We start from the raw sequence: 72,089 nt of genomic DNA on the forward strand, positions 1-72,089 counted from the left end.
TTTAAATCTTTTAAGCATGTCATTGAAAAGCAACTTCAACTCTTCATCTGCACTTTTCAAACTGATTTGAAAAGCAACTTCAACTCTTCATCTGCACTTTTCAAACTGATAATAGAGATGAATTTACCAGTCATGATTTTGAAACTTTTTTACGAGATCATGGCATACTTTATCAATTTTTGTGCCTAAATACCCCATAACAGAATGGGATTGTTGAGTGCAAACATCAGCTTATCGTTGAAACCGGGCTTAGTCTGTTATATATCTCCTCTTTGACATATTTCTTCTAGGTGCCATATCATACCTCTAAATTTCAGCCCAAAACTACTCCATATATTTTTCTTGGCTATGCCTCTCGCCATAAGGGCTACCTATGTTTCGACCCCTCTCAAAATCACACCTATATTTCTCATTATATTTACTTTAATGAATTTGTCTTTGGAACCATCTCTTCGTTTGCTCCTCGCCTAGTCTTTTCAAATGGGGTCTTTCTCAAACCGTCATCCTCCCCCCTCCTGATCCTCCTCAGTCGCTTACTCCTAATCTGACGGGCCCCCTTGATATTCCTATCTCTCCCACTTTCTTTGATATTCCCTCCTCCCTTGTGAGCCACGTTCCCGCAGCTGACCCATCCAATTCTTTCTCATCACTGCCCTCTTCTTCTCCTCTTACTACTTCTGCTGTGAGACACCCATCCAACTATACCCACCCAATGATCACTTGCTCTATGACCAACTGTATTAAACCCCGTGCATTCATCACTACCTGCTATCCCCTCTCCCTTGCCTATTTTAGCTCTGTCTTGCTTACACCGGAACCCACTTCATTTAAACAGGCTAATCTTAACCCCAAGTGGCGCACAACCATGCAAGAAGAGTTTAATGCCCTCCAACTTAATCACACATGGCATCTTGTTCCTACTCTTCTTCACTATAATATCATTGACTCTAAATGGGTTTTTTGGATTAAACAACTTGTTGATGGCTCTATGGCTCGCTACAAAGCTTGTCTCGTTGCTAAGGGTTTTCATCAAGAGGAAGGCATCATCTTTTTTGAGACTTTTAGTCCCATTGTGAAACCCACTACCATCCGCGTTGTTCTTGCTCTTGCGGTTTCGTTAGATTGGCCGATCCATCAATTGGATTTGAATAACGCCTTCTTAAAAGGTCTCCTTTCTGAAGATGTTTATATGACACAACCTCTAAGTTTTGAAGACACGTCTCATCCTAAGCATGTTTGCAAGCTGGATCGAGCCTTATACGGCCTCAAGCAGGCTCCGTGTGCATTGTACCAGCGTTTCAGCTCTTATCTTCAGTCCTGTGGATTTCTTATCTCTCTTTCTGATGTCTCATTATTTACTTTTCGAGATAGCGCTTTGGTTATTTATTTACTAATTTATGTTGATGATATTATCATCACCGACAGCTCCACCACTACCATTAAGCAGCTGATTCACAACCTCAATCATGCCTTTTCCATCAAAGATCTTGGTCGCCTAAATTATTTTTTGGGTATTGAAGTTCAATATGCCTCCTCAGGTCTTTTTCTATGTCAGCATACATATGTACTTATGCTACTTTATCGTGCATCTATGGCTGATGCGAAGCTAATTTCTACTCCTCTGAGCTCCACTACCCAGTTATCTAAGGATGACACCCCTCTCATTCCTGACTCAATTTTATATCGAAGCATCATGGGCAGTCTACGATATCTTACCATCACACGACCCAACATAGCTTTTGCAGTCAACAAGGTTTGCCAGTTCATGCAGCAACCATGTAAACACATCCTTCACTATCTCAAGGGTACCATTCAACATGGTTTGTTCTTCACACGATCTTCCTCTCTCCATCTCAGTGCCTTTTCTGATGTTGATTGGACGGGAAAGCCTTGATGATCGTAAGTCTATAAGTGGCTTTGCAATTTTTTTGGGCTCTAATTTGGTCTCTTGGTCTTCTCACAAGCAACACACAATAGCTTGATCGAGCACTGAAGCCGAATACAAGTCTCTCGCATGTACTGCGTTTGATCTTGTTTGGCTCAAGAGTCTTCTCACTCAGCTGAGCTTCGTTCCTCCTTCGCCACCTACTCTTTGGTGTGATAATATTGGGGCTTTACATCCCACAACAAATTCGGTTTTTCATGCCCACACAAAACATGTTGAAATTGATTTTTATTTTGTTCGGGACCATATGCAAAAAGGTCATCTTCAAGTTCAGTTTATCACCTCCTCTGACCAGCTGGTTGACTCTCTCACTAAACTTCTTCCATTTTTGAGGTTTGTTTTTATTCGTGATAAGCTCAACGTGGTCGACCCCACGATGAGATCAGACAGTTACATATCCTAATGATAATGGTTTCTTAGAAACCAAATGCCCCGCACATGATTCGGATAAGGCTAATGAAGTTCAGAAACATGTATTAAATGCAGCTACTAGAAGCCGATTTCAATCAAAAGTATTGTGAGCTAACCATATCCAATATTATCGTTTTTGATAGAGTTATCAAAAACGATAACTACTATCATTTTCTAATTGTTCATGTTAGTCAATATTTTCTAGACCTATGTATTCTAAACATTGTAAACTATTATGCTTATAAATTGAATACTCATCCTCTCGGTGGACAAGAGAGTGAAAATCGAGTTTATCATATTTTTTATAGTTCTTTCATATATATATATATATATATATATATATATAAGAACTCAACATATTAGGCCCTATTTTTCATTCTGCTTCATAGTTTTGAAGTTTTTATGATAGATCTGAACCTTTAAATGTGTTTAGCATGCTCAATTTAGTGAGAATCAATTCTTGGATCATATTTTTTGACAAAAAAATATGATTTTATGAGCCGGAAAAAACTAGCACCTTCATAACCACTGATTTTGGATCACCAGAAAAACCTGCATACAGGTCATATTTTGATGATCTAAAAGCCGGTTCCTACTAAACAAAACCTATAGATCACATCTAACACCACATCTATGGTGTTAGATGTGAAAAAAGAAACCCAAAAACTATATTTTTTTAAGGGACAGAACGAGAAGGTGGGTGAGATGAGTCTCTGTATATATATATATATATATATATATATATATATATATATATATATATATATATATATATATATATATATATATATATATATTTATATATATGAGTAATCAAAACATGTTAAATGAGAGTTTCTGCTTTTCCGATGTTTTTTCACAGTTCGGACCCATAGAAGTTGGAACAGAATCTGATTTTTATTTGGTCCAATACATGATAAGGATGCAATCGTATTTGATCATGACCGGATCCAAATCCGACCGATAGACAGTCCTCATAATGCTTTCCAAAACGGATTCCATCATTCGTATCTTTTACCGGCTTTATAAGCAGATTGGCCAGTGAGCACATGCCACCCATTAAACCTCTCTCACACATTACTTTTTAAGTACGTTAACGTATATGGTTTTACACTTTGTTCACATTTGAAAGCAAAAGAAAAATGCAAGTAGGAAAAGAAAAGTGACAACTTTTCCATTCAAGTAAAAATAACAGATTTTTTATTAAATGCCCACTTCAATTAAAAAAATCCATTAAAAATTTTCAGTTTTGAGGGCAGCGCTCACCATAATCAAAACACTGACATTTTTCCCATTCAACTTTCACATGTCACCTAAACAGGAAAAAAATGTCATAAAGAAAAGTTCTCAGATGGGAGCTTCTTTTAGTTAGAATTTTCTTTTCCTATAAGATATTTTTTTGTTCACTTTCAAATGTGCCCCTAGAGCAATCATTATTTAGAATTCTTACTGTTTGTGTTGTATCAAAATATAATAATAAAAATATTTTTTTTTTTATAAAAATACTTCAATCCAAAGCATGTTTCTACTAAACAAGCACACACACATCTGCAAGTTCAGATTGAGTAAGCAGATCCTGCAACAACTGAAAACTAGTTCGACTGTTTGGCGGTCTATTCCTAAACATGTTAGGAGGGAGAAATTGTTCTCTCTGTCTCTTACCCAATTCAAGGATGAATTGATATGGACCACTTCAAAAAGTCAAGTTGTAGGCATTTTAATATGATTTTGTAGACGTAATCGTTAGTTGTTGCTATTTATTTACTAACAAAAACATGGTTTGGAATGGATTATTTTCATACAAAATTCTCTGTTTTTATTGCAAAGTTTTGGTGCACTATATTCAATTGATTTATAGTTTTCTTTAAAGCCTATTTAGACGTACTAAATTATTCTATGTTTCCTGATAGGCAAGATGAAGCATATTTCCAATGAGATTCAAATATGATTCCTGTACTCCATACTTTTTCCTACATGAACTATACAAATCATGCATGCAAGGTTGCTTTACAACACATGCAACGAATCATCAAAAACAGACATGATGCATCAAAATTATTTTGGATGCACCAATCTCTCTCTCTCACACACTTATATATATATATATATATATATGAATCAAAACTGAACATGTTAGGCTCAATTTCTCGTTCTACCCCATAAGTTTTAAGTGTTTTATGATAGATCTGAACCGTCAGGTGTGTTTAGCATACTCAATTTAATGAAAATCGACTCTTGGATTATATTTTTTTGACGAAAAAACATACTTTTCTAAGCGAAAAAAACTAGTACCTTTATAGCCATTGATTTTGGATCACCAGAAAAACCTGTTCTAAACAAAACCTATAGATCACACCTATGATGTTAGACGTGAGAAAAATACTTAAAACTATGATTTTTGAAAGGGCCTAACGCCACCTAACCAAAAAGGACACACACAGAGAGAGAGAGAGTAGGGTGTACCATTAGACACATAAAATGTGATGATTTTTGGATGAAAGAGTGCCTTAGGAACAACAATGCATTTTTTTATTCATTTTACACTTTTAGTGGCCGTCTTGAACAGTCACTAAAAGCTGTGCTATTATAGCCATGATTCTTTGCCGTCTTGTTGCCAAGTGGTCAGGTACACAAAAACACCTCCTAATTTTAATCCGGATTCTCTTTCAATGTAAAATGATAAAAAATATGTTTTTACAGGGTATGGTTTGGGTTTGGTTTATGTAGTTTTTTTCGAGTCTGAGTATAGTTTTTTTTATAGCAAACCTGATTAAACATGGGTCTGGACTTATACTAAAAAATCTGATCCAAGTCTGAGTCCACCTGAGTCTAAACCAAACCCGACCCGTTGACACCGTACTAAAGCCCCACTCTGGTCGCCACGGCTTTTCACTAGGCGATGACGCCCATGGGGCCTGCACTAAGACGTGGCAAAGAAGGGTAATAGACTGATATAGACCTACTTTTACCTGATATTGTATATCAGGTACCACTGTTTTTGAAATTATGGATATAGACATGTTTTTTCTGAAAATAGCCAAATAACGACTTGGTCTGATCTACCACTAATTTTACTTAATTAACCTAGGTTACATATTTTAAAATGCCAATTATATCCTTGTACTCTTTTCTTTCTCATTCATCAATATATTTATATGGATACACCATCACAAAATAAGGGTTATATCTGATTTCATTAGACCCAATTTTGACCCAAATCCCACTTTAATGTATTTTTTGTTCTAACTTTGTTTCGAATAAGCACAAATATATTTGTTAAAGATAACTCAAATTCGTATATATGCTATCCAGTACAAAATATGGGTTACAACCAGTTTGAAATTCAATTTGTGATGATTGACTCTAGTTTTAGGCCTATATCCAATTCAGTTCTCATAATAAAGCTTTGAGTCGGGTTGGGTTCTATGTTACAGGGTTCACTAAATAAAGATACACCTATCAGTTTTCATGTTAAATAAGGGTTCGGCTTGCCTGATCTATAGGGATGGCAGTGGACTTGGGAAAAACGGGGTCCCGCCCTGTTTCGCCCCATTTGGATCAGAAATGGAGGACATGAAATGAGAATGAAGGCGAAGATGAAGGTTAAAAATCAAAATTTGTGTAGGGATGGACTTACCCTTTCTCCTGCCCCTGCTCTCTCCCCGTCCTATCCTCGATCTCGGTTAGTAAAATAACTAAAATGCCTTTAGAGATGACAGTGAATCGGGGAGAAACGGGCCCGGCCCGGCCCGGCCCGGCCCGGCCCGGCCTCATCCCGTTTAGGTTGGGGATGGAGGATATGAAACGAGGATGAAGGTTAAAATCAAAACCCATACAAGAATGGAGGCGAGGATCAAGGGCTGAATTTTGATCAAGCATCCAAGGCCCCCACCACACTAACACTATGACAACTCCATTGGGGCTCATTAAAATATTGGTTCATATAAAAAAAAAAAAACAGAAAAGGTGGTACGGAATTTCTGGTAAAAGTTCTCCCTAAAAGAAGGTTTATCCCCGATCCGAATCCAATTCAATTCTGAGGAATTACTGTCCTTCTGGGCACCTGAGCAGTAGCTTCGAAGAAGATTCAAACGTTGACCACGTCATCTGCGTGGGACCCGCCACTAAGTCGGGCCTCCCTCCACGCTCAAAATCGATCGTGTCGACTCCTGATTGGCTAGCTTAGTACATTCCCCAATTGCTGAGAAACCGGCTTTGAGCCTTGAAGGGTACTTTAGGAATATTAAAAATAAGCACACGTAAGGACAACGCGCTCGGTGTTTAACGCCGACACGTTTTATTTTTTTGCATTTTTCCTGTTGGAAAAATTCCAAAAACAAAAAAAACCCGCCTCATTCAAACGCAACTTATTTATTTACGGAAAGCCTCTCATAGTTTTAGTTATTACATTCAGCTTCATACTTTTTATAATTTATGTTTCAAGGACGCCCTTGATTGATCCTAAAATCATATGGTGAACCTTTGTTTAGTTAAAACAAAGGAAAGTTTGGCGTAGTGGAAAGGGCCTCGGCTGCTAGACGGCTGGTTAGGGTTTCATTCTCATATAGTGTCAACCTCTTGCATATAAGAATTAGGGCATTATGTTCTTTGCTCGTGCCGAAGCAAGACGACTCAATAGGAGCAAGACTCGATTCAATTAAGCTCCTCAAACGTTTGCTCGAAACAAATCATACAGTTGAGCTACAAGCAGCTCATGAAAACTACATATATTCAGCAGGAACAAATGATGCTAGACTCGGTTCTACTTATATAAATAATTGATAGATTTAATTAGTATTTTCACACATTATAGTTGGTTGGGAGTTGGGACTTGGCTGCAGATAAGGTTGGGACTTAAGATATTACATTTTGGGTTGTGTTTGGATCTCAGATCCATGACATGCTTTTTGTAATAAAATTTGAGATCCCCAAGTCCAGATCTAACATGGGCTCTACACCAAATTCAACTTCTTTAGCTCATTTATCAGCCTTACATAAAATGATAAGTTATTTTACTTAAAAATATGAGAAAAATATCATTTTATGTTATTTTTTATAACGAGGAACCCTCATCCAAAACTAAGTCACCAACACCTAAGTCTTTAAAGAGCTCACCAATTAAAGGTTTTTGTTAGAGGTTTAAGAACTCCTGCATGTTTAAAAACATCTCAAAACACTAAGCTCAAGTAAGCGCATGTTGTTATGCGTGCTCAAACCGTCTCTATCTGATGACTTAGATGAGATAAGTAGCAAAGTAAGAGTTTGAACCTGAAATAAAAGGGTCAGCCCCAACTCCTCCAGGTCCGCTACCATTATAGGCGAACCTGGCGAGTGTAAAGATGTTAAGAGAGGGTGTTCAAACTAAAAGGTAAAGGGCAAAGTGGGGGCCGTCTGTAAATAGCTAACAAGGGAGTAGTTTGTCAAATGCTCTTTTTAAAGAGAGATGAAGATGATCTCCTGGTATAAAAATAAAATTTCATCGTCTTTCTCTCCATCTCTCTCATTGTCTGATTTTTTGGCTCAAATGTTGAGTGCAATCTGAATCGTCTTCTTCTCTCTCTGTAATCGTTTCCTCTTCCCCTGTGTGTGTGTGGAAAATGGCTGTTCTGTCCTTTGGCCGTCTGCCTAAAGGGTTCCGGTTCCATCCGACGGACGAGGAACTCGTGAACCACTACCTCAAGCGAAAGATCAACGGCTGTGTAGAAGAGGATCAGGTCATCCCCGAGGTCGACGTCTGCAAGTGGGAGCCTTGGGACTTGCCGGGTAAGTTTTTTCGCACGATTTTGGGAGAATTAGGTTTTTATGTAAGGGTTTTTTTCATGGGTATCGAGGAATTGGGGGGTTTGGTTGTGAATTCTTTTGGTTTGATGGCTTGCAGATAAATCGCTGATCCCGTCGGACGATCCCGAGTGGTTCTTCCTGTGCCCCCGCGACCGGAAGTACCCGAACGGGCAGAGGTCGAACCGGGCGACGGAGGCTGGGTACTGGAAGGCGACGGGGAAGGATCGGAAGGTCAGGACGAGGAAGCCGGAGTGGAGGCTGATCGGGACGAAGAAGACGCTGGTTTTCTACCGGGGTCGGGCGCCCGGCGGGATGAGGACTAATTGGGTGATGCACGAGTACCGCGCCGTTAAGTGCGAGGAATTGAACGGTTTGCAGGTTCGTCTTCTTTGGATAAATTCTCTCATAAAGAAAAAAAAAATAGGAGTTTTTGGCTGTTGGATTTCTAATTTGGGTGGTAATCTTTTGGCTTCTTTTATTGAATTCTTGATGTCGTATGTGATTTTTATCTGCAATTTGCTTTTGGGGTGTTCATATTTATCTACGTTGAGCAACCGAGTTGATATCTCTCAATTCTGATATCTTCTTTAGACTTTCTATTTTCAATGTGGGTGGTGCACATGTTCTTGTTCTAACTTATGGTCTTGTTTTCAAATTGCAGGATGCCTTTGTTCTGTGCCGTCTTTTCAGGAAGGCCGAGGAGATTGGTGTTAGCTCTAACTGTGATGTGGTGGAGCCAAGTGGGCTTTCTCCTACCGCAAGCAAATCCATTCCTGATGATGATATGGATGATGATGATTCAAGAGAAGAGATGTTGGATACACGGGAGGTTCAGCAACCAGCAGTTGCTACTATCGAAGAAGAGCAACAGCGTGGTCAAATTGATGTCTTTCAGACCCTGGAGCATATACTGGATATGACATCTAATTCTCCCGTAACAAATGGAGCCACTGACAGCAGTCACATGGTTTGTTAATTTTGTGTTTGGAATAGAGATTTTAAGCATCTTATAATTTTTCAAATGTTGGGAAAAATCATTACATTTTTTTTTCCCATAAGAATGGTGAAACCAGTGATCGGAGACCTAGTCTCGCTGGCTATGCCTACCGTACTTACCGTCCCTTTCCCAACGGTGTAAACCCATGGCGCACTCTTTGTCCCCAATGAGTCGCCTTGCTTCGGCAGGAGCAATGGATATAATGCCCTTTCCCTTTCTTATATGCAAGGGACTGACCTCGGTTGGAATGGAACCCTGACCACCGTCTATCAGCCAAGCCCCCCTCCCACTATGCCAAACCCCTTGTGACTAAAGAAAAAATTTACATTTCATTGTTCCCCTGTCTTTGACTTCCATGTCATCTAGAAAGTATTCTTAACAAGAAAAAAGGAAAATAAAAATTCTTTCAATTGGGATGTAATATATAATTATGAGGTTAAGATTTGTTGGAGTCTTCACAAAGCACCTTATTTAATCTTTCTTTTGTTCTTCTTCTTTTTAGGGTTTTGTGAATGTCTAGACTCTTAGATCACTAACATAGCTGAATTATTATTTTTTGAATTGCAGGCTGATCAAGAGCTAGATGCTTCTGGTTTAATTTATGAACCAACTTATCTGCCTGATCAAGACGCAGATGCTTCCAGTTTATTCAATGAGCCAAAATTCGAATCCCTGGATGATGTTTATTTTCAGGCTTGTCACTCGTTTAATATCTTCTCACCGTTTGATGGTGGTTATGGAGCCCTCCATGACGGCATTGGTGGGCAGTACATTCTGTCAGACTCATCCATGGAAGCAGCTGACGGAATGTTTGATGCTAGTGACTACTACTTTGGAGAATCTCCTCGCCATCAAATCTTTGCTACAATTCTTGAAGATGAAAACGAGACAGGGATTCAGTTACGTCGACGCCAGCCAACGAATGGAACAAGTCAAATTCTTCCATTTCAGGGCACTGCCCACAGAAGGATTAGCTTACAGGCTTGTATCAGCACCCCACCTACGGGTGTTGATGAGGAGGAAGAGGTGTGTATGTGCTGTTTTTATCAGTGAAAATCTTGCCTGGTTAGTTATACTGGTTACCGTTGTCATTTTATTTCCTTTGTTTGGTTGTAGGAGTTTGAGCTTAACTGCATCTTTGCCAAAGAAAGAACAGATCGAGTGAGGAATGTCCCACAGATGAAAATAATGCAATCAATCCCTGCAAGGAGATCCAGACCAAAGTTAAAGATAGCCCGTCTTTGTGCCGCTAAGGTTGAGATGCCCAATAAAAATGGTACCAACCAGAAACCTTTCTGTTAGTGCACTTGATTAGTAAACTTTCATGTTAAAGATCTTCTGTCATTCCTTATTGTGATGTTTTCTTTGCGCTCTATCTTCTACAATTTGGCCGATGAAGAGGAAAATGAATGTATGAAATCGTTGTGTGCACTGTAAAGAAGGTACATTGCCAATCATTCAAGTTAACTTGTTCTATTCTCATGCAGTATTGGAGATTAGAGGAGCTGCTGTCAACGAGGTCGCAGATGGCCTCGGCATTGCTCATGCTCTTCAGGGTTTCGATTCTCTGTTGCCGCAGAAGATGCAGAATGAAGAGGCTCTTAGCAGTCTTGAGGAGCTTCAATCATCTTTTGTGATTTCCAGTGCTAGCATATCTGCCAAAGAAGGGATAGAAGCAGGCACAGAGTGTTTGGGAACAGTCATGGAATCAAGATCAGTGTCTGTTGGAGAAAGTAGTGTCAATAAGAAGCCATTGCTGCAACGGGCTGCACGTAAGCCCCGGTTGGTGACATTCCGCATCGCGGTAATCACAATATTGTTCGCCTTGCTTCCGGTAGTATGGAGATTTTCCAGAGCTTCCTTCTTCATGTATCATGAATAGCCACGAGAATGGTTTTGCTTGTTTCTCCTTAGAGGAACGGCGTAGGTGAATACGTAGTGTTCTATTGTACGTAACGGATTACAGTACTAAATCTGAGTTAGGGGTACTGTAGCTAGATTATCTTGTTTTCTGCTGCCACTTTCTTTTCTTCTGGAAGGGGTGCTAGTCCATCATTTTGTTAGTTTTTTCCTAACACTATCGGTGACCACTTCACCTAGTTCATATATAGTTCATGTTCCTTGTGTCTAAACGCCTCTGTATATACACACGAAAATGATAACCGTACTGTATGATAAATTTGATGCATTTCTCCAAATGCTTTACAAATTTTGAAATACGTCTGCTGTTCAAATTTGAAGGTTTCTAATTTTTTAGGACTTTTTTACCCTTAGCATGAGCAGACCTTTCAATTTTTGCACTTTACATTGCAGCATTCTTCCGATTTTTGTAAAAGCTCATTCAAAATGAAACTCTTATGATAATATAAGATGCAAAAATGGTTACTTTATATCCAACAAAGTAGATTCACATAATGAACAATGCCTTGCAACTTTCATACAAAATTTCTTTGTTTCTTTCGTAACGCTAGTGCAAAATTATGAATTGCGCCACTTGCAAAAATCTTTCATGCATGAATTATGTCAAGAATTTCATGTTAGTGGTTGTGAAAGTTTAGTTTCAATGCAGAATTCATGAAAACTTTGTGAAATTTATGGACTTTTGTATGTTATCGACTATAAGGGATAGCAAGATTTTGTTTTAATGTTCGAATTCACCTGTATCTGTAAGCATTTAAAGTGCAAAATTTTTGAAATGTTTATGAAAATTTTGAAAAGTTTGAAAAAATTGTGAAGTTTCGCATGAAGTGATGCAAAATTCATTTTCAACGTAAGAATTTTGCAAGCATGAAAAGCGATGTTTCATTTCTTAAAACCTTTTATGCGCAACCCAAAGTTATTTTTGCATAACATAAGGTTTTTGTGGTCCTCAACCGGTGGTTTTCAAACCTCTTTCTCTTCAGTAAAATCTCTGGCGACTATTTCTGGTGAAACATAATACATCGGTGGTACTTCATCGATGACTATTTTAACCAATCAGGTGCGAAAACAAGGTATGAATATACATTGGTTAAAGAAATGAGATTTTTTTTTATATATTTTATGATGAAGATATCATGAAGTACACATAAAATATATGAGAAATATTGCTTTTTAAGCATCAAAGTGTCACATTTAATGCTAGTAGGTGGGGAGGGTCACATTTAATATTTTCAAAAAAGTAGTTTGCCTTCTTAAAAGTGAATATGTTATTTTTTTCATATTTACAAATTTTCCTATATATCGCAAATAAGAGCTAAGCATTGATGGTACTTCATCGGCAGAAAATCATCGATGATGAGTTTTTTCGGTAAGTACATTTTATGGTATGGGTAGAATAAAAAATGAAAGTCTGTAAGTTATTTGTTAGTGTTGTAGTTGATCATCTGAAAACTTGTTCTCACAATAGAGAATGCGAACGATGATGATGTATAATTGATGAGGGGTATGCGACTTTAACAAATTATAATAGCTAGATATGATGTGTTGAACGATGATGATATAGAATCAATGATATACTATATTTTTTCTCCATCAACACAAAGTCGATGTATCTAACAGTCAACGTTCAATCACATAGTATGGGTGATATAGAAAAAAATTAAAGAGAACACAAAGTATAGAATCAACAATGATATATTGTGTTTTCTCTTCATTAAAAATGTGGTGATATGCAACATTCTTGAGACCCAAGAGATAAAGATATATATGCACATACTCTATTTTTCCCTTATAAAAAGGCTAGTGAGAAGCAACATTCGTGTGAAAGAATAACATTAATGCAATGCATGGGCAACTTCATTTTGTGAAAGAACAAAATGAATGCAATGTATTACCATTCATTTATTTTGTAAAAGAATGACATAAATGCTATGTATGAGGGATTTCATTTTGTAAAATGAATGTAATGTATAAACAACTTTATTTTGTGAAACAATGTAATGAATGCAATATATGAGCAACTTCATTTTCATAAAAGAATAAAAAATTCATATGTATACATGCGAGTTTTCTTCAAAATAAACAATTTTTTTTCTTATGTGTAAAATTTTGAAAAAATATGTGAAGTTTGCATGTATACAAAACATGCAAATTTTCCTTAAATTTATAAATTTCTAACTAAATATGCAAATTTCTTATGAACTCATAAGCAAATTTCCTCCTTATGTGCAAAATTTAAAAAAAGAATGAGAAATTTACATGTATACAGAATAGATCGCATGTATACAAAACATGCAATTTTTTCTTAAATTTGTGAATTTCTAAATAAATATGTGAATTTCTTATGCAAATTCGCAGATATATGTGTGATTTTTTTATACAAATTTGTATGTATACATGCAAATTTCTTATATAAATTTGCACGTATGTATATGCAAAATTTCTTCAAAATATGCAAATTCACTACTTATGTGTGAAATTTCATCAAATATGTAATATTTTTTTTCTTCAATTTCACTCTTACCTAACATATCTGCATGTTTAACAACTTAACAATACATACAAATAGAACTAAAATTTTTCTACAAACATAATAAAACAATTATAAATTCTTTGGACCTTATATGCAAAATTACAAAAAAGGTTTTAAATACACCTATGAATGAACTTTATATCCAGATGACATTCAAGTTTTTGTTTATTCTGTCAAAATTTAATCCACATTTTTTATTATCAAAATAAAATATACTGGTGAAAAACCCATTGATGCATGAGCAAAAGGATAAGAACAAGTACTGAATTGATCTTGATAATGCCTAGTGATCCTCAATTAGTCATCATTAAATAATCACAATAGACAGAAAGTATCCTCTTCAAATGAACCATATATCACCTCCCTATTCAATTCTTGTTCACACAATGCTTGTTTTTCAACTAACTTCAACACCTTTCTCTCAACTTATGTCATTAATGGGTTTTTTTAGTCATCTTCGGGTTATTGTGCAAGTGTTCGTGAATAACATATAAAATCTACTTGAAATAAACTTTTTTCACTACAAGGTTACCGACTGCTCCACTACATGTATGCTCCCATTCATACCTCTTGATTATAATTAATAGTAATTCACACATCTTTATGCAGTGGATCTTCCATCAACAATTAACCATAATCTGTAGGTTCTCTCTTGCATACGACAATGATTGTTACTGCAACTCTTCATGAATTTTACTTTATAGTTATTCATGATCACATGATCTCTAAAAAACTTAAACATTTTATTGCAAGCAAATTCTCGATCGTATGAGTCTATTGTTAGCCATTATAACTGTTTATAATTGTTGAGTTTTTCATTGTGCAACTCGTCATACAACTTAGATGTCTCTGCTTCAATGATTTTCAATTGTTCTTCATTGAATGAGAAACCATTGAATGAGAACTAAGGGTTTGACCTCTCAAATGACATTCATGCATAATTTTCAACCTCATTATTTATCCCACATTATCATTGTCTTGGTCTCCTCTTATCATTTCTGATTCTTCGTCAGTTAATATGGTATAGTCATCATCATCGCTATCATCTGATTCTTCATTATGGTTGTCATCACTACTACTTTAAATGGACTGATCAACTGCAAAAACTAAATCAAAATTTATCATATATATCGCTCTCTTTGCTTTCATGCATGCAACATTCCTTCATGTCCAAACTTCAAGATTAACATTAAAAATAACACTTCTAGCTCAAGAATAAATTAGAAAATTCAACAACCTTTACCTGGATTTGTCATTTGTATTGAAATGTTGGGTGTCATCCAACTTACTGTGATAAAGATCACCAACACATGTTTGCCCATATGGTTTCATATCCTTTGCAGTGATCCTCTCATCATTAATTGTTTGAGACAGTGAGATATTCTCCAAAGGACTGAGCTCAATACATAAATGTGCCTAAAATAGATGCACATTATTCATAATATTTTCATCAACTGTTTCTTTTACATCGCTTCTGACTGCTTCTTACATATTACTTTTGACTACTTCTTGTGTAACTTTGCAACTGACAACTTCTTGTTTAACTTCACAAACAATGGCTTCTCGATTGCCTTTACTAGCCCCTATAGCTTTAGTAGCAACTAAATAAACATCACCATTGTATAACATTGATTCTACATCATCATCATCGTCCAAGACATGTATCTATATATGTTGACCATCTAATTTTGCAGAACACTTATACCAGAGGACTCTTTCACATATTCAGTTTTACCAGACATCAATGCTACAAATTCCTTATAGATGTTTTTAGAGACCAATATTGTAAAACCCATGAAATTTATGAAATTCTAAATGAATAAAAGTGAAGCATTTATGTGAAATAGTGAGATTTTATGCTAAGCAATACAATTTTTGATGATTTGAGGTTTATAGAACGAAACCGGTAACAAACCCTCAAAAGTGGTATTTGGATTCGGATCTTGGCAGGATCCGATAATCCGACCCGATTTACGGGACCCAATGGTAAATTCAATGGTTTCGGGATAATAGCGTGAGATCCGAAACACATTTAAGGTAAGAGAGGGCAAGTTTAGAACAAACAGGAGAAAAATCCATGTGAAAATGAAAGAAATCCATCAACAAGAAAAAATGTTCCAATATGACATAAAAAGAATTTTCTTGCAAAAGTAAACACCAAGTAATGGTGTGGTGTAGTGGTAAGACGCACGGTTGTATAGAGCCACAACCCAAGTTCAAAACCCTTGAAGCACCCATGTAAAAGTGAAAATCATTGTTTTTTTTCATGAAATTCAGAATGAAACTAAAAGGGTTAAATACAATTTAATTCACACACTTTGCAATGAAAAGCAACATAGCACAAGTGGAGGGGTTTGTTGCTCCTTAGGTGGAAGACCTTGGTTCAAAACCTCTTGTGCATGGATTTTTTTTTTTTGCATAGGAAAGTGATGATTTTTACTTTATATATAAAAAAAAACTCTACCTCATAACCACCTCCCACCAAAAACGTGTGGGAGTTGGTTTGAGCTTCACTTTTTCAAGAAACAAGAAAAATCCCACCAAATGGGGGAGGGTACCACTAAAGAAGAAAAAAATGGAAGTTGAAGAGACTTGTGCTAATGAGAGGGAGAGGCAATGTTGGAACTTCCAAACACCCACTAAAAAGGTGGGCTGAAAGTTAGGTTTTGAAAATCAAAACTCCCCTAAGTGGGGAGAGAAAGAATTAAAGTAGAGGAGGAGAAAACATTTTATACTCTCTCTCTCTCTCTCTCTCTCTCTCTCTCTCTCTCTCTCTCTCTCTCTCTCTCTCTCTCTTTCTCAACGTTTCTTCTTTTCTCCCTTTCCCTCTCTCACGGTGATGGTCGACCCCCATTGTTGGACGGTGTGGACTCCCATTATCAAGGTGTGTGTGTGTGTCGGCTCCAACGTGAAGAAGAAACCACCATTTTTTTTTTGCCGGTTGAAGCTTCGAACAAGGTAAGGGGTGTTATGCTTATATGTTGTATTCCTTGTCATGTGGTGCGATTATGAGGCTGGTGTTCGCCAAAACCCGGTATGAAACCTTACCCACCGTGGTTGGTTTATGAGTTCCCAACCAAGCACGGTTGGACGCGGGTTCTATAAAAAAAAACAACAACAAAATCAATAAGCGAAGAACTGGGTCATGAGGATAGGGTGCGAGTTCAATCCAAACGGCTGATGAAAGTGTTTGGGTGTGGACGACCAGCAGGGTGTTGGCCTAATGCAACTACTGTCAATGATGGCCTATTAGTTCAGTTGATTAGAAAAAAAAAATATATAAAGACATGCATATACGTATATAGATATACCTATATATGTATCTTTATATATGTATCCTGATAGTTATTAAATGCTCTCTCTCTCTCTCTGTTAGTTAAGGTTGTATACTATTTATTATATTGGTTCTGTGATTATTGCATTGTTCCTTTGTTTTACAAGGATATACAAAGATAAGATCTCAGTTTTCTCTGGTGTGAATGGTCATGCGTGAAGACCTGAGTTTTCTTTACAAAATGTTAAATTTGTTATGTGGATGGTTGTTAGTTTAAAATCTTGAAAAAAAAAAATCACGGACAGAGTGTTGGCAACAAAACAACTTTTTGTATTAAGTCTATGAATAGGGATCTGCGTTTTATTTTACCTTTATTTAAAACTGAAAAAAAATGTGCGGGTTTTTCCTCAATGAATCGGTATTTTCTGTTGCATCTCAAAGCATACAAGTTTATGATTGCATTTTTTTTAGTTTTATCCATGGTCAAAAATCTGTCATGTATGTATTACTATTTTGCATATGTTTTATAGGCCCCTAATAGAAATTTGCATAAGTGCTTAAAGATTATAATATGAGCAAGAGGAATAGGATTTTTACTTGGAAGTCCTTTAGGTTTATGCGATTTCTTTTTTTATAAAACAATCATCAGTTGATAATCAGTCTGTGTGCATTTCTTTTTATGGAATGCATTTTCTGTCACGTATATATATATATATATATATATATATTTGTCCTACATGTATTTTATAGGCCCGTTCACATGAAAAAATTTGTAATAATGGAACAAGATTTTCTTAGTATACACTACTCTTGGGTAGAATCTCTGAAAAAAAAAACTGGTGCACAAACAGACCTGTAATTCCTGTGTGGGCTGCACAGAAATAAATAAATAAATAAATAAAACACATAGATTAGTGTTGTGACTATGTATGTCCCTGCTATACATACACACACGGGGCTGAGGAGTTGTGGCGCATAGGCAGTAAACGAACCACACTTGTTGGGTGATCACATGACGTCGACACCAGCGTGTCCGGCAGATCAAAACCGCGAATCACCACTTTGGTGACGCTGGCCTATCCAACATATAGCTGGAGCAACAACCTGTTGATGTTGCTTCCGGCTGAATGTCAGAGTTGTGGTTGGAACTCCATGTGAGTCTGCCAAAGACAACAAAACCTGTGCATGGGTTTTTACAAAGGTCGGCTTGACCTTTGTTTTGTTTCCTGTCGCACCATTGCTGCGAACCGCGATGACCTGGTGGTTGATGTGCTCACGGGAGGCAGTTAATCATTTTGTAACCCAATTGCTCAACTTTAATCAAGTAGAGGTGTATACACCGGGTTTGGGCGACAGTTGTGGCAAAGGCCACGATGGTATCGATATGTCAGAACGTAAAGAGAGAGAAGTGCATAAGAAGGAAAACAATGTTTGCCGCCAATATGTTGTCGTTCGGGGGTACGAAAGCGTACACCATAAACTTAAATGTTGAATATGGGCTCTGGGCCGAGCCGATTCCCGAGAAAGATTCACTCATTGGTGGTGCGTGTGGTACCCTAACTATAAAACACATACGATCGCTGTGAACCCCGTGGTGAGTTCGGGATTTTTAGAATCCCCTGTGGTGCGATGGCTCACACAGGAAAATAATTGAGAAATCAAATGTACGCATAACTGTAAGGTTTGCGAGGTTCTGGGTATACCTGAAAGATGGTATATGTTACTGGACTCCTCAGGGTGTGATAGCTCGGGCGTAATGATAAAGAAAAGGTTAAATGAGAATAGAAACATAAAACCTTTGAGATTTTGGGTATACCTGAAAGATGGTATATGTTACCAGATTCTCTGGGATCTGGGTACACCTGAAAGATGGTGTATGTTATTGGACTCATGGTCTACCTTGGAGAGGGTAGGTGGTACAAGCTTCGTGGACATTCTTGTTTTCGTGACAGCTAGGCGTCTCACCAGGTCCCCAGTCCACGAAGTTAGGGGACCAGGACTACCAATATATCCTAGGTGGTAGATCCAAGTCTTCTGCAAAAGTGTCAAGGGTGCATCCTAATTTCTTGTTCTAGCCACTGGGGAATTCTCTCTCGGTCACAAACCGTCCCCTTTGGATATTCGTACGGCTAGTCATATAGGTTATTAAATAATAGACCCCCTGTATAGTCTCAGTCCGCTACGAGGTCTATGTCTGTGTGTATCCACAGGGTAAGAGTAAGATAAACATTAAATAATTGAAGTTGACAGGAAACTTATTCTTGAATAATTGTGAACTGTTGTTACGACAATTGTAGAACCTGTAAAATTACACCTTATGCTTGTATGAATAAATGTACCTTTAGTCCAGTTATCGCTCATACTGTATCATGAAGTAGAAAGCATGTTTATTTTTTTGGAATAATACAAAATACCTACTAGCTGTAATTTTAGATATCGGCACATATTTGTACATAAGACACTGAGCACCACATATAAATATAATGCTTCTTACGCATACATGGGAATCTGACCCTTCTGCTTTAAATGTTTTTCAGGTAGCAACTAATCGAAGCATCGGGGTGTCGTTATGGATATAGCCAAGAGATCTTATTTATTTCAGTATTTTATGTTTGAACTCTGATTAGTAGATTTATATTTCTGTTATAAGATGTAGTTAATGACATTAATGTTTTAATTAATGAATGGTATGCTTTTTTGTACTTCTTTGTTTTACCCTATAATGCATGTGTTTTCGCACTTCCGCTATTTCAATAAAAAAAAATTTACTCCAAAATTTTTACTATAAAAAGTTGGGGCGTTACAAATATAACTCTCTAAATAGGTTGATTAGTGCTACAGTAAAATACACCTACCCTTTTATAAGCCATCTTAACTTCTTACATTAACCATATAACATATCATTCAGTTAACAACAATCACTCAAAAAGCAAATAACCCACAATAGCCCTTGTAACCCCCATTCAATGCTTGTGCACAATCAACTAAATTTAACTAATTGAATGTTTGTGCACAGTTAACCCTACCCCCAATACACCAAGACAAAATCAGTGAATATTAAGTACAAGACAAACAAACAAACAAACAAACATAAGCAATTTTTGAAGGGGTTGCCAAGACCTTACAACATATAACGAATAATGTAATTCAACGAGTAAGAGAGCAAATCATGTGCAATCTTAGGCACTCAAAACACCTGATGGTAGCTAGATGGAGGCAATTGAGATACTGGGACCCCCCTCTAATGGGGTGGATAAAAGTTAGCATCCAAATTATCTTTTGCAACCACACAAAGGGTTACATGAATAAACCATCCACAATAGGGAAATATACACAATACATCCGCAACAATGACCAAACAAAAACACTACAAGACTATTAATTGCTTATATCTAAAGAAAAAAAGTTAAAAAATGATGGTAATTGTCAGAATGGAGCGAAAACTAACCAGGAAAGTCAATGAGTATTAAAATAAAGCGATTTTTTTTACATGAATCGCTGCAAGGGTATATGAAAAAGGGTTAGGGTTCTAGAGTTAAAAGGGTTACAACTTTTTCTACATACAAATGGAAAAAATAAAAAAATAAACACAAACACCTATATATATATATATATATAGAATTAGGAGTAACACCGAACACCCCTCATGTCGAACATGGTCGAACGCATCAGGGGCATCCACGTTTTTTTTTTAAGTCTTTTGACTTTTAGCAATGGTCCAAGACCACCGCTAAAAGTGCCTTCAACGGAAAAAAATGCACGTCATTGATTGATGCACGATCAACGACATGCTTTCGTTTGGAGTATCATCGAACACTTTGTATATTGAGTGATACACCCTATTCTCTCTCTCTCTCTCTCTCTCTCTCTCTCTCTCTCTCTCTCTCTCTATATATATATATATATATATATATATATATATATATATATAGGTAAATTCGCATGCTAAAACAAAATCTTGTATCACTTAAAGTTGATAGCATGCAAAAATCTGTGAATTTTGCAAACTTTTCATAATTTCACATTGAAAGTAAACTTTCAAAATCATCAACGCAAAAATCTTGATGAAATTCACACTCTAATCGCTTATATATACACATAAATTTGCACACTAAAACAAAAGTTTGTATTGCTATAAGTCGATAAGTCCGTGAATTTTGCAAACTTTTTATGAATTCTGCATCAAAATGCAAACTTTTGCAATCACCAACACAAAACTTTTAATGAAGTTTACAAGGGATTTTTGCAAGCAACATCTTGATATTCGTACTATTTGTGCTAAATTCATGATTTTTGCAGAAATATCATGCAAATTCATTTTTAGTGAGATTTAATGAGATCGAGAGAGTGTTGCAATGTAACACACAAAAATTGATAGATCCACTCTATCTAAGTATAAAAATGTCCTAAAAAAAATTTGAAACCTGCAAAAATTTCAAAATTTATAAGGAAATTGGGAAAACACATCAAATTTGACTTACAATACAATCATTTTCTGTTTTATATATATATGTTTAGCATGATTTTCTACTTTAGTGATCATCAATGGATCATAAGATTGGAACTTTACGAAGGTGAAAACTTACTAACACCAATGGAGCATGCCAAATAGGATGAAAGATTAGCTTTTACTTTGGAGATTAAATTTGTAAATTAACACACCCAAGCTAACCCCATTGTAAAACATGGTTTGTTTGTTAGGGATCAATGTGTTGGATCTTAAGTTTATCATGATAGATTCAAAATATCACCGTTTTGAATATAGCAGTGACTTTAACATTAACATATAGTTGATCATGATTTGTTTATCCTTACAGCCATCTGTAAGCAAAGGAAAACCATCCCTACTTTCTTTCTCCATGTTTTTAGAGCATTTTCAAAGTTTCGCTGCCCATTTTTGTAGGAAGAAAAGGAAAAAAACATTGAGTGATGAATATTGACACGTCAAAAAGGACACGGGACATGCCATCGTTGTGTAACTTTCTATTAAGTTGGAGTTTTATTTCAAATGGTCGATTTAGCAGTCCTCTTCAGATGAACCTACCTGAACTTCGGTAAGCGCACTTAAATTCTATAGAATCTAGAAAACCCATTAGATTTTAAAAGATTCACCAACCCAAACCGTGATGAATCTGGATATAATTTTTGGACCCAGTGTTCCTCAGTGTGTCCTTAACTGACCATCTGAATTTCATAATTTATTGAGTTTTTAGTACATAGAACTTCATGTCTGTTTATACCTAACCCAGTTTGTCCCTGTGCAGTCTTAAAATTTCCCACAACTTCAAAAAATTCATATCTCTATGTTCCCCAGTCCTCTTACCCTCAAATTTGGTCCGAACTCACCTTAAGGTATCTGAAAACATTCCACAAAATTTGAGTTTTTTCTGCTGCACCGTTGGGGAGAACTTATTTTTCTCTCAGAACCTATCGGATCCTAACTACCCCGGGTACCTAGTTTGCTCATTTCGATCTCGTCTTAACCCGATTTTAGTTAATCTGAGTCTATTCCCTTCCCATGTCCGAAAACAGGGCCCAAGCATGCATCATGCATGGAGGCTGTCGTTGCTTTATCATGGTTGGAGCAGGTAAGGCTGGGTGTTTGTGTCCTCAACTCGGAGTTTTACCTTACAGAAAGGCGGGGCCATTAAGTGTCATCATAAAAAAAAAAAAAAAAATCTGTCACCAGTTTGTGGTGATTCACTGTGATAGATGCAGTAAGTTTGTGGGGGCATGACTTAATTAATGAGCACTTGTTAAGTTAAATTTACAGGCTTAGTAGATGAGTTTTGAATCAATTATGTGTAAGTTAGTTGATATTATTCAGCATTCTTATTTTTTTGATCTAACAAAAGCAGCTAATGTTTCAATGATATGGTTTTTTAATGAAGGTGCTCTCTGTAACTTTTGTCAAAGGTGGTGAGACACATAATGTCATTCCATTATCTACTATATTCGGTGGGAGCCTACGAAATCTCTCTCTCTACTGAATGGCTATACCAACTTAGAAAAAGGGGTATGAGTCCTTTACTGAACTCCTCATTCCTTGTATATATTTTTATGATTTCTCTTCGTATGATATTGTAAAATTGGTTATTATTTTCTTTGTTATATATGGCCTTAGCCTATTCAAGCCTGTAAGGATTTCCTACCTCATCGTGCAATGCTGCAAGAAACACAAAGTTGTAACTTAAAAAAAAAGAGGATATTTAACCACAATGAAAATTAATTAGGCATATTGAAAAAATATTAAACAAGGTTTTCTTATGGAAGTAACGAAACGTGATGGGCTTCTAATAAATAAATAAATAACGCATGCCATCAGTAGATTAAAATTCATAAACATAATTTAATAACTAATTAATCACACAAGTATGCGTATGAAAAGAAAAAGAAAAAGAAAAAGGATGTCAAATCACATAATGGTTAACATGAGGTAAAAGTAAAAGTAAGAAAATCTACTATTTAGGGATAAGAACACTAGAAAGAACAGTTGAGTTCGTCTTTTATGTTTTGTAATTAAAGTCGATAGGACCTCATATAAGTGGGCAGTGTTTAAAAACTCTCTGAGTCAACTCGGAGACGCAGCTCGGCTTGACCATTCACCAGGTCCAATTATTGAATAACAGGGAAACTTAACATAACTAGGCCTAGTCATGACCGAGTCAGCTGAGTCATAGAATGACTCGGCCGAGTCGTATATACATATATAATGCATATTATATATAAATGATATAATTGCATAATTAATAATGTAATATGTATTCATGTATATTATAATACATATTATATGTAACAATTAGTTGTACAATATATATAAACATAATATATACATAATTTTTATAAAAATATAAAGTTGTCATGACTCAGCAGACTCACCGAGTTGACTCGGCGAGTCATGAGTCAACCAATGTGGGTCATCGGGTTTTAAAACTATGAAAGTAGGTAGAATTCACTACAAGAAAATGAAGAATAAGTGACTATTTACATTCAGTTACTGTTGATTTTTTCAAAGCAAAGACTTATAGTGACAGGGAAAGCCATTACTGTATATACACTCTTGTGACAGAAGCAACTGTTACTATAGATTTTATTTAGTGATGGAAGCAACTGTCACTAGAGATTTTATTTAGTAACGATTTGACTTGTCAATAAAGCATTTAGTGACAACTCTTGAGGTTTTCAGTGACAGACCTCGGGGCCTTTAGTGCGGAAAAGTCTATCACTAAAAGTCTATTTTGGTGTAGTATGATGTTATAGGCTATCAATTGCAAACCCAAATATAAAGCATATAAAAAAATGTAGTTAACAAATAATCTAATCTTTGAGAAAGGGAGAAAAGGAAAAAAATCCCTGACCTTATATGATCAATCATTCATAACTGTCATAAGCTACTCACTCTTCTACAAATATATGAGTCATGTCATAAAAGTTCATTGCATGCATCTTAATGCACTAAAGAGTCAAGCTATAGGATCTTGAGTCTGAGGAGTAAACAAAAAGCTTTGTTTTTTCGTCGGTGTTACCTGACTGAAGTGTGCATGACTCCCCTCACTAGGTCAAAAAGTCTCATATCTAAATTGATCATCCTATGTAGAGAACCTCTGCCCTAAGACCCTACTGGGTCTACTCTACTTTATTTATAGACCTACAAGAGATGTAGGACTCCTGATGCTTTTCACCAAAAATTCTAAAAAAAAAACTATCAAAAAGTATCAAAAATCAAAATGAGCCTAAAAGGCATGAAAATGAGCTACATTCCTCTTATGCTATCCCTGCCTGAAGCCCAATATTTTATCTCTCTATTACAAATAAAGTAGTTCCTAAGTTGGCCCGACTTCATTCGGTGGGACCTACAATAGTGTCAACATCCTAGTTCTTTTTCTTTTCGACACTAGCATCAATCTCTTTTGGTGAGACCGAGAGGCAATCCAGTTGTTCCTGCACTGGCATCGACCTCGCTCGGCAAGACCACCAAATGGTCTTGGCAATCCAGTTGCCCTTAAACTGATCAAACCGTGTTTAGTGAGACCCATAATGGTCTCGGCAGTCCAACTCCTCCCTTCAGATGTTGGCACCAATCTTGTTCGACAAGACCTAAGCACAATCTAGGCAACCCAGTTTTCTTCCAAAATACTGGTCTGACCTCGTTCTGTGAGATAAAGCATGGTCTCAACAATCAAGTTTTCTTCCAAAAATAGTGGCTCAATCTCGTTCGATGAGACCCAAATGGTCTCCATAACCCAGTGGTTTTCAAACACTGCTCCAACCTCGTTCAATAGGATCCAAGCAGTCGCCACAACCCAGTAGTACCCAACATTGGTCTGACCTCGTTCAACGAAACTAAACATGGTTTCGATAACCCAATATTTTAAAATTTGAGTGTATATATTTCTTTTTCATAAATTGAATCACATCAACTAATGACAAAGAGTGACATCTATAGAAACCCAAGTTTTGCAGAATTCCCAAAACCCTAGAAAGTCCACTTGTCCTGACCACGGGATGACATAGGTTGTTGCTCTCCGTTGCCCCCACTCTTGTCCTTAGTTTTGGGATGGGATGGAACAGTCCATGCCGTTCCGCCCCTGTCTTTCCTAGGTCGGGCTGGGATGGTGCACTGTGGTGTTGTGCTGCCCATCCCAGGGTGGTCTAGTTGGGATGACACCTCACCCTGTGTTCCTATGTCTTGGGACGACAAAACATGTTCTGCCATCCCAGATGTCCCCATGTCTTGGGATGGCAAAATGTGTTTTGCATGTCCCCAGTCTGTCCCACCTTGGAACGACCAACTGTCCTAGCCGTCCCACCTTGGGGATGACCCCAAGGCCGGGTTATCCCACCTTGTTCTGCCCCATCCCATCTCGCCTATCCACCTTGGGATGACCAATTGTCGTGTTCATTCCACCTTGGGACGACCCCAAGGCTTGATCATCCCACCTTGTCCATCTTGCACAACCTGTCCCTCTGAGGTAGACCCTCCTCCTTGGAAGGGTGGGTCACTTGAAACAACCTTAGTGCATGGTCATCCCACCTCGAGACGACTCCAATGCTTGGCTGTCCCAAGGCCTATTTTGCCTCATACCTCGATTTCCCTTGGGATGGCCTAACTACATAGTTGTTCCACCTTGGGATGGCCTCACTACTTGGTTGTCCCATTTCGGGATGGCTCGACCGTCCTAAATAGCCTAGCTCATCCCACCTTGGGACGGCCCTTGGTTTGAACGTCCCACCATGAGATGGCCAAACTCTTTTGTCGTCCCGTCACCTGTGCGAGAGAACACACCATTTGTCTTATCCTCATCTAATTCTATCCTAATCATCTCTCCTCCTTATTTCTCAGGGAGAAAGGACTCTTCTATCTCCATTTAGGATAGATTCTGATTCATTTGGAGTGAATCTGAATTTGAAAAATTCGGTGATCTGAATCTCGCTACCTGAAAATTTCCTGTTCGAGGGTTGTCCTTAGGGAGAACCAGCCTTAGCTTTGCCATACCCCTCTTTCTCAAGTTCCCATACCTACACTAAGATGTCACTCATGCTATTGCAACAACCCTCGTACCTACGTAGTGGTGCTATTGGATCGAAAAAAAGCTTAAAAGCTAAACGAACCCCCCGAGTCCAAAAAAAATAATTTTTAAGATCAATCAATTAGTTTATTCATTTATTTCATGTTTATTATTTTAGTAAAAATACTTATACACATTTGATCTTTATTAGAGATCTGAGTTTTTCAACGGTGCGATTTGAGCTATGGAGATTGGAAAGCCTGTTTTGACCATGGTTGCCAGTTGAGGAAGCGGGAGCGGGAAGCGATACGGGAAGCGGGAGCGGGAAGCGAGGCACTTTCAAAATTTTAGGAAGCGGGGAAGCGTGGGACCACTTAGGAGCGATTCGGGAAGTGTCTCGGAAGCGACCTAGGAAGCGAGGGGGAAGCGAAAAAAATAAAAATAAAAAATAAAAAATACAAAAAAACTGAAAAAAACAGGGGAAGCGAGGGGGAAGCGTGGGGGAAGCGAGGGGGAAGCGAGGGGAAAGCGTGATGGGAAGCGCGCTTCCCATTAAAGGGAAGCGCGTCCCCCATTAAAGGGAAACGCGTCCCCCATTAAAGGGAAACGCGCTTCCCAAAAAAGGGGGACGCTTCCCCCCCACGCTTCGGAAGCGCGACGTTTCGCGCTTCCGAAGCGCGCTTCGGGGAAGCGCGCTTCCCCTTTTAGCTAGGCGCTTCCGGTAACTCTGGTTTGGACTTTACCTTTCCTTCTGACAAAGGATAGTCAAGACTCATATACGACTTTCCCACACATTTGTAAAAGAATTTTGCAAATTTGGGTAAGTCAAATCTTTTCCAACTTTAAATTTTTATCAACACGTACCCATATGTGAAAGCACTTAGAATCTACTTCTGGATCATTAAACTCTAAACTAGTTAAGGAATCAACCTTGTCACCATGTTGACATTCCCTTCGGTAGTCAAGCGTGACAGTTTTAACCTCATAAGTGTAGCATTTCTTGTGTCATGCTCTGTTGCAGAAAAGAAATCATGCATTTTGCTTGACAGGTTTCATCATTGTGCAAAGCTTCACTAAAATTAAGTCTTAGATAGAGCATGGTATCAACTCAAAAAAACACCATCAGTAGATTAGAAGCACATACCTCAAGAATCCAACCAATGTAGGTGACATTGTTGACATGTTGATTCATGTCGAAATCCGCTTGCCTGGGGTGCAACATTCAAGAATAAAAAGGAAATCAGATAAGAACTTGGATATTGTGTTGGTGTTCAAAATAATCGAGTTTTCACCATGAGTCCTGTTCGTAAATGCTGGGCAGGATCATCAAGCTTGGGGATTTTCTTTAAACTGCCATTATCCTTATCTGGAAATGCAAGCATGAGAAGAAAAACCTATTCCACAGGTGACCACTTCATCTAGAGCTCTCGAGGGTTTACAACTAGTCGACACAGAGTTGAATCGGTCATATATATGAAAGTGTAATGCATAACAACCTGTATCAAGGACATGAACTAGATTGAACCATCAATACAGTTTGAATGAGGCATGCAAGATGCAAGTTTCAATTCATATTCAACAAACCAATATTAATCGTGTGGTGATATCAAACAATCAAAGTCACATTTAAGCATATATTGTTTGGACATGCATTCATTTTTTGATGCAAGTCTACTAGGAAAACATAACACCCGTGATACATACCGAAGAATTCTTGGACAGTAAACTGACAACTAGTCTCGAACATCATCCGTAACTCTCTCAAGACGCCTTGTAACTTGTCTTGACCAAGTTCATGAACAAATATTAGCATGAAAGTTGTCCCATAAAGCAATCAACATGAAAGTTGTCTCATTAAAAGTTGATTTAGCTTTAACAATGGAAGTATATAGGCACCAATTCATAATTTTCTCTTCCTCTTTTTTCTGAAAGGAAAATATGTTAAACTAGACTCTTAAAGGAAAATATGTCCACTTAGATGCAAGCTTAAATAAATGCTGACAAAGAAAATAGCAACTCCTTCAAGCTACAAATCAAAATGAGCTTAAACACAACTCAAAAAATTAGTGAAGTAACCTACCCTGTTGCTTCCCCTTGGCACCATGTCTCAATTTCCACTACATCGGCCCTACATCCATCTTAATTATCACAACATAAGCGGCCATAAAATATAAGAAAGCAGCAACATATATGGAACTTGAAAACACACCAACCAGGGTATTTGTACACTTCAATGTGCATTCGAGCCGTCACCCATATAAGATTTCTCTCATTGTATTTGTGGTAGCAAATCCATCAGTTTAGAACCCAACACTCTATGCATGGTTGCATCCTACTTCCTATATCAGACAAGAAATCCAGTGAAAACATTCAACTTTTCATCCATTACCAACTGTCACAAATGATATTGAAACAAAAACATTGCTCACCAACATGAATGTACGATTAATTAATTTACTAATCTCCCTTTTAGGATAGGCTGAGAAAGACCAATCTTGCCAAATGGATCAAATACCTCCAATCAATTGGAAAATTCAATTTGCAAAGACATGTCTAGTTGCAGGAACAGAAAAAAAAGGAGGTACCTCTCAGGCAAACTTAAGCAAGTCAAATCGATGTTCAAAATTCTCAAGATACAACTTTCTTTTATTTTAATTACTTTCCTCTCTGTGTCCAGCAGGAGGGACAAACCCCAACAAGATTTGGACCCAAGACCCCTCAATGTGGACTATTCGGTCCAGCATCTTACTGGATCCTGTCTCAAGATCATGTCTGCTTGGATTACAAGTACACATTATCAGTTGCATCCAAGGGACAGATTGTTTTCTAATTCAATGATGATCATGATAAGAGTGTCCCGCTCCCTGACTATGATATCATATCTCTTATTTCTTTAGGCACAACAAATGAGTGAACCATGATGCAGATGAGGCCATACTTTACCATTGACTGCAATGAAAAATACAAACCAGCATTTTCTACCTAAAAAAATGACATTTTTTCGAAAGAGAAAAAAGGCTCGTCATACCTATTTGTCAAAATAATGGTACATTTATGCATTTTACATCAATTATCATCTAACAGTGAACTTTATGCCAAAAATAATGACATATTCAGAGAATATTTGAGCACAATTTTCCCCCATAATAATGTATTCCACCTATATTCCTTCCCAAAATAGAGCTCATTGTGTGCCTAAATGCAATGCATGATCAGAAAATCAACATGCAAACACTTATACAGCAAGATCATAAGAGAAAAACCACCTCAAAGCTAACAGATACAAACAGGATTCAGTCGACCACGAATCAAGACAACATTAAGCCCTAATCCTGAGGAAACTACGGAGTTAAGGCGACAGAGCACCTGCAAGAGATTGGCGATCGTCTCGATCATGGCCATCTTGTTGATGCCGACCTCATAGCAGTGGACGATGAAGCTCTCCTTGTAAGAGAGGCCCTCCTCAGCCAAGCTCTCGAGGCAGAGCCTATTGACCAGGCCCTCGGACGCGCGAAGGGGCACCAACCGCTTCGAAATGGCCAGATATGTGGCTCTTGGAGAGAGGGACGACGATGCCCGGAGATTCCACCGGATTAGGGGACACACGATGATCTTCCGCCGGTGAAGCTGAGGGTTGGAGGATCATCGTCCGGGAGAAGTAGGAGACGGTGCATCCCCGCAACATTTGTGACACAGAAGAAGATATTCAGACAATGGGTACCTCCGGAGCAAGAACAATGGGAAGAGAAGAAGATCCAAAAATCGGGTTCCTCTGTTCGGATTGTCCCTCCTCCCATCGTCGGAGCGGCCACCGGGATCACCGACGACCCTCGCATCGCTCCGACAATGATCACCCTTTTGATTGTCCTCATCGTTCTGATGGCTCAAGAGGAGAAGACGCTAGACGCGAGAGAGATGGGAAACCCTCGCCGCTGCTCATGACAGAGTTGGGGTTTGGGGAGAAAGGAAGAAATGAAAAATAGGGTGAGAGAAAAATGTTTTGTTCCCCGGCTAAAACTTTTTTGGGATTTACTGGCGCAATCTAACCCTGTGCCAGAGAAACTAGTTTTTTACTGGCAAAAGATGAAGCTGAGCCACAAAAAATCATGTTTTTACTGGCACAATGTTGGTTTGCTCCAGAAAAAATGAGTTTCACTAGCGCTATAATGTATGTGCCAAAGAAAGCTTTTCCGTGGCACAGTCTATTTCGTAACCAATAAAAGCAGCTTTACACTGGCGCAACCACCCAAGCGAGTGATTTGTTTAGTTTGCACAAGTAATGGGAGTGACTCATCTATGAACCCAGGAGGTTGTGTCATGAAGACATCCTCATTGAGTGGGTCGCTGAGAAGGCGTTGTGGGCGTCAAGTTGATAGAAGGGACATCTAAATGTAATAAGAATGAATAGTACTATACAGATTATGTCTGGTTTGATGATGTGGCTGAATGTTTTGAAGAAATCAATCTCAGCTTTCATATGAAATTCTTTGGCGACCAGTTGTATTTTGTACCTTTCAAGAAAACCGAATGCCTTTCTTTTGATATGAAATGTTAATACACTTTGAGAATGATGCAAGTGTCCATGTACGATGCCGATGAAAATGTTATACAGGTCATGAATTGCAACATAGACGGACGCATGCAAACCGAGAATATGCATAAATACCATATTGTATAGAAGGACGAAGAGCATCCAAAAAGGCAAGAAGCACATGTTATGTACAATGTTGACAACAGAACAATTGAATGTACGTGAAAAAATGTATGAATTTAAAAGTATTTTATGTCATCATGCATTAAAAACACTTAATCAAGAGAAGATACAAGAAATACCTAAGTTATATTTAATGTGAAGATGGACGAGACCAACAAAGATTACATTGTTGGATACAGATAATGTTAGTCAATTTGGTATTGATGAGAAGTGTCATATAACCTCCTGTTACCAACAACTATGTAGGTCACTTATTCATGTTGCAGATTTGGCATCGAAAAGTGAAGAAGCTTATGTATGCATGAGAAAAGTGTCAAAGGAGTTACTTGAAAATGTGCAGTTAATTCACCATCAATCCATTGTAGCTCATGAAGACCAGTCCAAGAAAATGAGATCGAATAGCGGAGGTGAAAATCATGCTTTCCTTGACACTCATGAGAAGTTGTGTCAAAGCGTAAACATCATCTTCAGCAAGTCAGGAGTCAACGTTGTAGATTATGATAGAAAAATTCACCTAGCAAAGGGTATCAAAAGAAAACTTGCCTTTGATTATAGTCGGAGGAGGACAAAAGGTGCACTAGAATTGGTTGACAAGAAAAAATCTAAGAAACAACCAACCTCTAAGCAAAATCAACCAAACCCTTCGCATGAACAGGTATGTAATACATTATATTATTTTCCATGTAAATTGTATTACGTGCAGCTAATTATCAATATCTAACTTGTGTAATTTTTAACATGCAACAATACCCTACAGACGTGCACCATAACATTGTAACCTTCAATCCTCCCGACCAGCTTTTTTAGAATGATAACTTCAGTTTTACAAGTCTTTTGGTATGTAATCAATGTTGGGAGGATGTTTACATTTCTTGTGAAACTTAATACAGTGTCTTATATTGTTCTGTTTCATGACAGACTCAGATCAATTTGAAAGCGAGCTATGAAACACAAGAATCACGTGTGAATTCTGTTTAAGTCTTACCATAAAGTTAGTTGTTATACCTCTTTGCATGACCCAATTTCTACATTGTTAGATTTGTTAAGAGTTTAACAAAACAGGAAGTTTATATGCTTATACACTGGATGGTCTTATTAAGAAAGAGTTTTTGGATGAAGCTATTTTCATGAATCGTGAGTCACAAAAATAGAATTGTTAATATTTTTGCAGATCACCGTTCACGAAAATGGCTTTATCTAAAAAGCTATGGAACACAGGAATGACGTGTGAATTCTGTTTAATAATGTATCTTTCACATGTATAAATCGTTGTAATATGTATCATTCACATGTATAAATTGTTGTCTCATCTAGCCTACAGAGCTACAATTTTAATATCGTAGGTAAATAATCATTGCTCAGTGCTTATATAATTAATGAAAATTACTGTTTCATCTGGCCTTCACATATATAAATCATTATACATATACTGTAGTTGAATCATTGCGCAAAAGTATACAAATCGCCATACATATTCAAATGTATACAAATCGTTATACATATACAAATCATCACGTTATAGAAAAGAATTATAGTTTTATAACAAAGAATTATAGAAATCCAAAAATAATTATCAGGACATCGATTTGTACTTATGAAGTTACCGCGACAACGATATCGATATGTTTGTAAAACCCTAATATCTGTGTAAACCCTAATACGAAGTTACCATGAACATAACAATGATTTGTTCACATAGACAAAGCTCGTAAAAGCAAATCATGATAGGACAAATACGTAAAATGATTTACTTATATCGGTTTGCAACTATTACTTAAATTGATTTGTACTTTACTAAGTTCAAACATCATGTCGATTTGTGTATATGTGCGTAAAACCCTACAAATGTAAAACCCTTATATAGATCTATGTAAAACTTTATCCGACCCGACCCGTTCTCCAGGATTAAAACCCTAACTATTTAACCTCTCTTCCTCTTTTCTGCGGCAGTGCAACTTCTTCTTCTTGTTCTTTTTTCTCCTCTGCCTTCGTCTTCTTCTTTTTCTCCGCCTTCGTCTGTTGATGTATAAATAGTCTTCCTTTGGTGATGATTATGTTGGTTATCTTCTGTGTATACATCAATATATTCATGACACATATGACTATGACATATTTATCGTGAAGTATATCGAAGTTTACAGGAGCAAGCACATATATTCTGCATGATAGACAGGGGGTGATGCTAATGACCATCTATTTGATTTATTCCTACTATCGGACCCTCCATTGTTCGCAAACTATACTTCGCAGTTAGAAAAATATCTGCCTAATCTTTGATATACTTCATGAAGCCAAAAATGCTACAAGCGTGCAAGCTTCATCGTCTCCATGTGTTTGTATCCCACACATTCTACAACTTCGTTTCTATATCGTAAAAGCGATTTATCTTGTAGCTCATCGGCTCCTTCAAGGGAACAATGCCAGAGCTAAAGTTTGTGAAGCATATTTGCAAGAGTGCACCATTTTTAGAGTCTCTAAGAATCACATCACTATTTGGACGTGGATTTCATACTCGTGACGATAACTATTTTCTTTGATGATGATGGTAATGTGTTGTATCTAAGCCAAACCATTGGTCATGATGTATTGTAACTAAATACTAATATTTTTTGTATATGAATGTGGTTGTAAATCATGTGGATTTGTAGTTACAAAGTTACAGCGAGAATGATATGTCTTTGTGAACGAAATCGATTTGTATTTAAGAAGTTAACTCGAATTGTATCGTTGAAGTTACCTCGATTTGTACTTTACTAATTCTAAATGGAACGCCGATTTGTACCATTGAAGTAGTCATTGTGTAAATCACTATAGAACATATCATTGACATAGATAAAGCTCGTAACAGTAAATCACACTAAGATAAATCTTTTTCGCTTTATGTCTATGGTTGTACATGTCATGATTGGACACTTTCTCTATGAAAAATAATTTGCAATCTGTTATAAAAAGAATTATATAATCATAGAATGTTATGTGACATAATGAATTATAATTGATTGCAAGCCAATAAGTGTCAAGCAAATCGCGATAGCATGTAGCCTTCATACGTACAAATCATTTCAACCTTTAATCAATAATTGTGTAATCAATCATAATTAACACTGTACACAACAATAATCGCTTTTATGATTTTCATTTACGAATGTTTAACATTGCAACGATTTGTTTAGTGGCACTAGTGTTTTACACTTATTAAAAAAAATACAATGTCAAGGACAAAAACCCTAATCTATTTAAAAAAAGAATATATTGATTAGTGGCACTAGTGTTACATCGATTTATACTTTACTAATTCTAAACAGGATGTCGATTTATACCATTGAAACAATCATTTTGTAAATCGTGATAGGAAATATCGTTGACATAGACATAACCCGTAAAATCAAATCGCGATAGCACGTAGCCTTCATACGTAAAAATCATTTCAACCTTTTATCAATCATTGTGTAATTCACAATAGCAAGACCGTAAAAGCAAATCATGATTTCCACTATGCACAACGCTAATTGCTTTTACAATTATCATTTACGAAGGCCAAACATTACAACGATTTGTTCAGTGGCACTAGTGTTTTATGCTTTTTAAAAAAATAATACATTGTCCAGGCGGTCCATCACTGACCCGATCCAGTTTCTAGGTCTAAAACCCTAATATATTTAACCTCTCTTCCTCTTTTCTTTGATATATTTCATGAGAAATATGCTATAGTCATGCATGCTCTATCTTCTCTGTCTACTGGGATCCATACCTTATGCAACTTCGTCAACTCTGCCTCGAAGCTTTCTGCACTAACCCGTAGGCATAAACGCATGTGAAGCCTTATATGTGCTTAATCTAAAACAAACGAGGGGACCACGTATGTGGCATACTTGTCATGTTTAGTAAAATTAAAATTTTATTTATTTCAACCGAGAGAGATTTACATAATTTGTATACACAGTCTTACAAAATTTGTATATACAGTCTACAAAATCTATTAGAAGTCTTTGTACATCATATTACTTCTGGGGGGGTCACATCATTCATTACCTTCTAGGTATTTTTGTCGGTTGAGTTTTTTTCTCTTCCGCAATTAGAAACTCCATCAATTTTTTTGCATAGTTATGTGCAGGATCTAGGTATATCATCCTGCAACAAAAAGGTAATGTGACACCAATATATAAATTGAGTCCTCAATAATAGAGGATAATAAAACATGTTTAAGTGTAGAGCATACAACGTTGAAATCAGGTTCTCATCTATTATATATTGCTTCACTATACTTCATTACAAATATGCCACAATTGATGCCATTAATTTGTAAAGGAGCATCGTGTGTTTAGCGAAACGTCCACTCGCCGATGTTGACACCCAAAACGTCTCTAACGAATCCCTCATGTGGTTAATGCAGAAGCAAATAAATTCTGGGCCATTGTACAAGATACAATACACTTATAGATGGAAACTTACCAGATGCATAACGTCACGTTGTACACCAGTGTGAAAGTCTAATAAGTTATAGCACCATAGTTGTTTTTTTCGTAAATCCATCACGTATAAAACCCAATGTTGAGTAGTTTGTCAGAGTGTAGAAATCAATATCTGCAAATCGATACAATATCTTACAAATCGATAGTACAAATCGTGTTAGGACAGTTATGCCTAAACCTTGGACAAGAGGTTTCTTCACTTACCTTTTCACTTGACCAAAAGTCTCTGCAATGATCATCGTTACCACAACATGATAGTCCATCTTGAAATCCAATGGAGTATGACATTCGGCAGACGAAACTCTGTTGAATGAAACAGTGATAATAGTAAGGTTAAAACACGAAGCAACAAGAGTAAATAAAAAAAATATATAAATATATAAGAGAACCAATATACCATGAAATAAGGGTTCATGACACATCTAGTATTGGTTGTTGCGTTGTTTTGAATATACATGATAAAATCAGATATAGTCTGTTTGCAACAAATATGCACGTGTTAACATACATACCCATGGCATACATAAATATATAACTGATAGTGGTTTCATACATACAAAATTACTGATAGTGTTTCTTTCTGTAAATTCGTCTTGCAACCATTTGATGTTATCTTGGAGCTCTTTGTTGAGTTTTTGGGCACCAATTTTTATGGATGTTCCACTAACATTAGCAGAATATTCAATAAACGATATTGAAATTCCTTTCTACAGTACACAACACAAATCGAATTTACACCATAAAAGAGACAAATTTTAAAGAAACTCATCACAAGGTTTAGACAATATATGCCTTTCTCACAATCGTTGGTCATGTAGCTGCCATTGTTCCTTTCTCGACATCGATACCCCCTTTGCAAAATACAACTCAAGTTTTATGCTCGATTCATGAACACATCATTTATAAAAGAAACGTTGGTTCATCTGTTCCTTAATCACAAAGCAAAGCGAAGTGACACCTCCTGAACTTGTGTGACGTGTCATTCATATATGAAGGAAATGTCATTTCACATACCACCCATTTTAAAAAACTATGCATAAACAAATTGCAGTGCACATTAATTAAATTAAAAGACATCATTTTATCTAACATACCACCCGTTTTAAAAAACCACATACAAATAAAGTGCATTGCACATTAATTAAATTAAAAAATGTTATTTTATCTACCTTTTAAAGAACTAGTCAACGTGATAGGACGTATCAACTAAATCACAATAGCACGTATTGTTACAGTGAAATCGATTTGCAACTAGGTCTTGATTTGTAGTTTATTAAGTCTAAACATCGTGTCAATTTGTCCCATATTTTTCTTGACATATCGTTTATATTGATAAATCTCGTAACAACAAGTCACGATAGGACAAATATTGTTATATTATGAAACTTAAGTCTTTTGGTTATAAGTCGATTTGTATTTATCAAGTTAACTAGATTTGTAGTTTTCTAACAAACATTATGTCAATTTATTTTTCCTTTCACGTTTTCATTTTTAGTAGTCATTATGTAAATAGCGATAGGACAAATTATTAATATAGACAAATCTCGTCAATGTAAATCGCTATATGACAAATCGTTAGAGTAAAATCAATTTACAACTGCTACTTAAATTGATTTATATTTATGAAGTTACCTCAATTTTTACTTTATCTAGTTTACACATCATCTTGATTTACAACTAAATCCTAAACCCTAAATTCTAAATCCCTAAACCATAAACTCGTAAATCCCAAAATCCTTATACCTAAAACCTAAACCCCAAACCTCAAAACCTAAACCCTAAAACCCTAAACCCTAATCCCTATAACATAAAACCCTAAACCCTAAATTCTAAATCCCTAAACCATAAACCTGTAAACCCAAAATCCTTAAACCTAAACCCCAAACCCCAAAACCTAAACCCTAAAACTATAAACCCTAAATCCTAATCCCTACAACATAAAGCCCTAAACCCTAAATTCTAAATTCTTAAACCATAAATCCGTAAAACCCAAAATCCTTAAACCTAAAAGCTAAACCCCAAACATTAAAACCATAAACCCTAAATTCAAAATCCTTAAACCATAAACCCGTAAAACCCAAAATCCTTAAATCTAAAACCTAAACCCTAAACCCTAATCCCTAATCCCTACAACATAAAACCCTAACCCCCTAAACCCTAAATTCTAAATCCCTAAACCATAAACCCGTAAAACTCAAAATCCTTAAACCCCAAACCCTAAAACCTAAATCCTAAAACCCTAAACCCTAAACCCTAAAGCCTAAACCCCTAAAACCCTAAATCCTAAATCCTAAAGCCTAAAGCCTAAATCCTAAAGCCTAAATCCTAACCCCTAAACACTAAAACCTAAACCCTTAAACCCTAAACAGCAAACCCAAAACCCTAAACCTTAAACCCTAAAGCCTAAATTATAAACCCTAAACCCTAAACACTAAATTCTAAAACCCTAAACACTAAACACTTTAAACTCAAAAACCTAATACCCAAAACCCTAAACACAAAATTCTAAAACCCTAAACACTAAACACTTAAAACCCAAAAACCTAATAGCTAAACCTAAAACCTAAAACCTAAACCCTAAACCTTAAACCCTAAATGCCTAAAACCCTAAACCTAAACCTATCATGATAGAACATATCATTCACATAGACATAGCCCGTAAAAGCAAATCGTGATAGCACGTAGCCTTCATACGTACAAATCATTTCAACTTTTTATCAATCATTGTGTAAATCGTGATAGGTAGTCCGTAAAAGTGAACAAATCGTTCACATAGACAAAGCTCGAACAGACAAATCACAATAGGATATTCCAATGGATTTGGTGGGATGGGACCCATTTAGCTCTCATCAAATCCAAATACAATCTAAACTACTATGTATATATATATATATATATATTAAGTAGAATCCATTTGGAATTTAGATAGATGCAAAACTTAAACCCTAAATCCCAAATCCTAAACTATTGCAATTTACTTATATCGGTTTGCAACTGTTACTAAAATATTATGAACGAAACAGTAAAATCGATTTGCAACTGTTACTTAAATCGGTCTCAAGTTGTAAATCGTTTTATATTTATGAAGTTACCTCGATTTGTATTTACTAAGTCTAAACATCGTGTCAGTTTGTATACATGTACATAAAGCCCTAGTATATGTAAAACCCTAATATAGATCTGTGTAAAAACCTATTCTATATAAAACCTTACCCGACCCGACCCGACCTATGGTCCATGTATAAAATCCTAATCTATTTAACAATTCTTCCTCTTTTCTACATTAGTGCAACTTCTTCTTCTTTTTTTTCTTCTATGCTTTCATCTTCCTTCTTCTTCTTCCTTCTATACATCTATTTGATATATTCTTACTATCGTACCCTCCATCGTTCGCAAATCATCCTTTGCAGTTGGAAAAATATCTGCCTAATCTTCGATATACTTCATGACAAATATGCTACAGTCGTGAGAGCTTTATCTTCTCCATTGGTTCATATAGAAAAGAGAACTACAATCGAAGCTTTCTGTACTAGCAATCGAAGCACATCACTATCTGGATGTGGGGTTGATGCTGATGATGATGTCTATTTTTTTTATGATGATGATGGTCATGTATTGTATCTAAGCCAAACCATTGGTCATGTATTGTATCTAAGCACTAGCAATATCCTTCTTCTTCTTCTTCTTCTTTTTCTTCTTCTTCCTCCTTGTATTTTTCTTTCTTCTTTGATCTTTTGTATTCCTTTTACTTGTGCTTGATAGATGGGGTTTGATGTTGATATCATAGTTATTTCACGCCATGAGAAAATATATGTATAATCTTTGATGATGTTTATAGTGGTTATCTTTTATGGATACATTGATATATTCATGACACATACAATTGTGGCGTATTTGTCGTGAAGTATATTGAAGCTTACGTAGAATATAATGACCATAATCATCCTCAATCTTTTCCGCCATACCGAAGCAAGCACAAATATTCTACATGATAGACAGGAGGATGTTGATGACTATCTATTTAATCTATTACTACTATTGGACTCTTCATCGTTCTCAAACCATACTTCGCAGTTGAAAAAATATCTGTCTAATTTTTGATATACTTCATGACAAATATGCTAGTCGTGTGGGTTGCATCTTCTTTGCCTGTTGAGATCCATACCTTTATCTTATGCTGATGATGATGTCTATTTTCTTTGATGATGATGGTCATGTATTGTATCTAAGCCAAACCATTGGTCATGATGTATTGTAAATAAATGTGGTTGTAATGTAAATGAATGTGGTTGTAATGGTTGGCCAACATTTGTTGCATGTCATTCCTTAAAATTTAGAGTTTTTTTGGTATTAAAGTATAATGGTAATTTGGATTTTAATGTTAAGATATTTGGTAGAAGTAGATGTCAAAGGATAGCTGCATATCTTGGTAAAAGTGGTAGGGTGCATGAGACAGAGAAGGATGCAAAAGTTCTCCATGATCCACCTAGAGATCCTTCAAGCAGCTCTTATACGTTAGGAGGAACACATAGGAACAAGTCTATGCATAATCAAGAGGTATAAATGTGCTGCAAAAAAACTTGCAAAGAGATAAGGACCTCCATTGGTAGATAGATTTGCCTTCTATCATTCCGAGTGACTAGCGAAGGCCACTCAATAAACTGAAGGTGCTGATGATGTTTGTTTCGAAGCACATCACTATTTGGATGGGGGGTTGATGCTGATGATGATGATGTCTATTTTCTTTGATGATGATGGTCATGTATTGTATCTAAGCCAAACCATTGGTCATGATGTATTGTAACTAAATACTTGTGTAAATGAATATGGTTGTAATATATCGTTGAAGTTAGCTCAATTTATAATTTACTAAGTCTAAACATCTTGTCGATTTATTTATTGTTTTTTCTTTCCGCCTTTTATGAATCAGTCATTGTGTAAATCACTATATGACATATTGCTCACATATACAAAGCTCATAAAATTAATTTGCGATAGGACAATCGGTATCAAGCAAATCATGATAGCATGTATCGTTATAGTGCAATCAATTTGCAACCAAGTCAGAATTTGTAGCTTACTAAGTCTAAACATCATGTCGATTTGCAACTAAGTCACGAATTGTGGTTCTAAGTCCATTTGTGTTTATCAAGTTACCTAGATTTTTACTTCACCAATAAACATCATGTCGATTTATTTTTTCTTTCTACTTTTTGTCTTTTATCAGTCAATGTAAATCATGATAAGACAAATCGTTGTATATATACTGCATCTGAATCATTATACTAGATATTGTCCCAGAGCGATTTATATAATGACGTCTGTATCTTTGAAGTTAACTTGATTTGTTCTTTACTAAGTCTAAACATTGTGTCGATTTTTTTATTTTTCTTTTCTGCCATTTATGAATTAGTCATTGTGTAAATCGTGATGGAACATATCGTTCGCTTAGAAAAAGCATGATTATTTGATGGGTTATAGTGGGATGGTTGTATATATCATGCTGAAACACCTTTTAAAAAAATAAATCGCAATCTCTTATAGAACTGGTTGCAAGGTAATCGGAATCAAGCAAATTGTGATAGTATGTAGTCTTTATACATACAAATCATTTCAATCTTTTATCAATATTTGTATAAATCACGATATGAAGATAGCTCATAAAATCAATTCATAATTCACTACAAGAAAAATGTTAATTAGCGACATAAATAATCCATCATAAATTTGCTATGAATTAGCTAGAGAAAACTAGTATCCCTAAAATTGAAATTAGTTGCAGAATGAGCGACAAAATTTTTCCATCGCTACTCCATTGCTAATTTACGACGATGTTTGAGATGAAATGTTTCAGTCGCTAATCCATATTTACTTTTTGATATAAAACGACCCATCTAGGGAGCAAAATTTTCTCCTCCCCCTACTCTCTCTCTCTCTCTCCCCTCTAGCCGCCGATCACCCCCACATTGCTCGACTTCTCTACCCCTGCTCTCTGGCGACCCACCATCCGACAATTCCCTCCTCCTCTCGTGCAACTCTCCCCCTCCCTCTCTGATTGCTCCCCGCCTGTCTGACCTACAAGCTCCGGCCTACAACTCATCAGAGACCTCGCCAACCACCTCCCTTTGTCCTCCCTTGCTTGATCCCCCTCTGTCGCCCCTTTCCCTTGGGTGAGCCCTCTCTTCTGCTCGCCCCTTTCTCTCTCCTCACCGCTTCCCGATGCCTCCCATCCTTCGAGTAGACACCAACGAGTGAAGTCATCCGCCACCCCTTCGAACACCACCACTGTCTCCTTCTTCCCTGCTACCATCGACGACCATCGATCGTCGGCCACCCCCTCTTTGATCATCGCCATCACCCTTTGTTCCCTCAGCGACCCCGTCAGTGACCCACTGCCTATTCTTCCCGCTCTGGCAACTTGGCCGATGTCCACCAGTGAGCTCACCTGTTCACTGCCTCCCGTACCCTCTTACCCTTTTTGGGTTCTTCGACAGTGTCCCGACGTTCTGTTTGATGCCCTCTTCTTCGACTTCTGTGTTTTTTTAGTGACGTTGGAGTTGTCATCGTCGATCTTCTGCTCAGGTAAGCTCTCTCTCTATCTCTCTTTTACTTCTCATCGTAGTCCGACCGGTAGGGGAACTTTACCTCTGCCACTTTGTTCGTTTGGCCGGTAGCGGGGTGGATTCCCTTGCCATTGTCTCTAGTTGGCGTGGGGATCCTACCTTCCCCCTGTCCCTCTTTGCAACTTGTCGGCAGGGGCCCGCCCCCTTGTGCTAGTCCTTTATGGCAGGGGGTTTCGCCCTCTGCCTTTGTTTTTGTTCGATTGACAAGGGGTTTAGCCCCCTGCCTTTGTTCTCTTTTGGCTGGCAGGGGGACTTTGCCCCCTACCGTTGTTGCTTCTTGGTGGGGGGTTAAGCCCCCATCTTTGTTTTCATTCGGTCGAAAGGGGGCAGAGCCCTTTGTCCTTGGTTCTTTCAGTCAGCAGGGAGCGGAGCCCCTGCCCACTTTGTTTCTCCGGCCGACAGGGGGCTTTGCCTCCCTACTGTTGTCTTTTCTCATTGGGCAGGGAGGACAAAGCCCCTACCTGAGTGGTTCTTCTGCCGACAGGGGGAGGGGGTTGTACCCTTTGTCGTGTTCCCCTTTAGTCATGCAGAGTGGGGCGAAGCCCCCTACTTGTGTCTTTGCCTTTGGTTGGCAGTAGGCCTAGTCCCCCCCCCTCCCCTCCCCTGCTTGTTTTCTTTTGCTTCTCTTTGTAGGCACAAGTGAGTGATCGGGTCCCTCCCTGCCGCCTTACTTTCGTTGGGATGGGGCATGCCCCCCATCTGCTTCTCTCTAAGTTTTGCCTGGTAGATAGGGGCTCGACCCTGTCACTGTTTTTTTCGCAGGTCGGGGCAGAGTCCTTGCCTTTGCACTCTTCCGTAGGGCTGGCAGAGGCCCCAACCCCCTACCCCCTCTGCTGCTCTTTGCCACTACTTGTCGTCATCTGCTAGCATGGCCTTGGCAGGGAGGCCTTTGTTGTTTCAACAGGCAGAAAGCCCAAGGGTCCCTGCCTCTATTGCTCTTCTGCAAGGAGCTGCCCTCCCTTCATGCATAGTTATAAAATTGATTCATGTAGGACCTTTAAATCTTTACATTTCATGCATATGTCATATCCATGCATGTCATGATCAAAAGTTATGTAACTGATCCAAATAACATTTTTATTTGTTAGAATATGGTTCGTAGAGGCCGCAGTGGTCGAGCACCCAGTGGTCGAGGACCAAGTGGAGGCCGTGAGACAACATTAGGTAGACGTCTTTGTGTTATATTTAAATATAGGCATTCATTATGTTTTTGTTTATATGTTGATATAAAAATTGTTACTTGTTAATCGTCTTTATAGGATCTCAGCTCAGTGATCGCCAGTCTCAGCCTTTGTCTTCATATACAACTTCGATAAGTATATCATTTAAATAATTATATACTTGATTAATTTAAATATATATTGTGTGAATTTTTAACTCATTGTTCTATAGATGATGTTTCGCCTGCACATGACCCACCTATACTAGCTACTCATACACATCACGAGTCAACATCGGTTGGTATGTATAGTTACATAATGGTTAAAGTTATTTGCTTAACATGTAGATAGAATGTGTACATGAATTTTTTTATTTTTGTACAACAATCCAAGAGAGTCGTACGGATGTTGGGTCTTCTCAGTTTGACACATGATGACTTATTGAAACAATGTATATCGATAGTCGACCATAAGTATTTTATTATCACTTGTCCAATACTTATCTTATAAATAGTATATATTGATAGTCGATTGTTAATTTGTACCAATTCATATGCAGTGCGAGGTTCGAGCTACAAGAAGTGATTCAAGAAATGATGAAGTCACTAGTTCAGCATCTTCCAAGACCGCTCTCTCAATGAAAAAAGTACTCGAAGAAGGTGTTTGACAGATTATGGTCCTCATTCATGGTATATAATCGTTTATCATAGCTAATGTGTTTCATATTTAATTTTTGGTTATAGTCATGTGTACTAATTTTCTAAAATTATTTATAGGCTTCGAATCGTTTCGCGACTGCTAGTGTGGCAGAAGGTGGCTGTCAGTCGATTTGCCAACATGCTTCACAATATAAAGACTAGAACAATAAAAGCAGCTGGTGGGATAGATGATCCACTGCAGTGGAAGGGCCATGACCCTTCTACTATTAGGATAGATTATTAGGATGCAATGTGCGATGCATGGGCGAGCCATGAATTTTGGAACTGCTCAGCAAAGGCTTCACAGAACCGAACGAAGATGCCCGATGCCCATCTACACATAGGTGGTTCTAGGACTTTTGGGAGCCATCAGAAGAAAATGGTAACTCATCAATATATACATTATCACATTTATAAGTATTTATGCATACTTTCTAATTATTTTTTTTTATCATTTAACCTTATAGGAAGCCAAAAAAGGAGGTCTTGTGCCTTACAAGGATGTACTTGTTGAAACACATAAATGTAAGAGCACGAGAGAGTTCGTATCAGAGAAGGCGAGAGAGACAATTATATGTATTTATTATATTAATAAACATTACAATATACAAGTTATCATGAATTTCATTATCATAAACATTATAATTCTTAATTAGTAATTCATACTGTAATCATTACTTTATAGAAGTTATACGAGTAATAGATGGTAGAGCGATATGCCGGTGACACCACTCAACATCTGCCTTTTGATCCTGCAATATGGGTGACTGCAACTGGTGAACCCAAACAAGGTCGTGTGTTCAAGTTTGAGAGTAATATGAACACCACAACAATCATTGCCTCCTCCATCCAGGGCTCTCAAAGTTCTCCTGCCAGCATCAACTCTCAACGTCTGATTGACCTTGCTATTTCTTGGGATGGTGTCTGTCAGCTTCTTCATGATACAATGCGTGACTTTTTACATGAAGTTATTTCCAACCTTATCTATAATGAGTTGTGCAACTTTTTTGGGGACAGAAGAACTTTGTCTGCCTTCAACATGAGCTAAGGTGTCCGTCAGGTATGTATAACATTTATTTCAATACATATTTAAAGTTTCATGTCATTAGATTTCAATACGTATATGCCTATAATATTTTATTATGTCATTAGTTTTTAGGGACTCTACATGTACTGTTTGTTGGCCGCTGAATTCTGTTAATGTCCTTCACTTTATTGCTAGTCTATGTGTCATTCAGCCATGTTACTTTGATTGCGTTAGATTAGGTGCATTGCATATAATTTATTTCATTATATTTTGTTTACCAATACAAACATTTTGGTTCTCTTGTAGGATGTTGGAGATGATCAGCGTAGAGGAGCTGATAGAGGCATGGATGTTGAGGTAGATCGAGACAATGAAGAGGATGATGCTCTGAATCTTGGCGAGGAGCAGCTTCATATGTTGAATTTGTTTCACGTACTTGTTGTTTTAAACGAAACTCTTTGTATATGTTCACCTACTTGTTAAATTTGTTTCACTTATAACTTGTGTTAAATTTGTTTTACCTACTTTGTATATGTATTTTTTTATGCGTACTTTGTCTTTTATACACATGTTATATAAATTGTATAACGAGAATTTTTTTCTCGATATTTATATTTCAAACAAAATTGTTTTTTTTTTTAAATTTTGCGACAGATTAGCGACAAATATTATCTGTCTTAAAAACTAAATCAGTTGATGTTTTGCGACGAAATGTAATCCATTGCTAAATTGGTGACATAATTTATTCATCGTTAAATTTTCATGACAGATTAGCGACGGATATGTATATGTTGCAAAACCAAATCAGTGCTTATTTAGCAACGAACTCACGACGGATCATGACATTCACTAATCCATCATAAATTAGTGATGGAAGTAGTGACAAATAAGTTATGTTGCTAATTAGCGACCAAAGAATTGCGACAAACGCTATCCATTGCTAAGCCATCACCAATCCATTGCTAAAAAGTTCAACGATGGTGTAGCGATGAATCGCGTCCATCGCTAATCCACAGAATTCTTGTAGTGTTTTACACAGTACACAACATTTTTTTTTTATGAAGGCCGAACATTACAATGATTTGTTCAGTGGCACTTGTGTGTTACACTTATTAAAAAAAGAATTATACATTTATAGAATGTCACTTTACAAAAAAGAATTATAGAATTACAACAAAGAATTATAGAATTATAACAAATAAATATTGGGATAAAAAAATCATATAATGTTTATTCAGTGGCACTTGACGACTCAGATGGACTATGACATACAAATAGTCTCTTTCTTTTTCTTGGTGGACTCTCTTTCCTCGGTGGCCTCTTGGTTCCCTTGATCTTATTATAAACATTGGTCATCATCTCTACCACTGTATCATATTGTCTCCCCAAATTCCTCACCCACTTCCGTAATTCCTTATTCTCCCTCTCCAACATCTCCAACCTTGTAGCGGAGACTACCTTCTTTTTTGTGAGCTGTGTCCGTTCTTCATCGTGTACTAAAACTGAGGGAATCATTATTGTAGCTAGAGAGACACGATGAATGCATTTTTTATGCTGGGAGACAACATGATGGGGGATAGGGACGCATGGGTTCCCAACATTTCCACGTTGCTTATTCTCAATCTCCAGATTTTGACGCATGAGTTCCCAATATTTTTTGAAATAGTTGGAGTCATATTGTCATTCTTTATAATCATACGATATGGCACAAACATCTCCTTTGTTCCAGCTATCCAATTGTTCCCTGAAGCGTTCGTGCCAATTCATGTTTCTGACTCGACTACTTTTCATCTTTCTTCTCACTTCCACAGGTTGCTTTGGGGTATACTGTCCCAAGCCAGCTTGTAAGAGAACTCGAATACTATGCTACAACTCGGCTTCATAATTGCTAAAGAGTCAAATATCGCAGTCAGACAGTCTCGTAGCCTCAGCAACAACCACTTGGTCCTCGTCTTCCTCATCTCCATACGGTCTACACACAACTTGTACATTGGAGATTATGGTTTAGGTATAGACATAATTATTCATGCTAATGAATGGTAAATATTAGAATGATTTATAATAACAAGTACTAAATATATTATAATGACTGTTACTAATGAGAGATTTATATTAAAATAATTCATACTAATGAATGTTACATATTACAACGATTTACAATGATGGATGTTAAATGCTAAAACGATAACGCTTTGTACTAATGAAGAAAAAATTCGGCAACAATCATTACTTAAGAAAGCTAACGATTATAACGATTTACGATAATGATTTATACTAAGAAATACAAAATCCTGCAATGATCATTACTTAAGAATGATAACAATTACAATGATTTACACTAATGAAAGTTAAATGCTAAAATGATAACGATTTGTACTAAGGAATACAAATTCTTGCAACGATGATTACTTAATAATGTTAAATATTAGAACGATTTGTACTAAAGAATATAAAATCCTACAACGATCATTACTTAAGAATGTTAATGATTACAACGATTTACACTAATAAAAGTTAAATGCTAAAGCTATAACGATTTGTACTAAGGAATACAAAATCCTGCAACGATCATTACTTAAGAATGTTAAACATTAGAATGATTCTAACGAAGACAAAATCCTACAACGATGATTACTTAAGAATGTTAAACATTTCAATGATTTATACTAATAAATGATAAATGTAGAAACGATTGTAAATGATTTTAAACCAGTTACCTCATTTAATTGTAGACCATCTAAAATGAACTTAGCATTATCTTTCTTTATATTTATTCTAGCCCACTGGCCGATCTTTGAAAAACCACAAATCGCAAGGTCACACTAAGGACGCAAGGCGACAATATGCTCCCACAATCAGGCCTACAAAATCAATATATTAGTAAGACTATAATCTTCAACGATCTTAGTCTATAACTATAAAATATATAATAAACAATTACCTAGACAAATGGCCAAAACCCTGCGATGATTTTTGTACCATTACTTGCACGGTAAAGTTGATTATACAAGTATGTGAGCATAGCAATACCCCATGCATAGTTGTCGACTTCATCTAAGTCTTCCAAGAATTACAACCACATGTAACTTATCCTTGAACCAGACAAATAAGAAAATAAAGTAAGACTAAAAAATAAAGAAGGAAGCCGCATAACTCTTTGTCAGCTCTTTCAGATGCACATATAACAGACCGACCTTCCCATTTATTACAAAAAGAATAAACTTTCATCGATGTGTAATTGCTTCCACCAGAAATACATTGCCTTCAGTCCTCCATCAACATTCCTAGAAGGGTCGTGCACTTGTCCCTTGCGGTACAATTTGAATCCCGTAATAAGACAACACTTTCATGACACTTAAGGCCCGTAATCCGTGCTACATCTTTTAGGGTCATGGTGATCTCAAAAGAATCAAACTAAAATGTGTTCGTCTTATTATTCCACTTATTTATCATGTGGGTCATGGTGTTCTAGCACGTTTCAAAAGAATGTCAGTCAAGAAGGCCGCCAAAGTGCATATTTTGCAATCGATTCTTCTGATATTCACTCAGTTGTCCATACCACGATAGAACTATAGGTCATTGACACCGCCCTCTGAGCTTTTTATATGGTGCTCTACTTATTCTGTGACCTTCCTGTAACACAAAATAGCATATTATTCATATCAAATCAAAATTAATTCTATTTGTATTTCTAAACATTGTTGTATACAGTAATCACTATAAATAATAATCATTGCATACTCACTATACATAGTAATCGCTATCACAGTAATCACTATACGTAGTCATACCTATAACAGTAAATCGTTCACAGTAATCGCTATACATAGTAATCGTTATCACATTAATCACTATACACAGTAAATCATGACAAACAAGATCGATTTACGTACCTTGGTTAAACTTTTCTTCTCTTCATCCCCTCCCTCCATCCTCTACTTTTCAATTTCTTCCTTCCTTTCTATTTCCTTCTCTTCCTTATCCTGATGCTTCTTCCTTTGCCTTTTCTCTTCCATTTTTATCATTTGACTTTCCTTTTCTTCTTCTTCCTTCTTCTTCTTCAATTGCCTTTCCTTCTCTTTCTTCTTCATTTGCCTTTCACTCTCCTCCTTCTTCCTTTGACTTTCCCTCTCCTCCTCCTTCTTTCTTCTTCCTTTGCCTTTCCCTCTCCCTCGCCTCCTCCTTCATTTGCCTTTGCTTTTCATTCTTCTCCATCTTCTTCCTTTGCCTTTCCCTCTCCTCCTCCTCCTCCTTCATTTATTTTTTCTTCTTTTGCTTTTTATTCTCTTCCTCCTTCCTTTGCTTTTCCTTCTCTTCTTTATCCTTCTTCTTCATCTTTAGTTCTTCCCCATGCTTCCTTTACTCTTCAGCCTCAATATTTGATGAATAAGGTACCTTTCATAATGCTCATATAGATGGGACTGATGGATCATTTCAGTAACTATCATGATATCTAACGGTAGGAGATTTCTTGTTTGACGAGCTTTAGACATTGCTAACCTGCACAATACATAAATCTAACTGCATCATTATATGTTACAACTGACTCCCCAAGTATATAATATTACAAATTATCTCATTCGTTAAACAATTACCAACATTACAAATCATCACAATATTTGACTTCATAAGTAAACATCATTATAAGATTTAACAAACTTAATTACAAATCGAGGTAACTTTATAGATACACATCGCTATTGCTTTAAATGTATAAATCGTTGTTGCTTCAAACTTACAAATCATTGTAGAAATAGCAACCTTCATAAGTACATATCATTGTAACGTTTGAGCTTCATATATAAACATTATTATACGATTTATCAAACTTAAGTACAAATCATGGTAATTTCATTAAATCGTTACTGCTTCAAACATATAAAATCGTTGTTGCTTCATAAGAATAAATCATGCTAACTATTTTTTGATGCCTAGTACAAATCGATTTGCTTCAATATGAAAATAGGTGTTATTTAGCATGAATAGTAAAACTAGTTGTAAGATTTAACATTCAGATTTACAAATCAATTTGTTTGCATAACGAAACCTTACACAAAACTCACCGAAGTGATACGACTTTCGATAATCTGACAGTAGAGGAGAAACACCCAGAAGGTAGACGCAGCCAATGGTGGTAACGATGCTGCCGCTGTGCAGACGATGGCAAAGGGTGCTTCGACAGCAGCAGAAGAAGGCAAAGGTTACTCTGATGGTAGCAGACGATGACAAAGAGTGCTCCAGTGAAACAGACGATGGCAAAGGAGGGTTCAATAGCAACAGACGATGGCAAAGGGTGCTCATGTTACAACAGATGGTGAAAAAGTTTACTGCTTATGGCAAAAATGAAACGTTTGGACTTTAAAGAGTTAACATCATTCTCAAACCAGCATTTCACTTTCCTAGATAGAGAATCTTGAACCGTCGTTTCACTTTTCTAGATGGAGGACATTTTTTTCTTTTTCTTGAACCGTTGTTTCATGACGAGAATGGCGGGAAAGGATACTTAAGTCTTTGCAACCACATCGGACTCTGATGCTAAGTGATGCAGACACACACGGGGATACGAGCCCCACATGCTTATATACGTGACACTCATTTGGACCCCAAACACGCACTATAGCAAACAATGCGTCTTAGGGAGAGGGGGGGAGACATATAACCTGCTTCGGGAAATGTTGGAGAGTGGTGGGCACTGGAAGTTGGAAGTATAGGCAAGACTTGTGAGAGTGAGGATTGGATGAATGAGTTGGCGGTGTAAGATGAGTCTATTAGAGCTTCAGGGTTCATCTCTAATACCATAAACGAACTCAGCCAATGTATAAGAATTATGACTCAACATTGTATATTGACTTTGTGTTAAGAATATATATAAGGTGTTTTTTTACTCAGAGAAACCGCTTCAGTCGCATAGACCTAGCGGCGCTGGCTTAGCCTGCCGTACTACTCTGTTCATGTCAACGTAAAATTTCGAGGGCTTACCCCTCGAGAGAATATATAAAGTTACTGAGATAACAACAAAAGATAAAATACAGATAACAACAAAGATAAGATAAGATACAAGTGGTATGCAATGGATGGGGCAAGATTTCAGGAGCGGTTTGGTGACCCTATTCTGGTAAGCTCAGCTGGTCGCGATTTGCACATAGCAGTGAGATATTTTATTTATCATTTTGCCACCTTTTCTAGTTGCTTGAATATTTGGATCAGGATTTTCAGGATACAAGTGGGTTGGATCTTGATCCTTAACAGGGCTGTCACCTTCCACCCCTTTTGAAGTGGGGTGCATTCCCCTGGAGGGGATTTATAGGGATGAGATGGTATTCTGTCAGAGCGTTTCTGGATGCCGCAAGACGAACCACATTCAACAAACAACCTGAACGAATGAGATGCCCATCACTTGGTCGAGCCCCATTCTTTTTTCCTTGTTGTCGGATGAACGACGTGAGAATGGTTTAAAATGGACGGTTCATAATGATGTTCACTGTTTTGATGGGTGACATTCATTTTAAAGATGAACGACATCTGAGGATGTGATCCTCTCCTCTCTCTTTAGGTATCTCTTAAGTGATCCATTAACCAAAGTGACAACATTTCATAAGGCCCACAACCAATGTTAATTTTATGTATCGGTGTGTGATCGTATCAGCAGAAAATCGATAAGCTTCACCCTGAGTCGGATATTTTTTAAATATTTAAAACTAGTTTATTAGTATTATTTAATATTATTTTAATGGTTTTAACACGCGTCATGTTATGATTGACACAATATCTTTTTATTATTTTTTGGTCCGATACAGAACAATTCACTTCAATATTGGTATCGACTGATACAGCTGAATCAATCAGTGGCTCAACGGTTTAGAGCCAATACCGATACTGACAACATTGCCCACAACCATAGAATGTAGGCTCCACTCAAAATGCTATAAGAGATCGCTTAGTTGTGCGCCCCTCCTAAAAGTTGCTAGTGACATTAACTTGCAGATTGCAAAACTCATAGCAACAAAAGCAATTTATAATTAAAAGTTGCATTTATGCTAAACTCATCATTTCTAGGAATGTCAACAGATCAGATATATCCAATATTGGACCTGATTCTGAATCTTATTAATTAAATTTGGTTAAAAAACTGAATCCGATTAGTAATCAGATTCAAATTCAGTTGAGCATTTCATGACCAAATCATTGAATATCAGATTCTGATGGATATCAGAATTGGATTTAGCATTAGTTTTTTCTTATCTTAATCCTAATACCAAGCATAGTCCAATTAACCAATATCTGATCAGTTGGATTTGGTATTGGCTACATTCGACCCAAATCCCAACCGTTTACATCCATAATCATTTCCACTTTTAAGCGACATTCGTTTGCCTTTAAAGGGGCTATTGCCCAAGAAGGTGTTCAATCCAATTCCTAGTTCGGTGGTTTGATGAGATCGCACCTGAATATCATATCGAATTGTTGGTATGCTTCTCAAAGTTTGGTCAGGTGAGCCCAGAAGCCTAACTAAGACCACGTTTGTGGGTTATGCTTTGCATGCCATACTTACAACAGCTGTGCTAACAACGTATCTACAACACTTGCTTCTTCTCTTCCAAATTTGCAAACTTAAGTAGGACTTGGGTTATGCTATAGAATCACAGGAAACACTTCCCTAGGAGGGAAGAACGCTTCCTAAGTGAGAAGAGCAACGCTTTCCTCCTTTTGCATTGTGAAAAGCACATCTTTTGTTTATAGAAAGCGTACTTCCCACTTTGTTTTGAAATTGATTTCCTCTCGCATCCCTTTCATTTTTCACTTAATTCCCATCACTTCTCACTGGTTTTCCCTTTGTTTTTCCCTTATTTGTTGTGTTTTTCATGTTAGTATTTACATTTTTAGTTTTCTCCTTGTTTTCTTCATGTTTCTTTTTTCTTTTTTTTTGCTTCTCACATGCTTTCATAATCGCACTTGCTTTTCAAATTGCTTTTCTCTCACATCCTTTTCATTTCTCACTTAATTCCCATCTTTCGTTTATAGAAGGCGTACTTCTCACTTGCTTTTGAAATTGTTTTCCTCTCGCATCCCTTTAATTTTTAACTTAATTCCCATTGCTTCTCACTGGTTTTCCCCTTTGTTTCTTCCTTATTTGTTGTGATATTATATGTGTAATATTGGAATGCTCTTATACGGACCAAGCTCTTTCCGGTTGGTGGGTGGACTCTAGAGCAACGCGACATATTGCTATGACAAAGGAGGGGATGGTGGACATGATTGATTATAAACCTGGTGAACATCGAGTGCACATGGACTACAACACCTACTATGATGTTATGGGTGTTGGGACATATTGGATTGAAACCGCAAAAAATAATGTTTTATTATCCAATATCCTGTTTGTACTATCAATGAGACATAATCTAGTATCTATCCCGGCCTTGGTTGCCAAGGGCTTTGAAGTTTATTTTTTACCAGAGAAGGTCACTATATGAAAACATGGTCGAGTCATGTTTGATGGGGTCTTTGATCAGAACTAGGGATTGTTTAAAATTTGTGACTCAGACATGAATAAAATTACTTTGACTTATGCTTATATTGATATTGTCTTTAATGTGAATGCAAATGTATGGCACCAAAGACCGGTCATATTAACTTAAAAAAGATGAAAAAACTTACTGAATTACATTTAATACCTGACTTTGATGAATCATCATTTCATAGATGTGAACCATGTATCTATGAAAAAATGACAAGGAAACTATTCCCACAAAATGTCACTAGAGCATCTGAATTATTAGAAATCATACACACAGACATATGTGGTCCCTTCAGGACTCCAACGCATAAAGGAATGCATTACTTTATATTATTTATTGATGATTTTTTAGGTACAATTATGTTTATCTTATAAATTATAAATTTGAAGCATTAGATAAATTTAAAGAATATCTTCAAGAAGTCAAAAATCAATTTGGTAAAAAGATTAGAGTTTTACAGTCTGATTGGGGAGGAAAATATACCTCAAACGATTTTGCTGAATATTGCAAAGTCAATGGGATCAGACCTCAAACTACTACTCTGGGCACACCTCAATAAAATGGTGTGGCTGAAAGATTTAATATGACTCTTTTTTATATGGTTAGATGTATGTTATCTAACGCTTCATTACCCAAAGTATTTTGGGGAGAAGCTTTACATACAACATCCTATGTCCTAAATAGAGTTTCATGTAAAGCTATTGTCATAACCCCTTATGAGTCATGGACAAGAAGAAAACCTAGTCTAAGTCACCTTCGAAGATGGGGTTCTGTAACTCATATAAAAGTTATAGAGTGATCAAAGAATAAACTATATACCAGATCTATAAGGTATATTTTTATCGGATATCCCAAAGGATCTAAAGGCTATAGATTCTATCACCCAGATAAGGGTTTAATCAAAAGTAAAGATGTTAGCTTCTTGCAAGATCAATACATGGAAGAAGTTATTCTAGAAATAAATGAAGATGATCATCTTGATATATAGTATGATTCTGATGACATACAAGAACCTATAAGTAACGGCGAACCTTCTGAAATTACTTCTTCTTCTTCTTCTTCTCAACAGTCTCAGGTTGGACACAAAAGGTCTAGAGTTCCTCCGTCTTACTTGGATGACTATTATGTCTATCTATCGAAGGAACTGTGTTATGCTTTAGACATGGATGACATAGAAGATAACCTGTCATATGGTGAAACAATAAACTCATGCGAGTCAACAGTCTGGGTAAAAGCCATGGATGAAAAAATTGAGTCCATTGAGAAAAATTATGTCTGGGAATTGGCTAATTTATCTGAGGAAAGGAAAGCCATTGGTTGTAAATGGGTATTAAAAATGAAATTCAAATCTGATGGCAACATTGACAAATTTAAAGCAAGATTAGTTGCTAAGAGTTTTTCTTAGAAAGAAGAATTAGATTATATTGATACATATTCGTCGATTGCAAAATTTGCCTCAATAAAGATAATTATTGTAATAGTAGCTCATTACGACCTAGATCTACATCAAATAGATGTTAAAACCATTTTTCTTAATGGTGAGCTTAAGGAAACCATTTTTATAGAGCAACCAAAAGGTTATATAATAAAAGGCAAAGGAGATAAAGTATATAGGTTAAAAAATTTCTTATACAGACTCAAGCAATCACCACATCAGTGGTACTTAAAGTTTCATAAGGCTATACGTCATTAGGATTTGTGGCAAATAAGTTTGACCATTGTGTTTATATCTGTAAAAGTGTGAGTAAATTTGCTATTCTCCCACTATATGTGGATGATATTCTTTTGACTGAAAACGACAATGATATGATTGTCAAAACTAAGTCATGATTAAATTTATAATTTGAAATGAAAGACATGGGATAAGCATCCTATGTTCTTGAAATTAAAATCACTTGAGATAGAAGCTCCAAACTTTTAAGCTTGAGTCAAGAAAGATATTTAAATAATATACTCAAGAAATTTAAAATGAGTGATTGTAAGCCAATTAGAACACCTGTGGTAAAAGGTGTTAAGTTGAGTAAAAATGATAGTCCAGGTGATGGACAGGAAAGACTAAATGTCCCTTATGCTCAAGTTGTCGAAAGCTTGATATATGTTATGCTTTGCACCAGGCCGGATATCAGCTTTGTTGTTGGCCTCGTTAGTCGCTACCAGAGTAATCTTGGTTGGTCACACTGGCAAGTAGTAAAAAGAATATTTTGATATTTAAAAGAGACTATAACCTTGAAATTATGTTTTCAAGGTGATTCTTTAGAATTAACTGGGTATTTTGATATTGACTTTGCAGGCAACAGGGATGATAGTAAATCCACCTCTGGATATGTTGTCCTTCTGAGAGGAGGAGGAGTTTTTTGGTCTTGTAAAAAATAAGGTTGCGTAACTCAGCATACTCAGGAAGCTGAATATATTGTATGCAATGCAGCCACCGCATTTGTCGTTTGGATAAGCCGCTTCATTAATGATTTGAAGTAGGAAATAACCAACGAGCCAGTCCTGATTTATTATGATAATCAGACTGCCATCTCTCTTATGAAGAGTAGAGCTGATAATTCAAAAAGTAAACATATAATGGTAAAATACTATTACATTTATGATATGATTGAAAGAAATGAAATCAAAGTCAGCTACTTACCTACATCTGATATGATTGTTGATCCTTTAACAAAGGGTATATCAGAGAAAATGTTTTTAAAACATGTATCCTATATGAGATTAAGATATGTCTAATATAGACATAAGTCTGGATGAGAAACTCAAATATATAACTCATTCTAAGATATTGATGCAAGGAAAACACTCCAATAGTGGGAGGCCAAATCCTGCATCCAGATTTTTGTTTCACATGGCCAAGTGGGAGATGTTAGTAATCGTGGACATGTTTCACAGAGAACATTCACCTGTTAAAGAGAGAGGAGGGCCCACTCTTTTTTTAATGATTGAAACTGCCCTGGATCAGGGCCTTATCCAAAATGATCCCCCTATTCTAGACAAGGTCTAGGTGAAACATATATCAGTTGCTGGGGTAAACGGCTACCCAAAGGAAGGTAAACTCCCAATAACCCTTCTCTATATATTAGAGGGATTACTCACCAGACACAGTGAAGCATGAGTAGAAACTCCCTTTGAAGCAGGTTGTTTACAAAACCAATCTCAATCTTATGTTCTCTTCATATCGATCCTACAGGTACGAGGATGCCTGATGCCAGTCAAAATTTTTTTTGGAAAATAGGACACGCGAGCATGGCATTTTTTTTATCTTTTAATCAATAAAACTATTTTTTGATATTTTAATAATAAAATATATTTCTATTAAAATACTATTAAAATATCATTAAAATATTAAAATAATGACCATAATGTCAATATTTATATTTGTGCGTCTGCTTATGTCAGCTTGGGGCTTATGTCACAGGGACATGCACCCAATATGGCGTGTCCCTATGACATAAGCCCCAACCATTCCAACCCTAGTGATTCTACTTAGCTTGGCTTCACATTTAGGATGTGCTGAAGGAAACTTGTCACTCTTTCACTGAATCTATAAGAAGAGGGTGCACTTGAAAGCATTGGATGTCAGAATCAAGGACTTATGCCATAATATGAAGCTATACAAACGGAATTAAGATCAGGTGCAATGCGATTGCACACTTCAAGTGTGTTGTTGTACCTGATCACCCACCATCTGTTGTTGGGCCTCACAGTTGACAACCTGTATCTCAAAGATATTGGGTTATCAAGAGCAGCAACACACTAAAAGTCTGCAATCACACAAGGTGGCTCAAGAGAAGTTGAAGCCCTAGGCATATTTCATTGAAGGCTCATATTTCTCTCTCTCTCTATATATTTTTTATTCGAGGCACATGCATGTGTCATGTTTCATTGGAGGACCTCAGCATGTGAAATATAAGCGTTATATATATATATATATATATATATATATATATATATATATATATATATATATATATATATATATATATATATTTTATTTGAGGCAAGATCAGCCAGCCCTGCAATCACATTGCACCTGATCCTCCCTCGAGAACTAGTAGGAATATGCTCTTAAATCCTTGGACTTCAAATTCGAGGATCTCCCTTATATTTGAGACTAAGGGTGCATTTGAATGCTCTTAGAGATTCATGAACACAAAGCTCAAGGTTAGACCTGTTGTGGCCCTCACTCTAAATGGGACCTTTACGCAAACAAGAGATCTTAAATCCTTGAACTAAGATCCCCAAAATGGGATAAACCCATGGATATCTGATTCGATTTTATCAAGGGATTGTCATACTAGGACACCTTGAATTTGATCAGATCCTCAAATCTTGCATCACAAGGATCTTCAAATTCTCGGATATGAGGTTGGAGGTTGTCAAGCGCACCCTAAGGGTGTGTTTGAATAATGAGATGCACCTAAGCAGGGCCCGTCCCATGTTTGACAGGGCCAGTTGGTTCTCATCCCTTTGTTTTTAACATGGGTATGAGGGAACCATTGGAGGGTGTGACTCAGGTCATTGTGCAAGACATGCTACATCCTACATAGCGCATGTTGTCTGTGTGTATCAAAAAGGGGACACAGCATGGGCAGGGACTCTTGGAATCTACTTAAGTATGGAAATGAGCTATCCAAATCTAGAGCAAGATGAGATTTCATCGATCATTATTTTTATCATTTGAATTTAGTTTCCATGAGTTGTAGATAAAGTTTCTTGATTTTGATCCTAAACTTATATTAATATGTGATTTTAGAGATTGAATAAAATAAAAAAGAAAGACGAAGTGTGATACTTTTTCGGTGGACGTAGGCCTTTGACCAAACCATATATATTGATGTTTTTTTATTTCTTCTTTTTAATTTTAATTTTTTTATTCAATCCATTCTTTATTTTTCACAAGGACTAATCGGTCCCCATCCAAGCACGTCCCGTGTATGAAATGTTTCCTAAAGGTGTGTTTGATGGTGCATCCAAGAATGGATGAAACAACATAACATAACAATAAAAACATGTGTTCTGTAATAATTGTACTATGTTCAATGTTTGTTTTGACTGAACAAGAAGTTGTGTTCCTTGTGTCTAACATTTGATTTTCATGTTGTGTGGACAACTTAAACACATATGGATATGAGTCAGATATCTTGATTTTGGATCGTGCGACTTGATCCACCCAACTATATGATGTTTTAATATGTTTATTATGGATTTTTAGCTTTGGATATTGTTTTTTGATTGGATTTAAAAACTAAAAAAAGGTTTAAAATTTAGGTAATTTAAGAAAAAAATAAGACTTTTTTGATATATATATATATATATATATATGATTTAATCAATGTCATATTGAATTTAATTATGAAAGTTTATCAAAAAATTATGGATTTTAGCTTCAAATATGGATCTCAAATTAGATCCAAGTACGAAAAAAAAAAATTAAGTTTTGGGTAATTTGAGAAAAAAATAAGAATTCATATTTTTTATATAAAAATGCAAAACTATAAATAAATCCTAGTAAAAATCAGGAAAATAAATAAAAAATAAATCAAAAAATCATAAACTACAAGAAAAATAAACTATAAAATCAAAGAAACCAAAAAATTAAATATAAAAAGCCCTAATTCAACTCTAATAAAAGAAGACCAAAGAAAAGCAACCATAATTAAATGCAAGAAAAGCCTTAATCAAATTAAGTATAAAAATCTCTAATTAAAGAGTTTTTATTCAAAACTCTAATCAAAGAAGAAAACCCTAATAAAATTACATATCAAAATTCTTTCAAAAAAATTAAATATAAAAAATCCTAATTAAAGATATTTGATTCAAAACCCTAATCAAAGAAAATCAAAGAAAAAACCCTAATCAAATCAAAGGAAAGCCTTAATAAAATTAATTGACAAAAACCCTGATAAAGATATTTGATTCAAAGCCTTAATAAATTGAAATAAAAAACTCGTAGTCAATGAAAAAACTAAAAAACAAAAATCTAATTAAAGATATTTGATTTGAAGCCCTAATAAATAAAAATCAAAGAAAAAACCCTAATCAATGAAATTAAAATAAACTAATAAAAAATCAAGGAAAAAAATAAAAATAAAAAACCTAATTAAAGACATTTGATTCAAAGTCCTAATCAATCAAAATCAAAGAAAAACCTTTAATCAGTGAAAAAAAAATAATAAATCAAAGAAAACAAAAATCTTAATTAAAGATATTTGATTCAAAGCCATAATCAATGAAAAATTTAGTAAAAACCTTAATGAATGAAAATAAAAAACAAACAAATAAATAAATAACAAATATGAAGAACAAAGAAGGGCAAGAGATAGAGAGTAGGCCTCCCTGCTCAGCCGCTGCAGAGAGAGAGAGAGAGAGAGAGAGAGGGTCAGGGACCCCTCCGCTCAAGCTGCATTTATTTTAAGTACTGTTCCCTCCATCCCATTCTCATCGTAACGAGGGGATGGGTGGAACGATATTTCACAATGGCGGACGTGCACTGCATCCAGTGCTTGATTGCTGCGGCATTCTGTGCATTAGCGGAAAGCACGATCATGCACCCACCCACCCCTAAGAGTGCAAGTGCAATTGGCGCGTCCATGACATTAATGTCGTGCATTTTGGCTGCACCGCGTTTGTCCTGCGCATCAAACACACCCTAATAGAATGATGAAGAGATGATTCTATACTTTCCGACTTCTCCTGTAGGCCTTATCCATATCCACTGGATGATTGAATTTTTGGCATGATGTATATTATTGTGATCCACCTAATTTTTTTTTTTTTGCTAGAAAAATAAATTTAACATCCAAAAGATATGACGCAGTGGCTGGCAGATCAGATCGTCCAAGAATATACACGTAGGAATTGAGCTCAACTTGCATCAATAAATGGATGGAGCCAAAGCCAAAAGATATCGGAGTAAGCACATACATGCAGAACTGGTGCACGTGTTTGTGAATGTGGGAGTGGGACCGCCAGTATTGTGGTAGTGTGCTGCTGGGAGGGCCCCACCAATGCCTTCTATTGTGATGCAAGGGCAGCCGTACGATTTGCCAAGCAAACACATATATGGGACGCCTGCATGCACAAAGAGAGATGCCCACACTCATGCATGAAGGACTGCTTGTGATGATTAGTGAAGACATCCGCTAAAAGACGGAAGCAGATCAGGTCATGCTGAACATGAGTGTTTTTGCTCATGCTGACATCGTGGCCATCCGATTTGCATTTTAAAAAGCTCAAAAGTCAACAAAACCATGTGGCATTCATCCAAAATGCAAACAGACGGCCACGATGTCGGCATGAGCAAAAACTCTCATGTTCAGCATGACCTGATCTGCTTCCCTAAAAAACAGGCCTCCCACTCTCTAATATATATGGGTTAATATTGTCTACTAATGAAGGTACAACTAATGAGCTAGAAATCATAGATGTGTATCAACTCAAGCTAACCATATAGATGTGTTGTGCATTGTTTGTTTGATAAGCATCAAGCCTTGGATTATGCTCTTGTGATGTAAAAATGTGATTTTTTTAGTTATAAAATTTTGGAATATTGTGGGCTGTTGATTTTTGGACCATTTTAAAAACCTAGTTACTTATCATAATCACAATCACAATCACATGATTGAAAACAAGTTTTTTACTAAACAAACCATTTGATCTAAAAAAATGGAAATTTTAGAAGAAAAAAGTGATTTCTACTCATTAGTTTTGTACCTTTATTAGTAGCCAATATTATATATATATATATATATATATATATATATATATATATATATAGAGAGAGAGAGAGAGAGAGAGAGAGAGACTGAAATACGTAAACCAACAAAATATGTAAACTAGTATGAATCAAAATTTTCATAGGATTTTTTGCAAATCTAACCCTACAGATGCAATCAACGTAGTTGTAAAACCCATAATTTTTCAATACTTTACGAGAAATAATAGTAAATTAAGGCTAAATTAAGTTATAAATTTATTTATAATTCAAGTATTAATGAGGATTCAGAATAAATTTCAAATTGAGAATTTATTCTTAATCAAAGTTTTATTTTTTAATCAGATTTAATCTAGATTTAAGCTAAACTTAAATAAAAACTTAATTTGACTTTTAATATTAGTCAGGATTCAAACTAAGTATATATTTTAATTTGGAGTCTTATTGAATTTTGATTTTAATTTCTGAAGTTTTATCAATTCGAATTTCGATTTAAAAATCCAAATTCGGATTAGAGTTGGATTTGAATTCAGATTTAATAAATATGTTTTGGACATTATAATTAGATTTGTGTTTGATTCAAATATAAATTAAGACTTAATCAAATGTTAATGCAAGTTTGAAACCTAACGTACTAAACCAAAATGAAATCAAATAGTCAATACGACAACAGGTCCTGCCGATTCGGGTAAGAATCATTTTTAAAATGCATTATTTAGAAAATGACATTTTTAGAACAAAATTTTATAATGATAATGCCATAGGGTTTGTAGGGTTTAGAAATAATTTTAATATGTGAAATAAACCCTATACGCCTAGGGTCTCACTTTCCCTATAGGGCTCGAATTTTTCAGAAATAAATTCTGAAAATTTTGAATTAAACCTTAAAAGGATAATTAGAATAAATAATTTAATTATGTAAAAAATTCAAAATCCATTAAGGAAATTTAATTAGGTGTTAATTTAACTAAATTTTATTTAGTAACATTTCATGTGAATTTACAATTCTATTTATGAAGTATTTCATTTGAATTAATTTGCATTTAAGTAAAATTTTATTTAGTGGAATAGAATTCAAAATTAGCTAAATTTTATAAAATTGTAGGAGTCCATAGGTGGGTCATCTCATTCCATGTGGCATCCTAATTTAAACTTTAAAATATAATAAATAAAACTAAACTTTAAATTGAAGTTAAAATAAAACTTACTAAAAAACAAAACAAGGAAAAGTCAAAACTTTCCTTTTTAAAAAAATTAGCCTCATAAGAGGGGGGACCAATCCTATAGGGGTCTAGAAAGGCTTAGCATGGGCTGGACCAATGAAAGGAAGAGAAAACAAAGAAAAAAAGGAAAGAAAGAGAAAAAAAGAAAAATAAAGAAAAGGGCTTACCATGAGATTTGGAAACTTCTCCAAGATTAGATTAAGGGCTGAGATTATCCCCATCCCTTGACCTAATTTCTCACATTATAAAAAGGGAGGAGGGGCTCACGCCCCTTCCCATTTTGCCGCTTTTGATTTTTTCCAAATCCTCTCTCTTCTCTCTCCTTTCCCTATCCCACTTCCATAGGTGTTTTTATCCTTGGAGCTACAAGGGAGACCTTCACATGGTTGAAGGAGGTGTAAGTAGGCTACAACCAAGTTTGTGATAGTTGTAGATTGCTTGATTCATGCGAAGAGTCTAATCAAATCGCGTAGGAACAGGTTTTTCGTCAAAAGGTAGAGGGATCTAGACGTTTCTTGTGAAACAAAATTTGTGGCATGAAGTCTATCAATTTTCAATAAGTGTAGAGCCTAAACAAAGCCTCACACATGTGGGTTTGGCTTAGGGCTATCAAAATATAAAAATAGAATAGGTTTCTGGGAGAAAACCTCTTTTGAAAACACATTTTCCCAAAAAATCAGTTTCTCAGAAAATAAAATTATAGACTTTTAAAATATATAAGTTATGCTATGATTTTTTTGCAAATCTTGATTTGGGTCAGTAGTGTATGATATGATAGATGTTTTTTGAAAATTTGAAGGATTTTCATGGTCGGAATCCTTAGATATTGTGTTTTTAGTCATATCGGGTTTTTAAGAAAAAAATTTGGTAAATTTAGAAAAAATATGAAATAGTTAATTTATTTCTTGTAAATTTTAATTATAGTTGGTAGAATATGTGCATGATAATATTATGTATTTATTTTATATTTCTTTATTTTTATTTATAGAGTAATTTCAAGCTTTATGCATTTAAATCATGTTATTTACCGATTTTATTTCTGAGAAAATTAAGCCATGTGTAAGACAAGTCTATTTATCCTGCCAAACCGCTGAGAAAAAATAGATTTATCGATTGTAGGTTATACTAGTCTATAATGTATGATTTTATTTAATTTTTTGAATTGATTTATGTTAAAAAAATTTGAATGTATGGATTCAGATGACCCAGTTTGGCCGCACTCGAATGCAGAGACCCGGTATTACAGCCTTCTAGTCAGATATCTGACCAGTAAAACTCTCATAACTCCCTCGTCCGAAAGAGTTTTGATGAACAACTTATAACGTTGGAAAGGCAACAAAATTTTACACCTACTATGAAATTTTGGGCATGTCTATAGTAAAATATTCATGACTTCCTCATACTGATGAATTTTTATGAATGGTTTGCAGCTCTGAAAAGCTGACAAAATTATCTTCAATATGTGAAAAACTCAACTCTGCTTATCGAACATAATTTTTTCTGTTAACTCTGTAACAGTCAGATAAAGTTGTGAGTTTCTCAAATTGAAACCGGTCTAAGGACCGAACCCCGATAATTGCGTAGTTTGCTTATGCTTTATAAATTATTTTTTATGATCAGTATGCAGAAGGTGTATGTATGTATAGGTCTGATTTTATGCAGGGTATGACATGCTTACTCTTAGGCATGAATGGATGTTATAAGATTAAGATATGATGCCTAAAGGGGGGCTACGAATTAAGTAAGGGACCAAGAGGTTCGATTTGTGTAATGTGATTGCGAAAGTTTGATGTTTTATATGTTGTTAAATTATGCAAATGCATGTGATATTACTGATGTGGTTGATGACATGAATGCATAAATGTATGCCAATCTATGTATGAGATTTGCATTGATTTTCTATTATTTTTACACATAGACCCACAAAACGTGATTGAGTGAGAATCAATGCTAAAGTTTATAAGTGCATCTGTTGCCCAACAAGGGGTTGAATCTTCATGTTGGATTCAATTACCATGATTGCATGAAAGACATTAATTAATGTAAGTAAAATAAAACCCACATCACAAGTAAAATATGCTTGCTAGAAGAGTGGCAAGCGGTGCATCTGACATCGTAGGGAAAGTCATATTTTGAGCATGGAAGATTACTCCTCTGCACTCATAAAGATAGGAGAACCACTATAATAGACTGCAGCGTAGAGGGTAAAAAAAATCATGAGTGAAATTCTGATGCATCAGACTGGAGGTGTTGAGAGTCTATCTCGAATTGTCATCCCTCACACGACACTGGTGAGAGGTGCCCAGACAGGTCAAAGTCACCCTGGTTTGAAAATAACTCTGCGCCATAGCCCTGATCCAGGTTCATGCCTGTGTTGTACCCACGGGGCTAAGCAGTGATAACTTAAGATGTATGTGCATTAGTTAGGCATCATATGCATCATTTAAGAAACAAAATATAATTAAAGATAAAATTTGGTTCGTGCATTTAATAGCTTTTGCATTTGGTAAGTTTATACATTTTAATTGTTCATGCATTTTATCTGCTTTGCTTGAAATGATTGATGCATACTTATTTAAATTAATGAATTGTATACTCATGTCAGCTATGCAAATATGCGATTTGTTCTTTAAAATTAAATTATGAAAAGTTGAATAAAATTCATGTTTGGTATTTATGTTTTATGAGTTTAATGTAATCTATCCTACTGAGACATGTTATGTCTAATCCTATATGATTTAATATTTTTAGGAAGTAAGTAGATGCTTTCATGTGAGGGCGAGAGGTTGCGATGGGGACCGAGCCTATCTTTCCTATACCTTCAAAGATTTTAAAATTTTGATTATTTATTTAAATTTAATTACACGTGGACAAATGTAATTAATTATGGACGATTATGGACTTTGATTTTGTTTTATGCATGCTTGAATTTATTTTTATATCCATAGTTGTATGGTTATAAATGATTACGAAAAGTAGCATGTTAAATTTTAGACCCAACAAGTTTTTCCACTGTTATTTTGCTAAAGAATTTAAAAGAGTTTCAAAAAAAAAATCCACTATGTTTCAGGTTTTAAAATTTGAGGTGTTACAACTTGCTATCAGAGCGTAAGAAAAGTATGGCTCAAACCTCGTCCAACCAGCCACCATCATTGTAAGTATGTTCCTCTCTTTTTAGTTGAGATGTTATCATTGCGTAAAATTGCTTTCATTTTATAGTCGTAAAAATCAGAACGTTGATGTCTTGTAGGGTCATATGAACAAGGGCTGTTATTTATGCTAAACTTAGAAAATGATCATAGACATCACAGGTCTGATAAGTTAAAATAGGTACTCTATTGGTAATTGTCGACTAAACCCCTGTTATATTATGATAATCAGAGTAGCGCAATAGAAGCATGATGATTTTTTTTAGTTCACGAGTTCGATAATTTCATATTGAATTTCAAGGATGATTTTTTTTTTTAAAGAATAATGTAATATTCATAATTTTTTTATAATTATTAAATAAATAATTAATAAACACAAAATATCCAGAACTGCGTCGATAAATAGCCTTAGTTAAATTTCAGGGACGAAATTTCTTTAAGGAGGAAAAGATGTAAAACCCATAATATTTCAATACTTTACGAGAAATAATAATAAATTAAGGCTAAAATATTATTCAAAATTAAGTTATAAATTTATTTACATTTCAAGTATTAATGGAGATTCAGAATAAATTTCAAGTTGGGAATTTATTCTGAATCAGGATTTTATTTTTTAATCTAGATTTTAGCTTAACTTAAATGAAAACTTAATTTGACTTTTAATATTAGTCAAGATGCGAACTAAGTGTATATTTTAATTTGAAGTCTTATTGAATTCCGATTTCAATTTCTAAAGTTTTATCAATTCGAATTTCGATTTGAAAATTTGAATTCGGATCGGAGTTAGATTTGAATTCGGATTTAATAAATATGTCTTGAACATTATAATTAGATCTAAGTTTGATTCAAATCTAAATTAACACTTAATTGAATGTTAATGCAAGTTTGAAACCTAACGTGCGAAACCAAAATGAAATCAAATAGTCAATGCGACAACAAGTCTTGCCGACTCAGGTAGGAATTGTTTTCGAAGTGCTTTATTTAGAAAATGATATTTTTAGAAGAAAATTTTATTATGATAATGCTATAGGTTTGTAGGGTTTAGAATTTTTTTTAATATATGAAATAAACCCTACACGCCCAGGGTCTCACTTATCATATAAGGCTCAAATTTTTTAGAAATAAATTCTAAGAAATTTGAATTAAACCTTAAAAGGATAATTGGAATAAATAATTTAATTATGTGAAAATTTTGAAATTCATTAAGGGATTTTAATTAGGTGTTAATTTAACTAAATTTCATTTAGTAACATTTCAAGTGAATTTATAATTCCATTTATGAAGTATTTCATTTGAATTAATTTGCATTTAAGTGGAATGAAATTAAAAAATTAGCTAGATTTTATAAAATGTTAGGAGTCCATAGGTGGGCCATCCCATTCTATGTGGCATCCTAATTTAAACTTTAAATCGAAGTTAAAATAAAACTTATAAAAAAACAAAACAAGGAATGAAAAGTAAAAACTTTCCTTTTTAAAAAATTTAGCCGCATAAGAAGAGGGGACCAACCCTAGAGGAGAATAGAAAGGTCCATCATGGGCTAGACCAATGAAAGGAATAGGAAACAAAGAAAAAAAAGGAAAAAAAGAGAAAAAAAAGAAAAAAAGGAGAATAAAGGAAAGGGCTTACCATAAGATTTGAAAACTTCTTCAAGATTAGATTAAGGGTTGATATTAGCCCCATCCCTTGACCTAATTTCTCATATTATAAAAAGGGAGGAGGGGCTCACACCCTCTTTCCCATTTTGTCTCTTTTGATTTTTTTCAAATCCTCTCTCTCTCTCTCTCCTAAATCCCTCTCTCTTCTCTCTCATTTCCATATACCACTTTCATAGGTGTTTTCACCCTTGGAGCTACAAGGGAGACCTTCATGTGGTTAAAGGAGGTGTAAGGAGGCTACAACCAAGTTCGTGGTGCATGTAGATTGCTCGGTTCATGTGAAGAGTCTAATCAAACTGCATAAGGATGAGTTTTTCGCCAAAAGGTAGGGGGATCTATACTTTTCTTGTGAAACAAAATTTGTAGCATGAATTCCATCAATTTTTCATAAGTATATACCCTAAAGCAAGCCTCACACACGTGGGTTTGGCTTAGGGCTATCAAAATATGAAAATAGAATGGGTTTCCGAGAGAAAACCCCTTTTGAAAACATGTTTTCTCAAAAAATCAGTTTCTCAGAAAATAAAACCTAGACTTTTAAAATATGTAGGTTAGGCTTTGATTTTTCTAAAAATCTTGATTTGGGTCAGTAGTGTATGATATGATAGATGTTCTATAAATATTTGAAGGATTTCCATGGTCGGAATCCTTAGATATTGTGTTTTTACTCATATCAGGTTTTTTAGAAAAAAATTGGTAAATTTAGAAAAAATCTGAAATAGTTAATTTATTTTTTGCAAATTTTAATTGTAGTTGATATAATATGTGCATGCTGATATTTTGTATTTATTTCATATTTTTTTTTTATTTTGATTCATAGAGTGATTTCATGCTTTATGCATTTAAATCATGTTATTTACCATTTTTATTTATGAGAAATTAGGCCTTGTGTAAGATAGGTCTATTTTTCCAGCCAAATGACTGAGAAAAAATAGATTTATCGATTGTAGGTTATGTTAGTCTATGATGTATGATTTTATTTAATTTTTTGAAATGATTTATGTTAGAAAAAATTGGATGTATGGATTTGGGTGACCCAGTTTGGCCCCCACCCGAATGCATAGACCTAGTAACTTTCTGACAAGACATCTGACCAATAAAACACTCATAACTTCCTCGTCAAGAGGAGTTTTGATAAGCGGTTTGTTGCATTGGAAAGCCAAATTTTTTTTACGCCTATTATGAAATTTGGGCTCTGTTAATGAATTGAGCATGATTCCATGATAGTCGGAACAAAAAAGTTTATGTCTGTAGTAAAACGTTCGTGACTTCCTCATACAAATAAATTTTTACTAACGGTTTGGAGCTCAGAAAAGCTGACAAGATTTCTTTCAATCTGTGAAAAACTCAGCTATGTTCATCGACTGTAATTTTTTTTGTTAACTCTATAACAATCGAACAGAGTTAAGAGTTTCGTAAATTAAAATCGATCTATGAATCGAATCCCGATAATTGCACAATTTGCTTATTCTTTGCAAAATTTCTTTTTACTATCAATATGTAGAAGGTGTATGCATGTATAGGTCTGATTTTATGCAGGGTATGACACGCCTACCCTAAGGCATGAATGGATGTTGTAAGATTAAGATATGATGCCTAAAAGGAGGCTACAAATTATGTAAGGGACCAAGAGATCTGATTTGCACAATGTGATTATAAAAGTTTGATGTTTTACATGCTGTTAAATTATGCAAATGCATATGATGTTACTGATGTGGTTGATGACATGAATGCATGAATGTATGCCAATGTATGTATGAGATTCGCATTGATTTTCTATTATTTTTACACATAGACCCACAAAACATGAATGAGTGAGAATCAATGTTAAAGTTTACAAGTGCATCCATTGCCTAACAAGGGGCCGAATCCGCATGTTGGATTTGATTACCATGATTGCATGAAAGACATTAATAAATGTAAGCGAAACAAAATCACATCACAAGTAAAAGATGCTTGTTAGGAGAGTGGTAAGCGGTACATCTGATTTTGTGGGGCAAGTCATATTTCAAGTACAGAAGGTTGATCCTCTCCACCCATGAAGATAGAGAAAACCTCTGCAATAGACTATAACGTAGAGGGTAAAAAACTCATGAGTGAAATTTGGATGCATCGGGATGGAGGTGTTGAGAGTCTGTCTCGAATTGTCATTCTTTACCCGGAACTAGTGAAAGGTGTAATACCCTAATTTTTATAACTCAAAAAATGATAGATTTTTTTAAATACTTTAATAAATACAGTGAAAAAATATATCGGGTCAAAAATTTGGCATGCTACTTCACATGAACACTTGCAAACATATAATTATGGAATTTAGAATTTAACAAGTAATTAACCATGCATAAAATAAAATTAAATATCCATAATATCCAAAATTTATTATAATTGTTCTTGAATTGAATTAAAATAAAATCAGAGTCCAAAATTCTTGTGAAGGCAAAGAAAAGGAAGACTAAGTCCCTGTCATAACCTTTCACCTTCGCATGTAAGCTACTTACTCACTTTCTGAAAAAATTTAAAATCAGAGGGGTCAGGTACAACTTGTCTCAGTAGGATAAATTATACTAAACTTGTAAAACAGAAATACAAAACATGAACTTCATCTAATTTTTTCATAGTAAATTAAATCTAAGAGGCTAAACATGCATCTAAATTGGGCAACAAGCACAGAAAATATCGAATTTAAACAAACATGCATTATTCATTTTTAATTTAAATCAGATAAAATGCATAAACAGATAGAATACATGAACTTACCAAATGCAGAAGTCATCGAATGCATGCATACATTTTTTTATCTTTGATTAAGTATTCTTTCTTAAATGATGAATGCAATGCCTAACTCATGTGCATACATCTTCAAATTATTACTTCTTAGCCCCGCTGGTATGACACAGGCTTGAAAACTGGATCAGGGCCATGGCACAAGGGTATTTTTATATATAAGGGTGACTTTGACCTAGCCACTCCTTTCACCAGTGACAGGATGAAGGACGATAATTCGAGAGAGATTCCCAACACCTTTAATTCTGATGCATCAGATTTTCTCATGAATACCGTAGCCCTTTATATTGCAGTCTAATACAGAGGTTTCCCTATAAAATCATGGGAGGGGAGGAGCAACCTTTTGTGCTCGAAACATACTTGACCCACAAAGTTTTGTATCACTTGTCACTCTTCCAACAAGTATCTTTTACTTATGATGTTGTATTGTTTTACTTGATTACTTGATATTTTACATAAAATTATACTTGAATCTATCAAAAGGATTTAGCCTCATATAGGTTAATGGATGCACTTACAAAGAAGTGAAACATTAATTCATTTATGCTTTTAAACATAAACACGTACATATGCATAAATAAAAATTTCATACATTTTATGTTTTGGCTAACACATATGCATGCACATGAATAATACGATAAAGAAACATATCTTTCATGCATCCACATAACTGAAACATCAACAACATCCTTATCAACATCATTATAGTCATCATAATATGTTCAAATATGCAGCCACAACTAACATTTAGGATTAAACATCGCACTTTACATGTTGGACGCTTCGGTCCATTCACTAACGCTTAGCTCTCTTTTTTGCAACAAGTTTAGTTATTAAAATTTTCATTCATGACATAAGGTAGGCACATCTTTACTGTATAAATCAAACATGTATATGCAAATACCTTATGCATACAAATCATACAAAAAAATTCATGAAACATAAATAACTATGCATGAATCAGAGTTGGACCTTTAGACCAACTCAAAAAATATGAAACTCTCAACTCTATCCGACTATTACAAAGTTTACAAAAAAGTTACAGTCGGTGAACAAAGCTAAAGTTTTCACAGATCATAGAAAATTTCATCAGCTTTTCGTAAGCACAAACACTACAAGAAAAATGTGTATTAGCGACGGACGCTATCCGTCACTAAACACGTTAGCGATGGATAGCGTCTGTCGCATAACCCTGGTCGCTAAACTGCGGCAGAATTTATCTATCGCCAATCCGTCACTAAGTAGCGGCGGATCATGTCCTTCGGTAATCCATCGCTAAATAGAGATTGATTTGGTTATGCGACAAAATTTAATTCGTCGCTACTCTTTAACGAGGGATATGTATCTGTCGCTAATGTCCATCGTCAATTTGATGACGGCCATTAGCGACAGCTTAAATTCCGTCGTAAACCAACGACTGCTTTAAATTGGCGACGAATAATATCCATCTCTAATCCATCGCTAATTTTAAAAAAATATATTTTTTTTTTAAATATTCTGAAACTCGAGAAATTTTTTTCGTTATACAATTCATATAACCTGCTTATAAAAAACAAAGTACACATAAAAAATACATATACAAGTGGAACAAATTTAACATAAGTTTTAAGTTAAACAAACTTTAACAACCAAATACAGTCCTTGCCAAGTTATAATTAGTTATAAGTACATCAAACAAATTAAACAAATGAATCTAATCCTCGCCAAGATTCTGGGCATTATCCTCTTCATTTTCTCGATCTGCCCCTCCCTCCATGCCTCCATCAACTCCTCTACGTTGATCATCTCGAGCATCTTACAAGACAACCAAAATGTTAGTATTTATAAACAAAATATAATGAAATAAATTATATGCAATCCAGCTAATCTAATGTAACAAGGTAAATGAATGAATGACACATAGACTAGCAATAAACTGAAGGACATTAACAGAATTCAAATATGTGTTCTAAGACTGGAAAAAAATTTATAGTGATTC

The 72,089-nt window shown here is 35.7% G+C and overlaps 1 protein-coding gene and 1 pseudogene across 1 annotated transcript; one reads left to right on the top strand and one right to left on the bottom strand.

Annotated features, from left to right (window-relative positions):
• Positions 1-7,827: 7,827 nt before the first annotated feature.
• Positions 7,828-11,332, top strand: LOC149840052 (uncharacterized). The gene is made up of 6 exons (XM_090003017.1): positions 7,828-8,119; positions 8,235-8,515; positions 8,799-9,104; positions 9,702-10,160; positions 10,251-10,410; positions 10,622-11,332. The coding sequence occupies exons 1-6, from the start codon at positions 7,954-7,956 to the stop codon at positions 11,014-11,016; spliced, it is 1,767 nt and encodes a 588-aa protein (XP_089859143.1). The 5' UTR covers positions 7,828-7,953; the 3' UTR covers positions 11,017-11,332.
• A 15,855-nt stretch (positions 11,333-27,187) lies between these two features.
• On the bottom strand, positions 27,188-30,206 carry LOC149840053 (oleoyl-acyl carrier protein thioesterase, chloroplastic-like; annotated as a pseudogene).
• Positions 30,207-72,089: the final 41,883 nt, after the last annotated feature.

The sequence above is a fragment of the Nuphar pumila genome, chromosome 4, assembly GCF_984573655.1.
Source record: "Nuphar pumila chromosome 4, dmNupPumi1.hap1.1, whole genome shotgun sequence".
Taxonomy (NCBI): Eukaryota; Viridiplantae; Streptophyta; class Magnoliopsida; order Nymphaeales; family Nymphaeaceae; genus Nuphar; species Nuphar pumila.

Excerpts from the sequence above, each read along its gene's own strand:
- LOC149840052 (XM_090003017.1), top strand. The coding sequence starts at position 7,954 with ATGGCTGTTCTGTCCTTTGGCCGTCTGCCTAAAGGGTTCCGGTTCCAT. Across the intron at positions 8,516-8,798 it reads AGGAATTGAACGGTTTGCAG|GATGCCTTTGTTCTGTGCCG; the intron begins GTTCGTCTTCTT and ends TTCAAATTGCAG. Across the intron at positions 10,411-10,621 it reads TGAGATGCCCAATAAAAATG|TATTGGAGATTAGAGGAGCT; the intron begins GTACCAACCAGA and ends ATTCTCATGCAG.